Source organism: Balaenoptera ricei, chromosome 13 (assembly GCF_028023285.1).
Source record: "Balaenoptera ricei isolate mBalRic1 chromosome 13, mBalRic1.hap2, whole genome shotgun sequence".
In the NCBI taxonomy this organism is placed as follows: domain Eukaryota; kingdom Metazoa; phylum Chordata; class Mammalia; order Artiodactyla; family Balaenopteridae; genus Balaenoptera; species Balaenoptera ricei.
Genome location: NC_082651.1, coordinates 5,959,853 through 6,031,101, shown reverse-complemented (window position 1 = coordinate 6,031,101; position 71,249 = coordinate 5,959,853). Strand labels below are relative to the sequence as shown.

The 71,249-nt window shown below is 48.0% G+C and overlaps 1 protein-coding gene across 1 annotated transcript; it reads left to right on the top strand.

Moving 5' to 3' along the window:
• The first annotated feature begins 30,624 nt into the window (after positions 1–30,624).
• On the top strand, positions 30,625–66,049 carry IL1R2 (interleukin 1 receptor type 2). Its single transcript, XM_059942771.1, has 9 exons — positions 30,625–30,663; positions 47,099–47,226; positions 47,750–48,008; positions 53,999–54,179; positions 57,274–57,445; positions 59,582–59,644; positions 61,594–61,729; positions 63,156–63,298; positions 65,887–66,049. Exons 1-9 carry the CDS (start codon positions 30,650–30,652, stop codon positions 66,042–66,044), a joined length of 1,254 nt encoding a protein of 417 aa, XP_059798754.1. The 5' UTR covers positions 30,625–30,649; the 3' UTR covers positions 66,045–66,049.
• The last annotated feature ends 5,200 nt before the right edge of the window (positions 66,050–71,249 follow it).

Genomic DNA, 71,249 nt, shown 5'->3' with positions numbered 1-71,249 from the left:
GGTCCGGATGAAATGAGCTCCGCCCCACAAACACTCCAGTGAGGGGAATGGGTTCTGTGAATCCAGGAAATAGAGTTTGGGGGTGAAATATTTCTCCCACTCTCTCCCCAGGAAGCAAAGTCAAATCTTGAAGTATCTCCACTTCTCAGAACTATTAGATCATGCTCACTGACAAATGCATTTTTACAATGTGAATTTTTTATTTTCCTTACTGTTTCCCAGAATTCTCCCACCAGCGGGTGGCTCCCAGTTGGAAGGGGATTCCCTGTGTGTGAGACCAGCCTTCGGTGTCTGGGAAGTGATGTCCCAGAAGGTAGGAACAGCTAGTCCAGCGGTCCCCAACCTTTCTGGCAGCAGGGACCGGTTTCTTGGAAGACAGTTTTTCCACGGTGGGAGGTAGGGGACGGTCCAGGTGGTAAAGCAAGTGATGGGGAGCAACGGGAGCTCGCCTGCCACTCACCTCCTGCTGTGAGGCCCGGTTCCTAACAGGCCATGGACAGGTACCGGTCCCCGGGGGTTGGGGAGCCCTGAACGAGACCACCTTGGGCAGAACTCTCAGGGCTTCTGAAAAGCAGGTTTCCAAGGGCAATGCCAGGGAGCCTGGGATGTACTCAGCAGACACAGTGACCTGACCTTTGAGCTGCTTCTCCTGGATGAGCCCTTGGAGTGAGCAAAGCCCCCAACTTCCCACCAGCAGAGTTTCAGGAGAGGCTGGTTGCTGAGCTGAGGCGGGCAGTGTCATGGGTGGAGCCCTCTCCCTTTTTGACTCTTGTCACCAGTGGGCACCGTTTGCCCGGGCGGTTAGGAAGGCACAGTTGCGTGCACGTCCGCGGGCTGCAGGAGACGGCGCTGGGGTCCTTTCTCTGTGGATCCTCTCCAGGATCTCAGCCTGCACCCCAAACTCAGTGACCAGGAGGCAAATGCAGAGAGGATCAACGGGCCACGTGCTCCCACAATGCCAGGAAGCCAGATGGCAGTGTGCCCAGGCCGTACGTACAGATGAGGACCTCCTCCAGGGCTTCAGGAGGCAGGTAGGAAGAAGTCCTCTCTTTCTTTGGACATTGGCCAGAAGAGAGCAATGCCTTTCTGGGCGGTTCGAGCCCCAGGCACTTGGGAAGCCTGTGGAACCCAGGCTTTCTCAACCCTTGGGTGGCTTAGAACGGTGTGCTTGCCTGAGCGCATGCAGCTGTTGGGTAATTGCGGTGTGCAATCAGAGGTGAGAACGGTGAGGCTCCCTCTGAGCTTTTGGGTACCACCGGGATGGAGGGGGCACCTTTCCAGCCTGTGAATGGGAAGACAGGACGGAGGCAGGAGATGGGTGTGCGGGGCCCCCTTCCTTTCTGTAGCTTGCTTTATCCCCCCAACCCTGCAGGGACAACGTGGCTTTTAGAACAGTAACACCTTTCCCTTTCCCTCACCTTTCTGCTCTAGATATCTGAGCGTTTGCATCTGCAGAGTGGACCCCATTGCCCAGGATAACTTACTGGCACTGAGCTAGGGTGAGAAGGTAGGGACATAGGTTTCCGGTGCTCAAACCCATTTCTCAGATTCTCTCTCCCCAGGGAGGGCTGTAAGCCCATGGGAGCCTCGCTCCCCGTCACCTCCTCCTCTGTGTGGGTGGAGGGTGGGTGGTAGGGATGTTTCTGGAGCAGGAGTCCTTGACCTGGAAACTTGAGGTCGGGGAAGGAGATTGCTATGTTCCCCACCCCAGCATTACGATTTTACTTTAATGAATATACGAATATTTATAAGGACTATATTTGGTTCCTTCCAACGTAAATCCCATAAACTGATCTTTTCATGAGCCACGACAGTCTCCAAGAACTGCTCAAAGGTTTACTGTACACAAGAGAGCATGTGTGTAGATGCACACTCGCCTCATACACACTCACACAGCCTCATAAGGTAACACAAAGCAGACAGCTGCCAAAAGGTAAGGCCTCCCATGATTTACTCACCCTGCCCGTTGCCAGGCCTGGTGGCCTTTTTAACCAGGAAAGAGCTGAGGTTTGCAAGGAAAGGGGAATTTGGAAGATGATCCCAACGCCCTTCCCACAGACTCCACCAGCCACTTACTTCCTCTTGTAAGTGGAGCTGCTGCGGGGCTGGCGGCGGGTGGAGATGGGAGGCGGGCCAGGTCTTGGTTCTGCAGGATTTTGCCCCATTGGGCAGGGTAACCCTAACCCTAACCCAAACCCTGCCCCCGCTGTCCCACCTGCAACGGATTAGACATTTGAGACCCCTCTGCCCCCGGGCTTGTAGAGTAAGAGGATTTGCAGCTGAAAACTCCTCGTTCTACATGTTACTCTAACTGTGGTCTGGGGACTGTCATAAGCACTTTTATCAGTTGTCACCACAACCCTATGAAGTTGGGTCTATTATGATTCCATTTTACAAAGGAGGGAAGTAAGGGACAGAGAGGTTCAGTGATTTGCCCAAGGTCACACAGCTAGCACGTGGCAGAGGGGGACCCCCAAATCAGGGAGTTTGGCTTCTAACCACCGTGCCATGTTGTCCTTCTGGGTTTCTTTGTGATTTACAATTTATTACCACCAGCCACTGATCGAAAGAAAAGAAGGTTAAACTTCTTCCTTACTCCACGTGCAAAAAGGAAACTCCAGATAAGTTAAATGCTAAATGTAAAAATAAGTAAATTAAAAGTCATGAAAGAGAATTTAAGCAATTATGTTTTACCCTTAGGATGGAGGAGAACTTTTAAGTCAATACAATAAACCTGGAAGGTGTATTAGAAAAGACAGATGTGTTTGATTATATAAAATTTTCCTAGTGACAAATTATAAGTTAATTCAACAGGGTAATGATAAAATCGTGTGTGGGGGGGTGGGGGGATGTGTGTGGAAATTTTCAATATACACTGAAAGATCGCTTTTAAAAAAAGCTTTTAAATTTATGAAAAAATTAGCAAACAAGTAGAAAGATGGGCAAGATATGTGAATAGGCAATTCAAAGGAAAGCAAGTCAAATGACTCATAAATATATAGAAAGATGTAGGACTTCATTAGTAATTAGTTAAATGCAAATTAGAATAATGTGATTATCAAAAATTAAGAAGAGCAACACCCATTATTGACAAGAATTAAGGGAAAGATCTCAGATACTAGTGGTGGAAAAGTGAATTGTGTAGGCTTTTGGGAAAGCAATCTAGCAATAACTACGAAAATAAAAAACACGACATACACTTCTCAGTGATCTTACCCTTGGGACTCTACCTTATGGAAATAAATGCACCAACATGTAAGGATTTATGTAAATAAATTGTGTGCCAAACATTGGACAAAAGATCATGCCCATGGGTTGGAGAATGCTTGAATAAACTTTGTGTATTCAGATAAAGAAGTATTGTGCAGCCATTGAAAACATGAGTTAGATCTGTACTAGTCACTAGGAAAGATTGTCATGGTGTATTCTTTTTTATTTTTCCATTTCTCTTTGGAAATAATTGCAGACCTTTTGGAAAGTTGCAAAAGTAATACAAAGAATTCCTCTATTCCCCTTCACTGAGATTCCCCAGTTGTTAACTTTTTACCACATTTACTCTCTCTCTCTTTCTATGGGTAGATATGGATAATTTTTCATGATTTTTTCTTTTTGCCTAAATATTTCAGTATGTGTTTCTTAAAAATGAGGACATTCTCTTATGTAATCACAGTGCAAGTAGCAAAGTCAGCAAGGGAACATTGGTATAATACTATTACTTATTCTGCAGCTCTTTGTACCACTGCTGTTCTTTATCATAACAACAATAAAAAATTCAGTGTCTAGAATACAATCCAGGATCAACATGAATCAGGATCCACATTGCATGTACTTGTCATGTCTCTTTAATCTTCAACCTGGGACACTTCCTCAGCCTTTCACTGTCTCTCTTGACTTTGACATTTTTGAAGAGTACAGGCCAGTAGAATGCCCTCAATTTGACTCGTCTGATGTTTTCTCATGATTAGATGTGGGTCATGCATCTTTGGCAGGAGTATCATAAACAAGATGTTAACCTTTCTGAATGCCATGATATATTAATTTCATATTTTTAAGTACATTCACAAAGCTGTACAACCACTGTCACTATCTAATTTGAAAACATTTTCATCAAATGTTTCCTAGTAAGAAACTCATACTCTTTAGCTTTCACCCCCAAATCAACCAAGCCTCCAGCTCCGGGCAACTGCTAATTTACTTTCTGTCACTATATATTTGCTTATTCTGGACATTTCATATAAACAAAATCATGCATGTGGTCCTTTGTGTGTCTGGCTTCTTTCACTTAGCATAATATTTTCAAGAATCATCCATGTTGTCACATGTGTCAATACTTTCTTCCTTTTTTTTTGAATAATATTTCGTTATATGGCTATGTCACATCTTATTTATCCATTCATCTACTGATGGACATTTATTTCCACCTTTTGGCTAATATCAATAATACTGCTATGAAAGTTTGTACAAGTTTTTGTGTAGGCATATGTTTTCATTTATCTTGGGTGTATACCTAAAAGTGGAATTGCTTTATCATATGGAAAGTCTATGTTTAAAAAGATTGTATTAGTCAGGATTATCCAGAGAAGCAGAACCAATAGGATGTGCATATACAGAGAAAAAGATTTATTATAAGGAGTTGGCCCATGTGATTATGGAGACCAGCATATCTAAATCTGCAATGTGGGCCAGTGATAGAAGGCTGGACACCCAGGAGAGCCAGTGATGCAGATGAAGTCTGAAGGCATCACCTGGAGGATTCTCTCCTGCTTGGGTAGGCTGGTCTTTTTGTTCTGTGAAGTTGTTTGTCTCTTTTTGTTCCTCTCTTTCATGATGGGCACTTTCCTGAAATGTCTGATGATTCATCACTATCCATTCATGTTTAAGAAGGAGGTGTGAGATGGCAATTAGAAGTCTCATGTCTTGTGCAGGCCTCATGGGCTGGGGTTTCGTTAGGGTGACTAGATTGTTGGCTGGACTTTCCACAGGAGGATCCTCAAATCTGCAGGTGCTTTATCTGGCGATTCGAGATGTGCTGAATTTCTCACAAACCCTCTGACTTCTGGTGGTGGAGGTGGTATAGACTTGGCTAAGGGAATTCTGGAGGTAGAATTTTGTCTGGCTCAGATTAAGATTTATTTCTCTTGCCTTTGGTTGTCACATAGTTGGATCTGGGAATTGGGAAGCTGCCTCTGCCCCCACTGCAACTTTTTACTGCTCTTAGTTTCCCAGAGTCTGGCACCTCCATGGTTCAATTTGCTCAGTGAATATACCTGTTTCTATGGTGGGCTGGGTTGAGGGTGGGGCTAGGAGTGTGGAGGTAGAGGAGTGACTTTGCTGCTTGGGGTGGAGGAGGGACCTGCCATTCTTGGTTGGTGGCACTCAATTCAGCCCTTTCATGTCCTGCCATGGGATCCTCTCCAGTACTTTTAGTCTGTCTTCTCTCCTCAATGAGTATAATTCAGTCAAAGGGTTTATTGGGAATATTCCAGGTATCCAACATTAGGTCAAGTGCTGGGAGAGACCAAAAAGAAAAGACAAAGTCTCTGTTTTCAAGGAGCTTAGCATCTTAAGAGAAGAACTGCATGCAAATAGCTACAAGGGCAGGGGTATATCCTACCTGCTATGAGAGAGAAAGCAATGTGAAGCTGTAGGAATCACAGAGGAGAGAGTGCCTCCAGCATGTCACCAGGCAAGGTTTCCTGGAGGAGGTAAGACCCGGCTGAGTTTTGAAGGGTGAGTAGGATTTCAATAGGCAGGGATGGGCATGGGGCAGGGAGCGAGGAGTGAAGGGAGAGGAGGCCGACCCGTCTCTTTCCATGTATTTCTCCACCGGGGTCAGCAGCTCCTTTCTTTGTTGCCATGGCGTCAGCTCAGTCATTGGCACAGGCTGGGCGCCCACAGTAGAAGGACTGGAGCAAGCTCCAGGGGAGGCCTCCAGCTCTGAATGCCAGAACAACTCTGCAGAACTGGCCTGCCAGGGGAGCTGCCGCCTCTGCCATGGTCAGGCAGGTGGGAAATCAGGAGACCAGCCCTGGAACCCTTGAGTTGATGGCTTGTCACATCGTTTGATCTGGGAATTAGGCAGCTGCCCCTGCCCCCACTGCAACTAGCTCTCAATGTCCATAAAGCTGGTGAGTGGCCCCTGGAATGCTTTTCAGAAAAACCCAACGTCTCTATGGTCATGCTTGCCAGAAGCAGTAGCAGAGCTACAGGACAATGGCTACACCACTCTTAGGCCTCCAGAACCACGAGGAAATGCATCTAATTGACGGCACCTAGTTTGCCTCTAGAACCCTAGCAGCAAAGGCTTTTAGATTTGCAGTACAGGAAGGCAAGAGTGGACACCAAATGCTGTCCAGCCATATCTTTCACATATCTCGAAAATAATGTGATTGGTCCTGGGCCTCTGCGAGTCCGTTAACAGTGTTTCTTGCAATACCCACTTCAGCTTCTAAAGCATATTTATGATGATAAACCAGATGATGATGGTTATTCATCTGGGTTGATCCCTAAGTAGGATGCCAAGGCTTTCCTCTTACCTCTTTGGTACTGAAGGGGACTTGAACAACGGATTATTTTGTTCTTCGTAGAGAGTAAAAATCTTGTCTGAAAGTTTTGCTCAAGGACAGGGAGGTGGTGCCTCTAGAATTTGTGGCAACTGTATTGGGTGCCAACTCTGGGGTGGGAGGGCCACACGTGCTGGTGTTTAGTCAGCGTATAGCTTTGGGGGCACTTGTTGAGGACAGTGAACCAACTATATGCCAGAGTTTCCTCCAACATGTCACGCTACTCCTTCTGCCTAGACCAGCAGCCCTCTCCTCTTTGTACCTAACACCTCTTTAAAACTCAACTTCCCTGGAAAGACCAAGCGTCCCCTCAGAGAGGCAAACCAAACAGGAGTTGGGGTTTGCTTGGTGCAGCGACCCCTTGCTATTTTCCTCCTTTGCCCACCTTGAAGGGCTAGAGATCAGTATTACCAGGGGCAATGGTGGATGCCCATCGAGGGGGTTGTTCTTCCGGACATGGTGACCAGTTGGCTCAGCCACTGGGGAAAGGACGGGGGGCTGGGGGGGAAATTGGGGTGATGAGGCTGGCCCTTCTGCCATCAGTCCAGCCCAGGCCGGAGGTTGCTTGAGAGTTGGCTTCCCTGAGGCAGGCAGGCCAGCAGGGTGGCGGGGCCTCCTGGCATCTTGGAGAAATGGAGAGCCATCTTCAAGGTCATCTCAGAGGTGATCTCTCCCATGCCCTTCACTTGACAGAGGGAGAATCTGAGGCACAGAGAGGCTGGGACTTATGTCCAAAGGCGATTACTGAGTTCCGCAGAGCAAGAGCTAGGATCCAAGGCTTCTGATTCTCCGTACTTCCCCTACAAAGCCAGAACTAGCAGCATCTTGCTTGTAGCTGATGAGGTTGTAAGGGAGATGCCTTTCTTTTTTAAGCCAGTTTGTAAAAGTGGATGCTGTGGTCTTGGGCTTTGTATGCCTCGGGGTAGAACAGATTCACCCAGACACTCCCGAGGATACTGGCACCTTGACAGCTATAGGGAGGCAGGAGTTGCTGGCTGTGCCTTTTGGAGGTGAGAAGGCGAGAACCCAGGGAGCCTAAGTGATTCGCCCAAGGACAGACAGTAAATCAGGACACCTCCTCACCACGGTCAGGGTCACGGTGTCTGCCCATTCATCCTCGGAACACACAGCTTCCCGAAAGACAGCTAATGCTTTCTTTGGAAACCCCCCACCCCCCGGCCGTGGCCCTATGTCTCAGTGTCCTGGGAGGCCTGTGAGCTGACCTTAGAGGCTACGGAATTTAGGGGCCTCTGGGCCAACGCTCATGCAACGGCTTGTCCTAAAGCAACATTTCCCAGGACCCGTCCTGTAGCCTCTTCCCTGGAGCTGGGAACTAATGGTGGCCACCTGGGCTCTGGCTGTTGAATTTCATAATGTGCTTCTGTTTTGCACAGAGTAAACCGCATGCTGTTTCTCAACCGGGCAGAGAAGTTCTGGGTTCGCTTCTTTGTAAGTGATGCTGTTAGGCAAGCCCTGTGTTGAAACACAGCACAGCTTCTAAAGCTGTTTTGGCTTTTGGCTTTTGTCCGGAAGCCTCAACCCTTCGCCTGCAGTCAGCACAGACCAGCTCCATCCCGAAGGCCCAGAGATGTCGAGGAGAGAGAACTGATAGGCCAGGCTGCTTCCTGGTGGTGGCTCTGTCAAGTCACCACACACCCTCTGAGTCTCAGTCTCCACATCTTTAAAATGGGACTCAAAGCACGCTCCCCTGTGGATGCTAGAAAATGAACTGAATAATGTCTTTGGTGCACCTCACTCTGCCAGCTGCAACTTCCCTCCCCCAAGCAACTGAGTCCCCAGGTCCCTGCCCAGGGACCCCCTGAGAGGTTGAGGAGAGTCACTCCAAGGTGTCTGGGGCTGGGTGGCGGGTAGGGAGGATGCATCACACAGAGCAAAGGAGGAGAAGCGTTCATGCTGCTGCTTCCCTTCCTGCTGTGAACAGCTCCAGAACGAAGGCATCCATCTGGGCAGTGAGATGCCAACGCCTGGGTCTGGGAAGCAGAGGCGGGGCTTATTTCCGGTCAGGGAGCATGGCCAGGCCCCTGGTGTCAGCCAGCATCCCAGGGGAAGCAGATCTGCCCCTGGTGTTTCTACAGGAGAGTTGTTGTTCCGCGTGTGGCCAGGGCTGGGGAGCCACGGGGGTGCTCGGGCAGCCAGAGCTGCTACCCCACCCTGCGGGGGGCAAGGAGAGGGAAGCAGGGCCGGGAGCAGGGATTTGCCCAGTCTCCTCTCACCTCCCCGTCTCCGGCTGGGCCCCCCGAGGGATGGAGAGAAAGCCTGCACACGTGGAGGGCGGGCTCAGCCCCCGAGCCAGAGCCATGCGCGCGCGTGTGTGTGTGTGTGTGTGTGTGTGTGTGTGTGTGTGCGCATATGCGCGTGCGGGACGGAAACACCCAGTTCATCCTTGAACCGCTCTGAGCCCCACGCGTAAAACTGGGCCCACAATCCCTGCCCCGCCTGCCTCTAGGGGTGGTCCTGTCAGCAAACTTCTCAAACCTGTGGGCGAAGGCACCTCTGCCAGGGGCGGGGTGCGGAGGGGGAGGGCAGAGGGGCGCCCTGAGGACGAAGCCGAGCTGTAACTTTTTCTCCCCTGTTCGCTTAGAAATCAGCCTGACATTTTTGAGTCCAACTGCATCATATTATCCCCACTTGTTTTCATTACAGAGAAGATTTTAAATTACTTACCAGTGGAGTCCTTTTGACTCTGGGAAAACAAAGCAGGTTTAGCTTGTGGCTTTGTGTCCCCCTCGACGTCCCCCCAACCTAGGGCTTCTCTGGGAGTAGCAGCCCCGCCCAGCAGGAGCCACGGTCCAAAAGTTCTCATGCCAGTTCTCTCCCAGGAAGCAACTACTTGCCCTGCTGGGTCACACAGGCCAGCACGAGCAAGGCTGTCTCCTCTTCCGTGGTCAAGGTGAGAAGGCGGGCAGCAGCTCTCAGGGGCCCTGCAGGCGTCGACTTCAAGTGCTTCCTTCCCAGAGGCGTGAAACAGGGAAGGGGCAATGGCTGGACTAATCCCTGGCGGGCGGGTGGTGGTCCAGGTTTTGGGGGAAGATGGAGGTGAGGCTAGTTGGACCTACTGGGGAAATCGAATTAAAAACAAAAGCTCCCAACCCAGAAAACCTCTCCACAAAGGAAGGAGAGAAAGAAAAGAAGTTTGTCATCAAATAAGCATTAACCAGAATGTGATGCGCGTCACCGGCCGTCTGCTGAGAGATGGCAGAGGCAGGAAGGAACCTCACCGCTCCTGCAGCTGAACGGCTACAGCCATCGCATCCTTGTTCTCAAGGTAAACGACACCTAGTCCTCATGTCAAGGGGACTCATTGGCACCTCCTTCCACAGAGCTCACCTTAAATTCACCTGGTGATTAGAGTCACCATCTGGGTTAGTTCACTGATTTTATGCCCAGGAAAGGTAAACGTCTGTCTTTCTGCTAGGAAGGAGTTTTGCAGCTTGGAGCCTGGCACCTGCTGAAGGGCACCTCCTGCCCACCCACAGAAACTGGGAGGCAGGCCTGTTTCCCTCTATGTTTCCATCTCAAAGACCTGGCTCCCAGGTCCTCGAGAAAGACACTCCTAGAGCTGGCAAGAGGCTTACTTAGGTTCTAAGAAAGACGGACATACATTTCAGAGAGACAGAGAAAGAACGTACACGTTTTCTAAAGTAAATCATGCTCTAAGAAAAGGGAGACAGAAAAGTCTGTTCCCTTGTTTTCAACAAGGAAGTCAGCCTCTTGCTTTTAATTTGTAATTACCCTTCCAGCCCCTGCGCGGGCAACGAACAGCAAGTTCCAAGGTGAGGGTCACCCCATCCAGCTAGCTGGGTCTCCACTCACAGGCTGGGGGGATGTGGGGTGTGATTCAGGCGGGGCGTGGGCACCCTGCGGGAGGGCTGTGCAGAGGGGGCCGGCGGGGTGGGCGCAGGTCTCCCTGGGGTCTCTGCGCAGGTGAAGTCGAGGCTCAGGAGGTGCGGGGCTAGGACGAAACCAGACAGCCAACGGGGTTTCTGAAAACTCGGTGTTAACGTTCCTCTCAGCAGAGAGCTCACGTCGCGGAGCTCAGACAAACCTTGCTCCCCACCGTGTCCACATGTCAGGAAACCCCTCAGCAGGAGGGGTCTGGGCAAAGCTGAAGACTGACCTGGTGCCCAGTGGGTAATATTCTCGGATCCGCTGGGCAGCCGGGGAATCTGGCTCCCACCAGCCCGAGCCTTTCACGGAAGGAGAGACGCCAGCGCGCCCTGGCCTGGCCCTGGCCCAGCTTAGCAGGCTCAGGCCGAGCGTGGCAGGTGCCGAGGGCCCGGCTGGAAGCTGGGAGGGGCAGGAGGAAGGTTCTCTAACCCCCTCTTCCCTGTTGTGTTCTCTTCCTCTGCCCTCAGGTGACACCTCTGCTTCCTCCTAGAAAAGACACGCTTACCATTTAGATTGCTTTCGCAGCTCCTTTCACATGGGTTTCTGTGTTCCTTCTCCTCCGAGATGAGAGAGACAGGGACACACACACACGCACACACACGCACGCACAGAATGGGAGGGTGACAGAGCGAGATAGACTCATCTGATGGTTTGCCTGGGGATCCAGAACAGTCTTATACTTTTTTCTCACATATGGTCCCAGATCTACTTAAGACTCAAGCGGGCAGGTTACAAATGCAGATTCTTGGGCCGTGTGCACGTCCAGCACTGGACACTGGGAGCGGTCCTGGAATCTGCATTTCTATCCAGCCTCCCCTGTGCTCCTCACCCTGGCAGGCGCTTGGCAAAGGGGCTCCTCCAGAGACGGCCTGCCTGGGGAAGGGGTGCTGTCCTCTGAATCTGCCACTTTGTGCGCGGGTGCCCTTGGGCAAACCACCTAACCTCCCTCTGTCAAAGGGACAGAACCCTGCACAGCAGTTTGGGGACGGGTTACATGAGAAAACGTATTCACAAAGGTCAGAAAACTGCAGAGGGCCAAGGAGAGAAGTATAGTACTGTTGCTACCTGGGAATCTTCCGGGCCTTTAAGCATCCTGATGTTTGGAAGATACTGAGTCCCCTAAAGTATCAAGCTCTCTTGTCCCGCTGGCTGGGTCCACTCCTTTGAAAGATGTTCAGAGGAGACTCCAAAGGGAACTCCACAACCAACCTGCTCCGTTTGGGGAAGTGCACGAGGCCCCTCTTCCCAAGTCTGCGCATGCTCGCACCAGGCACCAGTGACGTCATCTACATCTTGTCCAGGTAGGAGGGAGCCGCATCCGCTTGCTCCACTAGGGGCGCCATCGAGGTCGCAGTGCCCGGGCTCCTCCTGCAGGACCCATATTCCTCCGGGTCTCATTTGAGGCCCAAATGAGCACCTTGCACGACGTGAGGAAGTAAAATACACGACCGGTACCCATGGGTCCTGCCTTCAAGGGTGTGCTGATCCCCGCAGTGGGATTACAGTCTTGTTGAGGCCAGTGGGCTGCGCTGAATATTTGCATTTCTTTTTTTTTTTTGACATTCTTTTTTTTTTTTATTAATTAATTAATTTTTTATTTATTTTTTTTATTTTTGGCTGTGTTGGGTCTTCGTTTCTGTGCGAGGGCTTTCTCCAGTTGTGGCAAGCGTGGGCCACTCCTCATCGCGGTGCGCGGGCCTCTCACTATCGCGGCCTCTCTTGTTGCGGAGCACGGGCTCCAGACGCGCAGGCGCAGTAATTGTGGCTCATGGGCCCGGTTGCTCCGCGGCATGTGGGATCTTCCCGGACCAGGGCTCGAACCCGTGTCCCCTGCATTGGCAGGCAGATTCTCAACCACTGCGCCACCAGGGAAGCCCTGCATTTCTATATAATCTTGACGCAATGCTAATTTGACAGTCAATAGATTCTTGTGGAATTGAAGACTTTTTAGCGCCCTGGTTTTCTCAGATCTGGCCCTATGGGAATCTAATAAAATAAAAAAATAAAATAATAAAGAACTTCCTATAACTCAGACACCAGAGCTAACTGGGTTATCTATGAATTATCTCCTTTAACCCTCCCAACAATGTATAAGCAGGTACTGTCACCTCTTAACCTACTGATGAGGAAATGGACGCTCATAGCAGTTAAATCAAGGGCCCAAAGTCATACAACTGCAGGTAATGGGGCTGGAACCAAACCCGTTGTTAGTTCCTTCCTGGATTCTTTTTCCCCTGAATTAATAAATAGCCCTTTATAAAAATGCAGACGCTGTAGTAATGGCTGCTGCCCTCACGCCCAAGCTCAGCCAGAAGAATTATGGTAAAAAGGAAAATGATATTTCATAGGTAATAGTGTCTTCTAGTGTATGACTTAGGTTTCATTTATTTACTTATTCATGTGTTTTGGGGGTTATTTTTTTAAACCATTTCCAAGGACATTCACAAACTCCATGCTGTTTGACCCTCACATCAGCCTGGTGAGCCAGCTGGTCAGGGAAGGTATTGCTGTGTTTTCTTTGAGGAAGGAGACTCAGAGAGGCTGTGATTTGCTCAGGGACCACGCACGGGGAAGTGACAGGGTTTTGCCTGAAACAGCAGACTGGTCACTCCCATCCCAGAAAAGCCCAGGGGACCCAGAGCCCAGGGGGCACTTGCAGGGCTGGGGGGGTCTCCAGATCTTGGGTTCGGGGCTCAAAGGCTGAGAGTAGCTTTAAGTCAGTCAAAAAAGCTTCAGTCTCCTACTTGATAAGAGTCATGGTGTTTGGACCTTTTGTTAATTGAGAAAATATAAGCATATCGATACAAAAAGCCCCGATGGATTCACCAATGCTCTCAATGAATTTTTTAATTTTATGGGTCAATAACAGAATCTCTGTATCCTTGGTAAGTGGTAAATTATGCACGTGAGAATATAATGAATTTACTCTCCTGATAAGTCCCCGGGGGTGGAGGCATGGGGGAGGGAAAGGATTTCAGGACCTCTTGCAATTCCTGTTTTCTCCATTCTCCATCCTTGCCCACCTCTGCCCCTGCCCCTCACCACCACCCCAGGTTTGTAAGAAAAGCTGCAGAGGATGATTCGTTTCAGGACCATCTGCCAAAGTGTTGGAAATGAGGGTCTTCTGGGGTCTAAGGAGAGAGGTGGACCACCCTGAAGAAAGGCCTCTTGGAATAGAGTCTCCTTTGCTGGCTATCTGACCCAAGGGGCAAGGTCAGCAATGGGACTGGCATTAGACAGCTGCAGCGGTGACCCAGAGCGGGATTGGGATGGGGTTTGGATAGGTGGTCTTGTGATGAGTTGCCAGGAGCAAAGGCTCAGACAGTCGGATTCTGCATAGGGTGCAGGTAGGTTTTCGAGGCACTGAGGTATTCAGATGCTTTTTATTTTTATGGGTATGCTATTTTATTGACATTTAGATTTCACCAACAATGAGCTCAAATGTGTGCTGGCCATACGTTCAGAGTTTTGAAATCAAGATAAATGCACAGACAGCTCTAAGGGTGCGGTGTATTTAACACTGCATGATATATGCAACAATTAGACAATCTAAGGGGTGGTAGAACTATACACTTAGGAACACTTAGGAGCACAGGTATAGGGACAAGCCCTGGAATTGGAGGAAAAAACCCGCCATTCAGGACGGAACAGAGCTCCTTGGTTGCTGACAGAATCTCCCCTTAACTTCAGACTCGAGACAAAGCGAGGGAGTCTGTCAGTATACAAAAACCACTGAATTCAGGACAAACAGCCACAGGACAGATTGGCCAGAGCCAGTTCGGTTTGTGGGGACCAGTCTGAAGCGAGCAGGGTTGGCTGGAGGCTGGAAATGTTGCAGCTGAAGTCCAGGATCTGTAGATTCGAGCAACCGTCTGCTAAAAACTGCTTGTTTCCAGACAGGTTCCCAAGATGCTTTTCCCAAACAGGGCAGGTGCTTCTTACAGGAGTGTCGTGTCAGCTCTGCTGCAGCCCTCAGAGGCTAGGAAGGGGTGGGGACTCAATGCTGACCGCCTGTGTCCTTGCACTCTTCCTGGGGAACAGGAAGATGGGTGAAGTATAACTCTCTTATTCTTGCCTCTGTAGAGAATGAACAAGGTAAGTTTTCTCTTCTCTCTAGTACGTGTAGGCAGGCTGAGCCTTTGCATTTTGAATTCTGGCCTCTCTTGTTATAGGGGGTAAACAAGTACTTTATATGCTGTTGGACAGAGTATGCCCTTGTGAAAATAAATGAAAACTACCCACGTGAGAAAAGCAAAGACTATTTATGCAGAGCTGGTGAGAGCGAGGGAGTCAACCACCGTCGTTTGTGTTTTGACAGAGACTCAAAGGCAGGCGGAGGAGTGGGAAAGCTTGATAGTGGAAGAGGGAAGGTTTCAGGGGTGCCCTGATTGGAGGTGGTTGACACGAGGAAGCTGGGGGGCAGCTCACTAGAAGCCGGGTGTCATATGAGATAGGCTAGGGGTGTGTATTTGGCTTTCTCTGGCTGGTCCTAAGTTAGAAGTGCTCAGGAGATGGGGACAAATATTAAGGCAGCTGTCGATTACTAACCAAGTCCTGGCTATTTGGGGCCAATTGTTACAGGGATTATCGTTTGGCTTTCCTGGTTGCCGGGCAGGCTAGAGCAATACTCTTAATTTCCTGGGCTGGTTACTATAGAAAATGAGTGGGCTTCCTGGCCTGGTTGCTGCAGATTGTGGGTCAGAATTCTGTTTGTGTATATGGTCTGGCCATCGTCTGTCTGTCTATTCAGCCTCTCAGCCCTTCCCCCTCCAGCAGATCTGAGCCCATTAAGCGGATTCGCCTGGGTTGACCCAGGTGAGGGAGGAATGGGAAAGCAAGGGTGGAGTTTGGTGAGATTTGGTTGAATAAAAACAAGTTGTGATTCAATGGAAAACTATGCATCATCTATAGTACACCCTTTGGGGTTGGGTTATCAGAGTCTAGCTCTGTTCATTACCTGGAGCTATTCTGCAACTCATGGTAAGTTGTAAGAAACTGAGAGGCATGGAAATTGGGTCCTGTCCTGTAGATATTTGACTGGCTTCCCCCTACCCTCTTGGAAAAAAACAGTTTTGTCTCCATTTGTAATTCATCCCAACATTGCTTTTTCCACACAAATTGTGCTGTTTTGGCTTTTCCTTTGATCCCGTTATAATATCTGCATGTATCCCTCATGCCTTTTAAATACATTTATTTGTATATTTGTATGAGAGTCATGGTTTTACCTTTTTCTCCAAAGTATCTTTTAATGCTGTGTGTGTGTGTGTGTGTGTGTGTGTGTGTGTGTGTCGATGGATGGCCGCAGGTGTCCCTGGGTACCAGGTATGAAGCAGCGTGACCTTGAGAGTGATGAAGGGCTTTGGGGCTGGGCTCGTCTGTCCAGAGAGGGTTTTTCATGTGGCCCCTGGGCAGAGGGAAGATATTGGTGGTGAGGTCCTTCCTGTGGATTCTTGTATGACCCGGGACTTGACTGAGATTGAATTTCTCACCAGCTCTGACTAAGGTATGTGTGTCTGTGCTTGGAAAGGGGCAGGCTCAGGGCCGGATTTAATTTGGTTTGGAAAAATTAAGAAGTTTGATGTTTCCTGCATCTAAGATGGATGGGGCCAGTGTCTTGGCTGCTGGATCTTGGAGGTTGGTCTGGGCTTGCTAAGAACTTTTGTGTAGCCATGTGTCTGCATAACAGACTCACTACAACTCCGGTGGGTTTGGAGACAAGGCAGGGTTTGGAGACGTGGTGTGCAGATGACTGGTACGGAGGTTCCTTAGAAAGCAAAAATAGAGCTACCGTATGATCCTGCAATCCCACTCCTGGGCATATAGCCAGAGAAAAACATGGTCCAAAAGGATACATGCACCCCAATGTTCATTGCAGCACTGTTTACAATAGCCAAGACATGGGAGCAATCTAAGTGTCCATCAACAGAGGAATGGATAAGGAAGATGTGGTACACATATACAGTGGAATATTACTCAGCCATAAAAAAGAATGAAATAATGCCATTTGCAGCAACATGGATGGACCTAGAGATTATCATACTAAGTGAAGTAAGTCATACAAAGATAAATATCATATGATATTGCTTATATGCAGAATCTAAAAAAATGATACAAATGAACTTATTTACAAAACAGAAACAGACTCATAGACTTAGAGAATGAATTTATGGTTACCGGGATGGGGGAAGGGTTGGGGGGAGGGATAGATTAGGAGTTTGGGATTGACATGTACACATTGCTATATTTAAAATAGATAACCCACAAGGAGTTACTGTATAGCACAGGGAACTCTGCTCAATATTCTGTCACAACCTAAATGGGAAAAGAATTTGAAAAAAGAATGGATACATGTATATGTATAACTGAATTGCTTTGCTGTACACCTGAAACTAACACAACATTGTTAATCACTTATACTCCAATATAAAATAAAAAGTTAAATTCAAAAGTTATAAAAGATAAACAATGAAAAATTAAAAAAAAAAAACAGAAAGGGAGGGGCCCGGAAGGTGAGTGTGAAGATTGCGTTTCATACTCTGAATGACTAAAAGCAGCAGCCGTGACCATCACAACACAGAAACCTTCCCCAATAAGACAGAATCGAGCTGTGCCTACCCGAAACACTTCCTGGAGAAAGTGTGCAGGGCACTGTCATGAGCGAGCATGTGGTCATCCTTCCTGCCCAAGCCTGGGCCTGACTCCCGAGACCTGGGCCAACGTGGTGGGCAGGGAGTGGCCAGCTGGGCTGACACTGATGAGAAAGGTGAGCTACCAGGAAGTGAGGGCGTTCTGGGGGGGAGGACGTGCCACCTTGGGGAGGAGGCCTGGAACCTTGGCTCGATGGCTCCGCTGAGATGCTGGGGCAATGGCAGCTCTCGGAGGCCGAGAAGTCATGTTGCTGAGGAAACGCCTGGGGTTCCCCGGGCTCATGCTCCAGTGTCTTTGGCTGGAGGACCTATCTGTGGGCACCTTTCAGGGACCTGTTTGTTCTAGCTCCTTAAAAACCTTCCAGGTAGGAGTTGAAGTTTGGGATTTGAGATCACTGGGTACTGGCAGAGGTTTTTGGTCTTGGAAATGGAGAGACTGAATACACAAATGGACAACAGCCAGAATATATATAAAACCAGAACTCTGACCCACAATCTGCAGCAACTTGTCCAGGAAGCCAGCCTGTTGTCTGTAAGTTTCCCTTGTCAAAAGTCAGAGTACTGCTCTAGCAGCCAGCCCAGGAAGCCAAACTATAAACCCTGTAACGATTGGTCCCAAATGGCCAGTACTTGATTAATAACTGACAACTGTTCTAGTTTTGGTTTTTTTTTAAGTTTAAAAGAAAATTTTTTTAAATTAATTAATTAATTTATTTTTGGCTGCGTTGGGTCTTCGTTGCTGCGCACGGGCTCTCTAGTTGCGGCGAGCGGGGGCTACTCTTCGTTGTGGTGCGCGGGCTTCTCATTGCGGTGGCTTCTCTTGTTGAGGAGCATGGGCACTAGGTGTGTAGGCTTCAGTAGTTGTGGCACGCGGACTCAGTAGTTGTGGCTCGTGGTCTCTAGAGCACAGGCTCAGTAGTTGTGGCGCATGGGCTTAGTTGCTCTGTGGCATGTGGGGTCTTCCCGGACCAGGGCACGAACCTGTGTCCCCTGCATTGGCAGGCAGATTCTTAACCACTGCACCACCAGGGAAGTCCCAAGTGCCCTAGTTTTTGTCCCTACTTCCAATTTAGGACCAACCAGAGAAAGCCAAACACGCACCCCTGACCAATCACATAGGATGCCCGGCTTCTCGTGAGCTGGCAACGGCCTCCAATCAGAGCACCCCTGGAGCCTTCTGTTTTTTCCATCATAGAGCTTTCCCACCCCTCTGCCTGCCTTTGTGTCTCTGCCGAAACCAAGTGATGGTGGATGACTCCCTCGCTATTGCCAGTTCTGAGTAAAGAGCTGTGGCTGGTTCTCATCTGAGTGGTCTTTGTTTCTGGAAACAAAAGCTTGGATCTGACCCATGGTGAAACCTATAACAAAGTGGGCAGGGCCAGCTCAGAGGGCTCCTGACTCAGAGCTCCTCCCAGTTCCTGGAGTTGGAGCGAGATTGGGGTGGGGGGGCGACACAAGGCTCGGGGAACAGTTTCAGTGGGTCTTTACTGGGCCCCGAGGGCAGGGAGACAGGAGGAGTTTTCACAAGAGTGGAGGTCCTGACTGCTGCTTTGGGCTCCTGGGAACTTCAGAGATCTGGGAGCCCCTGAAGGCCGGCTGCTGAGTCAAGGGGTCCCCAGAACCCAGCACAGGCCTTCGTGGCTGCCTGCAGCGGGGTGGCCCCCCGGTATGTGCAGCAGGTCCGGGACTGCAGGAGGAGAGCCAGGCCCACGAGCAGGTGAGAACACCAGCCAGGTGTGGATGGGGTTACAGGTGTTAAGTTTTAACTTAAAAAATTATTTGACATAATTTTACATTTAGAGAAAAGTTGCAAGAATAGTAAAAAGAATTCCCACATCATTCACCTAGTTTGCCAAATGTTAACATTTTAGTGTTTATTTTGTTCTCCTCCACTGCCTCCCCTACCCTGTGTGTGTGTGTGTGTGTGTGTGTGTGTGTTTATTTTTTCCTGAACCATTTAAGAGTAAGTTGTAGGCGTATCTTTTTATTCCTAAATACTTTAGGGTGTATTTCCTGAAAGCAAGGAATTCTGTTATATAACTGCAGCACAGTAATCAAAATCAGGTCCTTTGCATGATATTCTTATCCATTTATAGACCTTATACCACTTCTCCCGTTTGTCCCAATGATGCCCAGTAGAGCCGAAGGTCATTCGTAGCATCTGGTTGTCCTCTCTCTTCAGCCGCCTTCCTTGGGACCAGGTCACTGTCTTTTCTGTGTTTCACAATGTTGACCCTTTAGAAGAGCGTGGGTGAGGCACTCTGTGGAAGGTCCCTGCTCTCTGTCCGGTGTTTGCTTGTGGTTAGATTCAGGTTTGCACCTTTGCTGGGAACCCTGGGGTCACGCCGACCTCCTCTCATGCCTCAGGTAACTGACTTTGAAACCACGTGGGCGTCTGGGACTCCCTGTGTGGTTCTGAGATGGAGCTGTGCCCCAGGGGCTGCAAGAATTCCGGTCAGGAGACCCCAGGCCAAAGGTCAGCTGGCCTTCTGGTAAAAAGCCCCTACTCCAGAGAAGGCTTCCTGCCATCTCTGTGGCAATCAACAACCGACAGAATGTCAGGATGGATTTTCCTGGCCGATAACAGTGACCTATTGATGTGTGTGATGTGATCGAGTCCCACGCCCTCCTTGCTGAGATGAAAGGCCCATGTTGTAGGGAACGTTCTCCACTCCTGCGTGAACAGGACGTCAGGACTCTCCACAGGGACGATGCCCCACTCATCCTGAATCCAGCCCAGCTCACAGGTGGGTTCCAGCCACCTGATGCCAGCTTGGCTTTGGCTTGAATGGATATTCCATGCCAGGTGTAGCCTGGAGCACACTGGCACTTTCTTGAGCCTACCTAATAGGATGTGCGAACATCTTTTGTCCTTGCTGGCTAATAAACAAGTTTAGTTCAACAACGCCTGTGTGTGTATGAGGCAAAAGTTGGTCTTAGACTTGCTTTCATTGTAACCTGGTGGCCGGCTGTGGTGGGAGCTGCCGGCGTCACCGGCGTCCTGGGAGTCATCCCTGGCTGACGTCACCTTCCAGGAAGTTCCGTCAGTCCTGCCACAGAACGGCCTTCGTATACATCAGCTCCTTTCCCATGTCTCCTTTCACGGGAACCGGGGTGTGCAGTGGAGCGGACGGCAGGTCATCAGGGTCCGGGATCTGTGGGGATGGGCTGCTTCCTCAGGGCCCCGTCCCCAAGGCCGGGCCAGGCACCAGGGTCACTCTGGCAGGTGCGGGAGGTTATCTGTGGCAGGGGCCATGGGGCTCGTTGCACCAGCTCTGACTTACCCCCATCCCTCACCCTGCGCCCCGTCTTCCGCCGAGGACACTGCCTTCCAAGCACCTGGACCCGTTTCCTGGCCTCTGGCCTCTTTCCCCCCGCAGATGCCTGTGCACGGCCAGGAAGCAGGGCCTGCAGGTCCCGGCCTGACCTGGGAGAGGGGTCTGGAAGGAACCAGGTCAGAGGACTGGCAAGGCTGACTTGACACTGAGCCAGGCGCCCAGGGCTCCCTAAATTCCCTCCGACTGCAGGAGGCAGGTCCCAGCCCCTGGGGTGGGGCTGTGCCAAGGCTGGGAGCGGGCAGGCCATTCCTCGACCCCCAGACACACACAGCGCTGTTTCCAGGGGGATTTCACCTCCCACCAGCTGTCTCTCTCGGTGCCTTGAGCCACTGCACTTCAGGCTGGTTCCTCGTGCCCAGGGCGTTAGTGAGTTGGGCTTAGTTTTGCTGTAGTTGCCAGCATTTACTGGAGCTTTACTTGTGCCCGGCGCTTTGCTGCATGCTGATTTAGTCCTACAACAACCCTGGATAGATATTGTTATTGTCCTGATGTGCAGAGGAGGAAATGGGCCCAGGCCACTAATGAGCAGAGAATCGTGGTCACCTTTGTCTCAGCTCCTTGAACTCTTAGTAAATGTGCATTAGACTCGGTGGGGTTAGTGACTGACACTGCTCCAGGCTTCCCCAACCTTGAGCATCCTCCCCTTTATCTCTAATGCTGTTGAGGGTCAGGGTGCAGACTCTACCCCCGGGGCAGGGCGGGGGCTGAGCTTCTGTCTGGCACCCACCACTGTGCTGTGCTGAGCCTGGGACCCGGCGTCGACCCTGGAGGGCGACCAGGCGTGAGGGAGCGGGTTTGGAGAGGGCCTCTCACCTACCCGTCCTCGGAAGGCATTTTGCCTTTGGCCTCATTCCCCTTTGGCAAGAGTAACAAAGCAGTTCGCTTCTTGATGGAATGTGATAGGCTCAACCATCCGTGTGAAATACGGGTTAGCAAAAGAAGACGGTAAACAAACCCGTCCCATTTCTGCAGGGACATGACATTCTGGAGCGAAGGGTTCTGTTGCTACATGCTGGGAAGTTAGAGGATGGTTTCAGTCTTGTTGGAGATGTTTGCCGTCTTTCTTGGTGTATTTTAATCTTCTGAGGATGTGGATGGCCGTCAGATCCACGTTGCTGATCCCCTCTCGGTGGAGTGCTCAGCTACCACCTCCACCCCCAGGCACGAGGGTCATGCCGTGTCCCTCTTGGTGCTGAAGTGGCAGCTGCCCTCCCAGCCTCCCTGGGCGGTGGGGACGGGATCATGGGCTCCGGAACCACAGGGCCCAAGGTGGAGGCTCTGCTCCAACATGAGCTACTGCTCTCGGCTGGTTTAGAGCGACAGCAATGAACAGTGTCACAGTTCTGGCGGCTGGAAGTCGCAGGTCAGGGTGTCCACAGGCTCAAGCTCCCTCTGGTGACTCCAGGGGAGCATGCTTCTTTGCCTCTTCCGGCTTCTGGTGTCACCAGCCATCCTTGGCGTCCCTCAGCTTGTAGGTGCGTCATTGCACTCACACAGCTGTCTCCTACTTGTGTGTCTTCACATTGCCGTCCCTCTTGTGTGTCCATCTCTGTGTCCAAATTTCTCCTTTTTATAAGGACGCCAATCATATTGGATTAGGGCCCACCCTAATGACCTCGTTTTAACTTGGTTGCCTCGGTAAAGATGCAGTTTTCAGCTAAGGTCACATTCTGAGGAGTTGGGGGAGGGAGTTGGGACTCCAACATGTCTTTTTGGAAAAAGAGAATTCAACCCCTAACCTGCGCTCTTTCGACAAGTTACTTGACATCTGCATACCTCAGTTTCTTTATCTGCAGAACAGGGCGGCTAATACATCGTAATACTTACCTCATAGGACTGTTGGGATGATTAAATAAGTGAATATGTAAATAAAGTGCTTGGAATAGAGTCAGGCGCTTAGTAGGTGCTCTGGGAGAGAGAGCGGCTCTTATCATGACCCACTCCTCACAGTTGCAGAAATGCAGGAGGTGTAGACGCTTACCGAGGGTGTGGTAAGTTGGATTAGGAACCAAACTCGGTCTGGACCCAGAGATGGCTCTGGGGGAGGCCGGCGGGGAGACCAGCATCACCCTGTGTGGCTGATTGCACCTGGAGACCACAGAGCCTGGTCTGGAAAATGACTTTCTCCTTCTGCTTTTTCAAAGAATTGTCTAAGCCGGCGAGGCTTGGATACTCATCGGGGAGCAGGGGAGGGCTTCAGCCCTTAGTCTTTAACCTGGTGAAATCCCACCACCAGGGCTTCCTCATCTACAAAGGGAGGGGGTGCCCTGGGGGGCCCCAAGCCTCTTTCCACTCCAACAACCTGTGGGTCCATGGATACCCAATAACAAGGACAAAACCCACGGTGTTCTGACCAAACAAGCCCCAATGCATACTTTGCTTAGTTCCACTAGAATTTGGCCCAAGATGGCCCCAAAACTTGGGCAGCTCCTCAGGTCTTGTTAGAATGGTCCAGCTGCCTCCTGTCTTTCAGGGTCTGGAGGAGCCAGAACTTGGGGCTGTGGAGCCCCTGGGGTTCTAAGAGTCCCAGAGGATGAATAGCGGATTGATTGAATCCTACAGAACCCGGTGGATTCCTCTCCCCCCTCACCCGGGGCTATCATAAAGTCTGGAGGTGGAATTCCTCTGCACCCCTTCCTGGGCTGACTCCTCTGGGTATAGGCCCAGGAGGGTAGGCCAGGGGGGCGTGTCTGCCCGTGTGTGATCCTAACATTGTCTTCTTAGTCACTGGGAGAGTGGTCAGGAGGACTGTGGGTCATCAGCCTCTTGAGCCGTTGGTGGGGTGAGGAGTGCTTCCTTGGAGCATTTGGGAAGGGGGTCTTGCTTCTCCATCCAGACGCTGGAAAGAAAGGCATGAACCCGTGATTCAGGTAGGAGACCATTTACTGCCCTACTTGATTCTCAGTCATTGTTTTGAGAAGGAGATGAGCTTGAAGTTGTGGGAGAAGGCATGTATTTAAAGCCGTTGGAAGTCTGTCAAGTACACTCTGGAAATGAATCCAGGCTAACAGAGTGTTCTGAATAGAGAAATAATTATCAATGTTATCAATGCATCATCGCTTTATGGTACGTGACTATTTTTCCTAAGTTAATAACATGTATTTGCTGTAATTGTGTTTGTTTTTTACTTAGCAAGCCTTTTGGATACAGATGGAATCAGAACAAACTTCACCCTAGTCCGTTTCAATTGCCAGCACTATTGACGCCCCTACTTTTACTGCGTTAATGTAGCCAGATCAAGCCTGAGACATCCCAAGGCGAGGTGCCGCAGACTCTGCGGGTGGGAACAGATAAATGCCGACTGCCAGACTGAATCCAGTAAGAATTGACCTTTGACTCTACCTCGCGGAGGGAATTCTCCTGTGCAGAAGACCTTAGCATCGGTTATTGGTTACCCAGCATCTCGCTTGTTGTAAATTGACACTCCTTTGTTTACTTCTTTATTTTTGTCATTTTCCTCCACTAGAATGTGAGTTCTTGGGGCAGGTTTTCAAAAATATATTAGAGAAATGAATATGAATGAAAGGGGTGCCGACCCAGACCTTGGTCTTTTCTGAGCTTGGTTGCTGTGAGCTGAAGTCACTTCCCCTGGTTGACCTGAGTAGTTGCTGGCCATTAGATCTGGAAGCTCAGTTGTCTGCGAGGCCCCTTTGATGAAGCCTGGCAACCCCAGGCCTCACCTGTGTCTTCCTTAGGACCTGTCCTCTGTGAGTGAGCCTTGGAATTTTCTTACTTGTTTGTGTTTTCTCCCTGCGGCAGCCAAAGACATGGCCCTGGAGGAGGTGAGCGGCCCAAGGCCTCAGGCAGCGGCTCTCAATGCTGGCAGGCAGCCCAGAGACCACAGGGGAACTTGAGAGTATTGCCTGAGCCAGCCCCATTGCTCCCACCTGTACTCCCCAGGTCTCACTGGTGAGAGAGTGGCCTGGCGTGGGTATTTGTCAGACGCCTCTCATGGGCCCTCAGAGGTGAGAACCACTGGGATAGCTCTTCTCACGTTTTGTCCACATCAGAGTCATCTGGGGCTGGGGGGCTTCTCAGACCCCAGTTGTTTGGCTCCTCCTCTAGTTTCTGACTCAGTGCTCTGAGGTGGGAGCTTAGAATCTGCATTTCTTCTTTTGGTGGGGGGGGAGATGTGCCGTGCGGCATGCAGGATCTTAGTTCCCCGACCAGGGATCTAACCCGTGCCCCCTGCACTGGAAGCTCGGAGTCCTAACCACTGGACCGCCAGGGAAGTCCCGGAATCTGCATTTCTAACGAGCTGCCAGGAAGCGCTGCTGTCGTCCGGGCCACACTTTGAGAACTGCTGCCCCAGGGCGCTGTCACAGCCACCCTGATTCTCGCTGACCCAGGGCTTTCTGCTTCCTGCGCCTGCTGCTCCGCCTCCCCCGTTTCTCCAGCTGGGGGGCTCTTGCTTTGCCCTCTTGACTGGTCTGCCCTTTGCTGAGCTCTGGGTTCGCCCCGACAGGATGTAGAAAAAATTGTTTTTATCCGCTTTTCTCAACCCAAAGGAGATGGGAATGCTTCTAAGGGCGTTCTAACTGGGGGGGAAATGGACCCCCCAAAAGGGGAACTGTACGCATGGAAGTGGACACAGTTGAGGGCGGCTGGGGTGTGGGCTCCGGGCTGGTTGGTTTGTATTTGAGAGGCACACTTAGGGGTGAGTCGTTTGGTATCTCTAGGAACTGGCTAGTCCTTGGAGGGGTCAGCGAGGCCCCAGATGTCAAAGCTAGAACCCAGACGTGCTTAATAAAAGACTTGGTTAATCCAGGGCGGTTTGCAGAGTAAAGGGGAGGTCTTGGCTCTGAACTTCAGATCCATCTTAAAGTGTCTTTCCTAAAAGCACTGTCCATTCCATAAACTATGCATTGGTGTGTCACTGCCCCTTGTCCTCCAGGTTCAGCCGGTCTCTCCCATGCCACCTTAGGGGTGACTGTCCCCTTCCTTTTCCTCTCGGTGGGGGGGTCCCTTGCTCACGGTTCATGAACTGAGGCCAGCTACAGCGGTGTGAGGTCACTGATCCCACACAGGCCCCCTGGGGCAAGTGTAATAGCTCCGGGAGTGCTGGGTGAGGTGGGCTGACCGGGAACGGCACGGAATGGCATCTCCTGTGAAAGTTGGAGCACCAGACCCTGAAGGGACATTGAGGAACCTGGATCTTCTTTGTGATTCACTTCACCCGAGGCCCTCAGTCCAGCTGCCAAATCCTGTGGAGCCCGCCCGTGACCGCCTGCCCTGGGGGCCTGGAGTGTTTTGAAGATGACAAATCAGAGGCGGCTCAGCCTGAAGTCTGCATGCCTGTCGGGAGAGCTGGCAGGTGCCCGAGCCCAGGTGGGGTTTTTTACATTACATGACACACGGATGAGAAGGCCATGGGTGCATCTGGGGCCTGGCGGGGTGATTCAGGCACCATCACTGCTTCCCAGAAGCATGGCGCTTGGGGGTCAGCTGAGCAAATGTTCTGTGTGTCACTGAGATTATTAGAAAGCAGAGAACCATCCCGTGACTCAGTGGAAGCTGGGGGCAGGGGCTCTGTAGAAGCTGGAGGGGTATCAGGGCCGGAGGAGGTGGGAGGTGTGGGGACGGCGGCCAGATCTGGAAACTTCTCTCTCCGTCTGGATAGACGGGAAGCCGTGGGGACTGTTGGCGGGCATGTCTTCCTGCCCACCCTCGGTGAGTGGACACGAGGCTGGTTCTCAGCAGCAGAGTAATATCGGGGTGAATAATCCTTGCGTTGCTTCTTATAGAAATCAAATCTCTAGGACAAGGAATTGTTGTTCTTTCTGGTTCTAAAGGAATGGAATGTCTCTACACCCCTCCCACCCATGGAGAGCGTGGCCCCACCTCCACGAGCAGCCTGGCAGTGCCCTGGGAGGTCGGCTTCTAGGTTTGTTCTTCTGGACGGGCCACGTCCCCAGCGCTGGCCCCATGTCCCCAGCCCAGAGGTGGAGGGTAAGGTAGAGGGAAGCAGGGGCACAGAGAGGGACAGTGGACCTCGAATCAGAGCAGCCTGCTGAAGTCTCCGGAGCCCACGGCAGAGGGAGGGCTTGGTTTGTGGATGCAGGATGCAACGGTGTGTGTGTGTGGGGGGGGGGAATGGGGAGCTCTGCGGCCTTCGGTGGGGAGGCAGTCGGGCCTGGGTGCCCTGGGGAGGGGCTGTAGGCATGACACGGGCCCAGCGTCCAGCTGGCCTCTGTCCACGCTCCGGGCCCCGTGGGCAGGATGGGGGGAGAGTGGGCAGTGGCCGTTGGCGTTCTCATCCCTTCAGGTGTCTCTCACTGGAACCAAGGTTAGGAGGAGGAAGCCAGGGAGGCGCTGGAAAGAACTGAATACAAAGCAAAATGTCTCCTGCACCCTCGAACGCTCTGTGCATGCTCTCTACACCACGCCATCTAGACAGCCTTGGCCTTTAGGTGTGATGGGCACTGCTCTCTTCCAGGCCACACTTACGCAGACCCATTCCCTACACTCTGTAACATCGTCAGGCACAGACTCTGAGAACGGGAAAGGAATCTTCGAGCTTGTCCAGGCTGAATCACCGTCCCCTAAGCACACCAAACTCCTCCTTGGAACCTATGGTTTTGGTACCTTATATGGCAAAAGGGATTTTACAGGCGTGATTAAGTTGTGGATTTTCAGGTGGGAAGATTATCCTGGATTATTCAGGTGGGCCCCACATAGAGTCACAAGAGTCCTCCTAGGAGGGAGGCAAGAAGGTCAAAGAAAAAAGGCCACGTGCTGATGGAAGCGGGTGGGAGGTGGGGAAGGGCAGTGTGCTGGGGGCCGCAGTCAAGGAATTGAGGACAACCTCTAGGACGTGGAAAAGGTAAGAGAAGGATTGTCCCCTGGAGCCTTCAGCAGGACCTCAGCACTGCCAACACCTTGACTGTAGCCCCTTGAGACCATGTCAGACTTCTGACCTCCAGAACTGTAAGAGGATCAAGTGGTATTGTTTTAAGCCGTTGTTGGTGGTAATTTGTTACAGCAGCAAAAGGAAACTGATACAGAACTCATTGACCTCAGCCCTCTCTTTTTACAGCTGAGGAGACTGAAGCCCATTTGTGGTAGATATTTTCCTTTTTAGTTTGCTAATTTGTAAGTTATTTATGAGAAGGGAATGATTTTTGTCCTGCCTCCGTGAATAAGACCAAGTTTTTTTCTGTAATTGTCCTGTTGATGAGAGCAGGCCTTAGAATTTTCAGTTTTATGGGGTCTGATTGCTAAATTGATCCTATAGGTTCAATGACCATATTTTCTTGAATCAAAATGAAAGAACTCTGATCTGATAAGTTATGAGTGGGCTTATGGGGATAATAAGACAGAGGCTATTCCATAAAACGAGGGACAAATAGCCCGCACTGTAATACATGGCGTAGTGGCCAACCCACGCCGTCCTGGCCGCCAACTCCCGTCTCACCTCCCACACCCTCTGCCTCCACAGCACAAGGAAGGAAAGGGGGTGGAAATCTTGCCACAGGGTTTTCAGAGGATGCTGCTGATTTCTGAACCAGAACAGACTTTGAAAAGTCCTCCTGAGTCTAAAAAACAAAGACTTATTGCTTCAACCCTTGCAATAGACATCCTGAGTGACCTTCACCTCAAACCTCAGAGGATTTCGAGATACCACGGAACATTCTGTGCCTTGTTTATTTCCCATCAGTTGGTGGAGAAATTGAACCAATTGGTGGCACTGGTGACAGTGGGAACAGGTCAGTGTAGGCCCTGGAGGGGAAGGAGGATGCAGAAAATGTAGCCCTGGAGATATTGCAGGATCGGTTCCAGACCACCACAATAATGCGAATATCGCAATAAAATGAGTCACGTGGATTTTTTGGTTTCCCCATGTATATAAAAGTTATGTTTGGGGCTTCCCTGGTGGCGCAGTGGTTGAGAATCTGCCTGCCAATGCAGGGGGCACGGGTTCGAGCCCTGGTCTGGGAAGATCCCACATGCCGCGGAGCAACTGGGCCTGTGAGCCACGATTACTGAGCCTGTGCGTCTGGAGCCTGTGCTCCGCAACAAGAGAGGCTGCGGTAGTGAGAGGCCCGCGCACCGTGATGAAGAGTGGCCCCCGCTTGCCACAACTAGAGAAAGCCCTAGCACAGAAACGAAGACCCAACACAGCCATAAATAAATTAATTAATTAATTAAAAAGAAAAGTTATGTTTACCCTCTACTGTAACCTATTAAGCATGCAATAGCATTATGTGTAAAAAAGTACATACCTTAATTAAAAAATACTTTATTGCTAAAAAATGCTAACCATCATCTGAGCCTTCAGTGTGTCATAACCTTTCTGCAATCATGTCAAAGATCACAGATCATCATCACAAATATAGTAATAATGAAAATGTTTGAAGTATTTGGAGAATTACCAAAATGTGAAACAGACACGAAGTGAGCAAACGCTATTGGAAAAGTGACGCCAATAGGCTTGCAAAGAGCAAGGTTGCCACAAACCTTCAGTGTGTAATAAATGCAGTATCTGCAAAGCGCAATAAAGCAAAGCCCAGTAAACCGAGGTCAGCCTGCACTGCTGCAGGCCGGGGGACTTGTTCTCCGGTGGCTGTGAGTCTGAGGCATTAGTTTTTGAAAGGACGATTCAAACCTTGTGGCTTGAGGATCAAGGTTTCCCACAGAAAAAGCTGAGGTTCTGTAAATTACTCTTTACGGATCACAAGATCAGCAGTTACCCTTCAGCATGGCCAAAGGCACATTGCACGATTTCACTTCCTTTCTTTGGCTCTATTAACGTGGGCTGTCCTATGCTATTTAGCGATTAGGATCTCAACCAAGGCGGGTCAGCTGGATTAATGTGTTTGGCGGACTACAGAGACGGTGTGGAGAGGACTCAGTTATTGACATGCCCTTCATCCTGGGATGACGATGGTATCTGGTGAGATTTACCTGCTCGGGTGAATTCACACCCTTGAAACTTCCTTGGCTTGACCCCAAATGTATAGCTCACTTCAATTTTACCATGTCAAAATTATGGAACAGAAACAAATATTCCCCCTTCAACTGGTCCTTGGAAAAAGAATAAACACAGATACAAGGTAACATTTACTCTTTGCCCAATAAACTCCTTTTGGGGGTATTTCCAGCTTCCATAAGAACCCCATCATGAAGTTATACACACACTCAATGAATCCAGTGAACTCACCTGTGGTCCCCCTATGTGCCTGGACCTCAATTTTATCTCCTTTAAACTGGAGAATGGATTTGACCATCTCTAACTTTCCATCTTGCTCCAACATTGTTTTTCACAGATATTATTTATCCACCTGAGTTGTGACCCCTGCGAGTTACCTTCCTTGTTAGCAAAAGGATAAAACTAATGCCGGTGGGCCCTTTTGACTGTGAGCCATTTGCTCTGGGTAGGAAATTCCTAAGATTTCTCTAAAAAGGTTTCTGTATCTGCCTTTTCACCTGTAAGAGCCTCAGTACCTGAATAAATCAGACAGAAGATGTCATTAAGGTTAGTAACAGAGATTTTTAAGGACATTTGGAAAAGTCCTTCCTTTCCATCCAACAGCAGGGGTCCAGGCTCACCCCCGGGGCTCCGTCCTCTCTAGCTCCACGGGGAGCTCCCTGAGGGGAGAGGCACATTCATTATCACCTTTGGGGCTGCTGGGCGGTTGGGAGACACTGGTTTTGTACAGACATGAACTTCCATCTCTATTCAGTTAGCCAAATCCCACACACTATAATAAATACTTAGAGAGTCACCCCCTTCCTTTGCTAACAACTAAACATCACGTAAGACTGGCAATGGGGCTCTTCTAACCCTAGAAGGACTTCATGGGGGAAACAGCACATACCTCGCTGGTTAAAGCCCCAGAGTCCTCCTTTTGTCTTTAATGGGGCCGTGGTTGGGCAAAATACACATCACTTTAAAACCACCTCGCAGCTGGAAGTACGTAACTTTTAGCGAGTCACAAAAAATAGGGAAACTTACACAGAGTTTCCTTGGCCACTTCCGCATCTGAGTGATCATGCACCCGCGCTACAGCCGGGACGGCGCTCCCAGTGAGGAGGGAAAAGGTGTGTTCACAGCCACCCAGTTGGAGGAGTGACACAAGCCCGATTAGGAAATCCCTGGACAATGAGAATATAAATTCCTGCCAGACCGCTGAGCTCCCACTGAAGGTGAAAAGCCTGGCAGCCATCCCAGGAGACAAGCACCAGGCAAACGATGCAGAGCTGCAGGTAAGAGGGGAGAAGGGAAGGGAGGGCGACTGACCTGGGAGTCAGGACCCCTGGGCTCCATCACTTCTGGAGGGCACCTCAGGAGGCTTTCCTGATGTCTCCAGACCCCAGGTGCCTCCTCCATGTGACTTTCCTCATCTCTGTGACCTTCTTCACCTGTGTGAAAGTGACCTTGACCTTTTGGGGCTTCAGTTTCTTTATCTGTCAAAAAAGGGGCTGGATTGGAGGATTTCTAAGGACCTTCTATGATTGGAAGTGACCGGCAAAACTGCTGTGGAATCAGTAAGAGGAAAGGAATTGCTGAGAGGGTTTGTGTCCAGCTCAGGGGAGGCTGTGCCTCTGAGACTTACACTGAGTTTAGAGGCTTTCCTCTTTGGAAGGATCATGGGATGCTTTCTAAAGTATGAGTAACGTTTCTAATGCCTGAGGTCTCCGTGTTGGCTGATCACCAACCCTCACGGCCACCTTGGAGGAGTAGCAGGCAGAGTGTCGCGAAGTGTGAGTCCCAGAGGCTAAAGCGTCCGGGTTCAAGTCCAGCTGTGCCTGTTACTGGCTGTGTGATGTCACGCACCTGTTCCTATAGTAACTGTCTTTTAAAAATCCTGTTCTCCATTGAATAAGTATCACTGAATAGAGATGGTCCACCCAGTGGCCAGCAGCTCACCAGTAATCAATAGCCAGGAAGTGTTAAGCTTATCTTTATCCCTTGCTTCATTCCTGTGAAGTAATAATAAAACTGGGTGCGATTCTTTAAAAAACTCATTTTTACCCTCGATTATAACTAAGTAACCCATGCAGTTTATTTTCACCCTCCCAGCGCCTCGGTCTCCCCAGCTGTAAATCGTGATGCTGATGGTGAGGATCACAGGTGGAGGGAAGGGTACATGAATCTGAATCACGTGGAGCTTTAGCACGGTGCTGGGCACAAGGGGTGTGCTACCTAAACGGTCCAGTGGTTAAGACTCTGCGCTTCCAACGCAGGGGGTGTGGGTTCGATCCCTGGTCGGGGAACTAAGATCCCACATGCCGCGCGGTACGACCGAAAAAAAAAAGCTTGCTCTCTGTATTAGACGTCCTCCCTCTCGAATTCCACTCCCCTTTGGAGGCCTTTCCTCTTCCCGGCGCCCAGCTCCCTCAGGAGCCCCTGGTCCCACTCTGCCTCTAATGCCGTGTGATGCTAGTTGGGGCTTGTCATCCTTCTGAATTTCCTCCTGTAAACTGAGGCAGTTGAGCGACTTGACCTTCTGCGTCCCTCCGGCAGCTCGATGTCAGCGGTGGGATGCTGGGGCATCCCTCCCGGCAGCCCATTCCGTACCCCCCAGCTCACCCTTCCCTGAGCTCCACCTCCCCAAGAGAGTGGGGGTCCCTCTTCACCAGCTCGAAAAGGGGGTCTCCTCCTGCGTGCACGGTAGAAGGGGCACTTCCCCTCAAACCTCATTACAGTCTTGCCCATATTTTAATTGTATGTTCCACTTTTTAGCCTGTCTGGTTATCGTAACAGGCAAGAAAGGGAGCTTGGTCGGGCTCAGGGGGCTGTGAGGATGGTCCCCGCACCATTTGTTCCCAGCCAGCCCGGGACGCCCCCCCACCCCCACCTTTCCACACTTGCCACAGCCCTTACCCTGAATATCCCCACTCCTACCGCACCTTCAAAGCCCAATTGTTTGACAATCGACACCTGAGTGATGACGCACAGCCCCTAGGATAGCAGAGTCTAGTGACAACACGGCTGAAGTAGCGCAAGTATATAGTGTAGTTTCGGGTGGTCTTTTTATGTCACTGTCACTGTCACCTGCTCTCTATATGGGGACACTTGATCATGACAGTGTCTTCAACCATTGGTTCTCAAACTTCAGCCTGCTTCATCGTCACCTGAAGGATTTATTAAAACGCGTTGCTGAGCCCACTCGGAATTTTGGATTCAGTAGATGTAGGGCAGGAAGGGGCTGAGGACTTGCACTTTGAATGAGTTCCCAGGTGATTATGAGGCTACTGGTCTGGGAGAAACACTTCCTTCGGAGCTGAGAGGAGGTTTCATGTCCAGAAGCAAATCAGCAGGAACAAGTGAGTACCTCAGAGTCTGAAACTAGATCTCAGTTTCCTACCAATTTTGTTCTCCACCCACGAAGGACTGCTGCTTAAGGAAGGGAGGAAGAAGGCAGCAAAAAGATGAAAGGGACATGGAAGCTTCTGTGATCAGCTGATGAGCCAAACCCAGTGGGGTCACAGGAAAAATAGTGATGGGGATGGTGTTGGTCTTCCAGCATCTTAGAATCCCTGCTCCAGTGTTCTTAACCTGGTTGAGCATTAAAATCACCTGGAGAGCTTTAAAAAAAATCTCTGTACCTGGGACCAATTACATCAGGAACTTGGGGGGGTTGGGGCCCAGGCAGCAGTAGTTTTTAAAGCTTCCCAGGCAGTTCTGATGTGCAGCTAAGGCTGGGATCCACTGCTCTATTCTACCTCTTATGCTCCTCACCGTTCCACTTATATAAACTATTTAGGGACTTCTTTTTTTTTTTTTTTTTTTTTTTTTTATAAATTTATTTATTTATTTATTTATTTATTTATTTTGGGCTGTGTTGGGTCTTCGTTTCTGTGCGAGGGCTTTCTCCAAGTGTGGCGAGCGGGGGCCACTCTTCATCGCGGTGCGCGGGCCTCTCACTATCGCGGCCTCTCTTGTTGTGGAGCACAGGCTCCAGACGCGCAGGCTCAGCAGTTGTGGCTCACGGGCCTAGTTGCTCCGTGGCATGTGGGATCTTCCCAGACCAGGGCTCGAACCCATGTCCCCTGCATTGGCAGGCAGATTCTCAACCACTGCGCCACCAGGGAAGCCCGGGACTTCTTATTTCTCCCTTCAGAGTGTGTGTTCTAAACCTGTCATGTGTCTGATGATTCTCATTAGATAAATGGGCATTTGACTTATCAGTAGCGTGAGAATCTGTATGAAACTCCATCTAAACGTTTCTGGAGCATACGTTAGTTAAGAACCTCTGTTTCATTTTAGGCATAAATAATTCCCTAAACACACGAGGTAAATTATTGTGGCACTTGATTGTGGGCCAAAAGAGGCCAGTTTAAAACCAGGATATTATCTTGCTATGTGACTTGGATATATAAGTTTGTTTCTGGACGTTAGTTTCATTCATCTGATGAAATGGATGGATTAGAGAGCAGGGGTTCTTTGCTATTTTAAATAATTTCTGGAAAAGAATTTCTGAAATGTCAAGAGGAAATTTACAAATGCTTGGGCTTAATTGGGGATTGCTAACCTGACTGTATTCAGGGGCCAGGCAGTAAGTCAAATCCGTGAGGCTGTGAGTGACAGGGCCTATGACCCACTGGAATCAGTTTGTCCCTCGGAAAAGACAATCAATGAAAAATAACACCACCACTCAAGCTGAAAAAATGCATATCCACAAGTTGAACAGGCCTGTGATCCCCAGTTTGTGATTCCCAGATTAGCTTTGACTATTTGTGACAATCTGATCACATCACCCCTAGGTTAAAGGGATGAGGGCCAAGTCCTGGCCCCATTACTTCTTTTTGTATTTCCTTGGAGGAGTTATTTAACTTCTGTGAGCCTCAGTGTCTTTATCTCTAAAACGAAAATAATAATATCTAGTTTGTAAAGTATTGGGAAAATTAAAAGAAATCCTACATGTCAAGACTTTGCCCAGCGCCTGACACATGGTGGATGTTCAATCAGTGTTAGTTATCACCACCATCCTCAATATCCTCACCATCATCACCATCCTCAGTATCATCACCTTCCTCACCATCATCACCATCCTCAGTATCATCACCTTCCTCACCATCATCACCTTCCTCACCATCCTCAATATCCTCACCATCATCACCAACCTCAGTATCATCACCTTCCTCACCATCATCACCATCCTCACCATCCTCAATATCCTCACCATCATCACCAACCTCAGTATCATCACCATCCTCACCATCATCACCATCCTCAGTATCATCACCATCCTCACCATCCTCACCATCCTCAGTATCATCACCTTCCTCACCATCATCACCATCCTCAGTATCATCACCATCCTCACCATCATCACCATCCTCAGTATCATCACCATCCTCACCATCATCACCAACCTCAGTATCATCACCTTCCTCACCATCATCACCGTCCTCAGTATCATCACCATCCTCACCATCATCACCTTCCTCACCATCATCACCTTCCTCACCATCATCACCAACCTCAGTATCATCACCTTCCTCACCATCATCACCATCCTCACCATCATCACCAACCTCAGTATCATCACCTTCCTCACCATCATCACCATCCTCAGTATCATCACCATCCTCACCATCATCACCTTCCTCACCATCATCACCTTCCTCACCATCATCACCATCCTCAGTATCATCACCTTCCTCACCATCATCACCAACCTCAGTATCATCACCATCCTCACCATCATCATCATCATCATCATCATCATCATCATCAGATTATGAGGTTCTGACCTCACAATTTCAGAAACCACTCTGAAAGGGCTGGGGTGACCCGGGTACAGGGATTTAATATTGTCTCTGCTCTTAATCCATGTGGGTGTCTGCCTACTTCATTTAAGGATGAGCCAGTCCTTACGATCAATGCCTTTCAAATCACCAGGGAGTCTTGTTAAAAGGCAGATGATTCTGATTCCCTAGTTCTGGGGTGGGGCCTGAGATTTTGCATTTCTCACAAGTGATGTCCATGATGCTGGTCCAGGGACCACACTTTGAGTAGGAAGTCTTTAGAATATTCGAGACGAGGTTTTCTTATTTGGGAGCAAGGAAGTCAATGTATGGCTTTGGATGTGTCCTAAATTTTCTAGAGCTAGTATTCATCAGCATGTTTTCTTAACTGTCTGCGGTTGGCAGAATTCTAAGGTGCCCCCCACTGAGCATGCCTTGTGCAGCCGTCTCCCCTTGAATGAGGGTGGGTAATATAAACATGATGGGATGTCATTCCCATGATTATGTTACCTTATACAGCAAAGGCGAGGGAATTTTGCAGATGTATTTTAGGTCCCCGGTCAGTTGATGTGAAGGTAATCAAAAGGAAGACCATCCTGGGCGTTCCTGGCACAACCAGCCGGGCTCTTTAAAAGAGGGTTCGGGGGTCAGAGCCAAGAGGTCAGAGAGATGTGAAGTAGGTGGTCCATTGGCCCTGAGGAAACAAACTGTCCCGTTTTATGGAGGGGACCCCGGGGCAGGAAACGGTGGTGGCCTCTAGTTGCTGAGAGTGGCCTTGGCTGACAGCCAGCAAGAAAGTGGGCACCTCAGTTGTATAATCCCAAAGAGCTGAATTCTACCATAGCCCCAGGGACGTGGGACAGGACCCCAAGCTTTGACGTCCACCCGTGGGACCCTGAGCAGAGTCCATCCAAGCAGAGGCCGACCTTGGACCCACAGTGATGTGAGCTAATGACGGGGCTTGGTTTCAAGTCACTGAGTTTGCGGTCCTTTGCTCCAGGGCAATAGAGAACGAACACAGTGTCCTTATCCTACTCTTTGAGTGCTGTGCGTACCCTCCGGGTTACACTGCAGCGATAACCTACAACATCTCAGTAGCTTAATCCGTCACCTTGCTCACGTCACGTCACTGTCTCGGGGCAGCTGTGTCAGGCCGTGACGGCCCCTCACAGCTACCTGAGGCCATTTTCAAAAGAGAATTTTGCAGACTACCTGTCTGCCTCAGATTGTTGTGACACAAGTGCTGGTGTGGAAAATCTGTGTTTCTCCTATTTAACAGAAGGAAAAACAGACGTTCAGGAACGAGGGAGTGGCTTCATGGATGGAAGTAAACCTCAGTCTCCTATCAGGGTGGCCACCAACCATCAACAGAAGCACCATCCTTGAACAAGGGTGGCAGAAGAGAGGGCTGGAGGGTGGGGTACCGGAAATGAAACACCTGGAGGTGACCTATGTCCTTCCCGTGTCCTTCCCACGATAACTAGTCTTGTGGCCGTGCCTAATTCAAGGATGCAGAGAAGTGAAATCCTTTGTGCACCCCAAAGTATCACAGGTCCAGATGTTGGGAACCTGAGCCTCTCATATCATGTTGCTGGGGAGGAAGCAGGATTTCAGATCGGCCAGCTTCAGGATGCTCTCCTTGCACCAGGGATGAAGCTGGCTGCCCCGGCATCCTCCTGGGAGAAGCCGGAGGGAACACGTGTGAGAGGGAAATGCTCCCCCCCCCCCAGCTCCAGAGAAGAGCAAAGTGTTTCTTAATGGGACTTTCTGGGTCTGTGGAAAACCCAGTCCATCTGGGATGTCTTCAGGCTGATGACTGGGGTTGCTTGTGCCCAGGGATTTCCCCACACCCTATGGCTCAAAATCGCTTGGGTTTCCTATCGTGGTTGGCTTTCTTGGCTTGTTTTTTTATCTGCTCTTGTGGCCATGCTGGGCCCAGGGCTGGGGAAAATTGTGCCTTCTGTGACCCTCAGAGGACAAGCCATTCTAGCTGGACATATTTTCCAGGGAGTGAAAGATGATCTTTCAAAGCATAAAAAGAAAATCTCATCTGTTCTGACAACTTAAGTTTGGGAGGAAATATTTCTAAAATATATGTATTGTGGTGCACATTTGTAGTCACTGCAAGTCGATGTCACAAAAATGTGCCTTTAATAACTTTTCTAGTAAGAATCTCGTTTGGCTCCTGAGGCCTCTTTCTCAGAGGAAAGGGGAATTTAAGCTGCCAGCCTAGGCTGGTCCAACTCTGCCTCTCTTGGATTTATTTGGTCTCTTTTGGGTAGATGCTCAGTCGCTTAGAGTTTCTGACTTTGCCACCTACTTCTAGCCAGGAGTCTGAGAACTGGGGAAGCCATGTCCCCAGGGCATGGTGGGGAGGGCGGCTGGTCCACACTTGCTGGCCTGGGGGGGGGTGGTCTTCACTGGTTTCCATGGAGATGTTCCTGGACCTGGCTGGTCACGCAGTGTCCTGCTACATCTGCTGCTGAGGTTCATGGCTGGGAAAGCTGGGATCTGGTCTTTCAGGGGAGGCAGAGCCAGTGCAATGGCTGATGTGGCCCCACTGTGCCCCTTGCTGGCTCCATGGTCCTCTGCGTCCCTTGGCCGTGGCCTCACTTCTCCCCTGGCTTAGACTGGCCACCTGCGCAGGTGGTAGCCCAAATATTTACCAACCCGCAGGGCAGGAGTACCAACCAGTCAGAACAGGTGCTGCCCTATGTTGCGTTACCATGAGGATCTCAGGGGATCCCCTGGAAAGGTAGAGGGTGGAGAGTTCAGGGCTTAAGTGGGTGGTTATTTACCAACTGGTAAAGACATGTTTCCACAGTTGGCCACACTGCTCCTTAGGGACTGAATGTCCTGCAGCCTCTAGGTCACCTGTCCATCACGGCAGCCCCATGTCAGCTCAGATCTCAGTTTAGCCCCCCATTGTCCACTGGAAGCACAGGGGAGATCTGAATCTCCTCCCCATCGGCAAAGAACTGAGGCCAGCAGGGAGCTAACCCTAGCATCCCTCAACCTAAGTAGGCCATGCCATTATCGCCATCCTTCCCTGGAGCCCCCATCTTGGTAATGGCTCCTTACTTTACCCTGGTGGGATTCCTCTAGGGACCCAATTTGAAAGCAGAGGAAAAGCCCCTCAGCTTTCAGCTTCCCCCTCTCTTCTGCCCTCTGTCTCTTTGCACTCAGGTTTTGAGCCCGGAAGTGGGGGCAGAACCCGCTTTCCCTACTTAGACATCCCCTATATCCACTTCCTTCTTTCCTTTCCAAGGAGGCCTTTGCTCTTCCCCTTTCTTGGGGCCATAGTGGCTGAAGACTCAGAGGTAACAAGCAGGGTAATACCCTGGAAGGTAATTAGCATGTTATCCTCATCACATACGTTATTCACTGTCACATCCTCGAGAAAGAAGGTCCTGTGCAAAATTTAAACTGTTCTTCATGATTCAGGGAAATCATTATGGACATCAACTGTTTTGTGCTGGAACACCTGGATACCCTCAGTAGGACACAGAGAGGTGGAGGGGACCGTTTGTGTCTGCTCGTAAAGGCCTCTGATTGCTGTGCTCTTTGGTTCTTGCATCTGTCTCAGTAGTTTTCCTTCTCTCCTCTGTTATTGGGTAACTGGCTGCCACGTCTTTGTGGGTGCGTATTCCCACATCAGCTCTCTCCCTCTTTCTGATTTGCTACCTCTTCTCTGCTTCTGATAGAACATTCTGGTCACCTATCATTGCATAACAAACTGCCCCGGAATTGAGTGGCTTACGACAAACATTTTATTGTAACTCACATACTCCATAGGTCATGAATTTGAGAGGGGCTTAGCTAGGCGGTTCTTTTGCTCCATGTGTTTCACTTGAGATCAATCAGTGGTACTCAGCTGGTGAGTGGACTCGGTCTGGGGAGCCTAAGATGCTTCACTCGCATGGCTGGGGCTGGGCTGGGACGGTCGGCCTGACCCCCTACATGTAGCTTCCCTCCAAGCAGGTCTCAGGGCAGTTGGACAATTTACACGGTGACTGGCATCCCCCAGAGCCAGCATCCCAAGGAAGCCAGGTGGAAGCTGCATGGCCTTTTCTGACTTAGCTTCAGTGTTCACTCAACACCATTCTGTTGGTTAGACTTAAGTCACAGTTGGCCCACATTCAAGGGACCCCTTGAAAAGTTGGACTCCACCTTTTTAAAAAATACTTATTTATTTATTTTGGCTGCGTCAGGTCTTAGTTGTGGCACGTGGGATCTTTCATGGCGGTGCACAGGCTCTTCCTTGCAGCGCACGGGCTTCTCTCTAGTTGTGGCACGCAGGCTCAGTAGTTGCAGTGCGTGGGCTCTCTAGCTGTGGCACGTGGGCGCCAGAGTGCAGGCTTAGTTGCCCCACGGTATGTGGGATCCAGTTCCCCGACCAGGGATTGAACCCATGTCCCCTGCATTGGTAGGCGGATTCTTAACTACTGCACCACCAGGGAAGTCCCTGGACTCCACTTTTGATGGCAGAGTAGCCTGGTCACATAACAGAAGACAATAGGGAGATATCGTTGTGGCCATCTTTACAAAATACGATCTGCCCCTCTGAGAAGCAATAGCCACATTCATACGAATAAAGAGACAGGTTCTGAAAGAGACTTTCACATTTCTTCTGTGAGTCAAATAGACATGACTTGGTGCCAGGATCCTATTGACTGTCTTTCAGCCGTTCAAGTTTTTTTGTCCTGGTTTCTTTTATCTGTGTTATATTTTAGATGGTCATGTTTTCTGGATAACTGATAATTCAAATATCTGCGACATCTATTACTCTCAGATTACAAGGGTTGAAAGCAACATTCATTTCAAAGGGTGTGCATCTGCCCATAACCAGTCTCCTGTCCCATGCCAGCACAGGGCGTCCAGATACTAGTTCACGTTACCCAATGAGTAGCCCCACAGAGCTGAAACTCCAGTACCCAGGACAACTCAGGAGTCTTGAGTCATGGTTTCGCCAGTTGCTAGCTATGGGACCTTAAGCTAGTGAGTTGATCCAATTCAGTGGTTATCTGACTGAGCCCCTGACTTGGTGCCGGGGGCTCTGAATGACTTGGGCTCACTGGGAATGCAAGGTGTGAATGGAGGACCTGATGGAGAGGGAGGAAGAGCTGGGCTGATTTGCTGAATCTCTTGGTTAATGGTTCCTGGGGCAGAAGTTGGTCAAGTTCAAAAGGTTTGACAGCGAAAGGGTGATTTTATTTATTTTTTATTTAAAAAAATTAAAAAAAATATTGTTGACGTATAGTTGATTTACAATGTTGTGTTAGTTTCAGGTGTACAGCAAAGTGAATCAGTTATACGTATACATATATCCACTCTTTTTTAGATTTTGTTCCCTGAGAGGTCATTACAGAGTATTGAGCAGAGGTCCCTGTGCTATACAGTAGGTCCTTATTAGTTATCTATTTATAGATAGTAGTGTGTATATGTCAATCCCAATCTCCCCAATTTATCCCTCTCGTCTCCTTACCCCCTGGTAACCATAAGTTTGTTTTCTACATCTGTGACTCTATTTCTGTTTTGTAGATAAGTTCATTGGGAAAGGGTGATTTTTTTTTTTTTAACATCTTCAATGGAGTATAATTGCTTTACAGTGGTGTTTTAGTTTCTGCTTTATAACAAAGTGAATCAGCTATACATATACATATATCCCCATATCCCCTCCCTCTTGCGTCTCCCTCTCCTCCTGCCTATCCCACCCCTCTAGGTGGTCACAAAGCACGGAGCTGATCTCCCTGTGCTATGCGGCTGCTTCCCACTAGCTATCTATTTTATGTTTGGTAGTGTATATATGTCCATGCCACTCTCTCACCTCGTCCCAGCTTACCCTTCCCCCTCCCCGTGTCCTCAAGTCCATTCTCTATGTCTGTGTCTTTATTCCTGTCCTGCCCCTAGGTTTTTCAGAACCTTTTTTTTTTTTTTTTTTTTTTTAGATTCCATATATATGTGTTAGCATACGGTATTTGTTTTTCTCTTTCTGACTTACTTCACTCTGTATGACAGTCTCTAGGTCCATCCACCTCACTACAAATAACTCAGTTTTGTTTCTTTTTATGGCTGAGTAATATTCCATTGTATATATGTGCCACATCTTCTTTATCCATTCATCTGTTGATGGACACTTAGGTTGCTCCCATGTCCTGGCTATTGTAAATAGTGCTGCAATGAACATGGTGGTACATGACTCTTTTTGAATTATGGTTTTCTCAGGGTATATGCCCAGTAGTGGGATTGCTGGGTCGTATGGTAATTCTATTTTTAGTTTTTTAGGGAACCTCCATACTGTTCTCCATAGTGGCTGTATCAATTTACATTCCCACCAGCAGTGCAAGAGGGTTCCCTTTTCTCCACACCCTCTCCAGCATTTATTGTTTGTAGATTTGGAAAGGATGATTTTAAAGAGAAAGACACTTGTTGGCAGAAAGTAAAATAGAAAGAGAGTGCGTTGCCCTTGGTGGAGCCAAGTCTGAACCTTACCAGGTTCTCCCTGGTAAGACATTCAGCCCAAGTGGCCCAGTGCCTGGTTCTGCTAAAGATGGGTCTTCCTGTGCCATGGGTTCCAGTAAGCGACTCTGTCCCCACCCCCCCAACCCCCCCCCCCGCCCCATCAGGGTCAAGGACATGCAGGTGCTGTCGTTATGACACAGCCGTGCAGACCAGAAACAGTCCCACTGTGCTGCTCCTAATTCCCTTAATTCTGGGGGGAAAGTGCTAGCTTCTCTATTTTCTACAGAACAAAAATAGTTTGTGGACTTCTCTCAAGGGTTCTGCTTTGGCTTTGAGCCAGTACATTTTTCAACAAAATCTGCCTCAAACCTGGTCATGTATTTCCCTGTATCTGAAGCTAGAGGATCTTCCCTACCCCTCAAATGCCTAACATCCTGTGCTTCCCAGAGACTTAGTTCCAAATACTTTTTATTTTGCTTCAGCTTTGAATTAAAAAAAAAAAATCCAAGCTTAATTTTGATGTAAATATTTATTTCCCCATAGGTTTCAGAACGTTTTATACCACATGCCTGAAACAACATGTTCAGTTTTTTAGGAATCTATTTTGCAAACTGAATGTGACTCAGCAGTAGGTATAAGCCTGGAGAGTTATTTGTCTTCCTTAAGAGTCAAGATCTGTCACCTTGTTTTTGTGTTTTGGATGACTGTACTGCCTGACTCAGAGATGGACAGTTGCCTGGAACCTTCTGGGAACAAGGTGAAGATAGAAATAAAGAAAAGTTTCATCTTCTGGGTGAATGAAGAGAGAGACTCAAATATACTAGAGAATCAAATTTTTACTCCTTTTAAATGCCTGAAGATTTATCTCTGGAGCTATCGTTTACTTACTTATTTACTCTCAATAAACTTTCAGGTGTTCAGGGGAAAATGTGTTTGTGTGTGTGTGTGTGTGTGTGTGTTTGGGGCCCAGGTGGGGCTAGGGGGCCCAGGTGGGGCTGGGATCCAGGCAGGGGGTTGGGAGGACCAAGCCCCACTTCTTGAACCTATGGGGAAATTAATATTTACATCAAACTTAAGCTTGGAAATTTTTTAAAATTCAAAGCTGAAGCAAAATAAAAAGCATTTGGAACTAAGTTTCTGGGAAGCACAGGGATGGGGGATAACGAGGGGGTCGGGGGCCCAGAGAGAGAGAGAGAAACAGACAGACAGAAAGAAAGAAACAGAGAGAGAAAATGAGAATAAAGCAAAATGTTAAAAATTGGTGAACCGAGGTAAGACACATACTCGTGTTATTATACTATTCCTGCAACCTTTTCGTCTGTTGGAATTGTTCAGAATGAAACTAAAAGGTGAAGTAAACACCTACACACCCTTAGGCTCCATGTGCCACCCTTGAGCAGGAGGCAGACCCAGGGCCACAGGCAGGTACTGTCACCTGGGCCTTAGCGAGGGCCGAGGGGGATGCTGCTCAGGTGCCCTCCCCTCCCCCTCCCCTCCCCCTCCCCTCCCCCTCCCCCTCCCCTCCCCCTCCCCTCCCCTCCCCCTCCTCCCCCTCCCCTCCCCCTCCCCCTCCCTCTCCCCTCCTCCCTCCCCCCTCCCCCCTGCCACTGGCAACCCTGGCTCAGGCTGGGCCATCAGCATTTTCCACCTTACTGCATTATTTTTCTTTTCTTCAACTCTTCAACCATTTTTTTGGTCATTTTCTTATGCCTGGCCCTGCTTTGCCTCCTATTCTTCTGTGCCCTTACACTGAGTACTGGGAAACGGGGTTATTTGGCAAAGGAAAAAATAAAGCCAGAATTGTAACTCAAATACTTGGAACGAGCTGCCTTTAAAACTTCTTTCTTCCAGTAAGAAGGTCACCTCAGATTCAAGCAGAAATGTCAAATTGCCTGTCATTTAAAGACACATTTAAAGAAAATAGGGCAGGAAAATAGCATTTTGCTTGCAAACTTCTGCAAAACAAACTTTTCCCTCTGAGCCTGCAAAGACCGACTACGGCAGTTCTGGGTCCAGCCCGCTGCTGAGGTTTCAGTTACTGAAAACGATCACTGACATGTGCTTGTGGTTTAATCCTCTGAAGCCACTTCCTGAAGAGGTCACAGTAAAGCAGCTATTGTGCCAAAGTCCACAGAGAAGAACGGAGAAAACTGCCTTGGCCGGGGGTCCGGCGGGGGGGTTGGGAAGCCCAGGCGGGACTTGGGGGTCCAGGCGGGGGGGGTTGGGAAGCCCAGGTGGGACTTGGGGGTCCAGGCGGGGGGATTGGGAAGCCCAGGCGGGGCTGGGGCCCAGGTGGGGCTCGGGGGTGGATGGGGAGGGGCTGGTCCTGGAGGAGAACAACAGTGTAGGATTTTGTTCCACTGGAACAGGGTCCTTGTTGAATCATCAGGGTCCTTACCCCAACCAGATGTGTGATTTTGAGGAGAGGATTAATTAAAGTCCATCTCCCGTTCATCGCCTGAAAGGAAAGGGATGGGATGAGATTCCTCGGAGCCCCTCCCAGCTCCCTGGCTTTGTGACAGTTCAGCGAGCAGCCGCCCCGGAGTGGACACAGCCTGACTCTCTGGTGTCGGAGTGATTTTAAACGTGGTTTCAAACCTTCACACAATCAGAGGCTAAGCCTGAGCCTTGGGGGCTGCTTTCACCCGAGGAGAGTTGAGATGCCTTCTCAGGGTCAATGGGCAGAAACGGTTTATTTGAAAGAGTTGAGCGTCAGAAAGAGGAGCAGTGGGAACACCACACGTGGCAGAACCCGGCCGGGCTCCTTCCCTGGGGTCCCTGAGATTAGGGATTCGGGGTGAGGATGACAGGAAGCCTGAACATATAAAAGGAGGCAGTTGGGGTGGGGGAGGGTAGCTCCACAAAGCCACTGAGGACCAGGCTCCTCTGGTCACCCCACCACTTAAGCACGTGGTCTGCACGTGGCTCAATCCACCCACCATATCCACACTGAGCCGGCAGCAAGGCCGACTTTGAAGTGGAGACTTTTAAGTTTTTTGAGGAGACTTTTAGGTTGACACCTTGGGAGGGTCATACATTTCCACTGACATTTCATTGGCCCAAATCTTGTCATGTGGCCACTCCTAGTTGCAAGGGAGGATGGGAAATGTAGTCTTTGTGTGGATGGGGCGGTGCCCAGGTAAGAGTCGGGGGTTCTGTTACCGGGGAAGCCGACTTTGGAGGAGGAAATTAGCACCATCTGTCACAGAAACTATATTTTTGAAGAGTAAGGGCTTTGCAATCACCAATCCTGGGTTTAAACGTCAACCCCCACGTACTAGCTGTGAGATATTGGCCAAGCTACTTCACCTCTTTATTCAATTGCATCATCCGTAGATTTGGAGAGATATTCACATCATGGGGGCAAAATGAAGGAACAAACGCTCAGTATTTAGCACAGCAGTGGTAACCGTTCCACTGGTCCCTGGGTCAACGTCTTTGACTTCATTCATTTACTTGGATGCGTGGTATTGATTGCACGTGGTGTGTTTAACTCCTGTTTCTTTCATGTCCTTACTAGAGAACTTGTGAGTCTGGCTGGGACCAGTATGGTTGGGACGTGATAAGCTAGTCCCTGCCCAAAGAGGACAAAGCAACGTGGTCAATGTTGGTGTGACCTTTAGGCTAAGCAAGTGGCCTGGTGAACCTTGGGTGGGGTTAAAGTTACAGGAAATGTCTGCGTTTCAGGAACACGTGAAGGATAGGACCCTGTAGAAGCAGGAAGAGCTTAGGGGAGACAGCCCGGGGCAGACACCCAACTAAGGGGAAAGTCTCAGGTCCTCCACATCACCCCCTGCGCCTCATCACCAGTGGGGGAGCTCAGGACGCAGCTCTGAGCCCCTGCCTCCTGATGGTTCCCCACTGATGGGGAGGGGGGTTACTAGAGTGCAAGGGTTACTTCCTCCTTCTGCCAACCCTGCCCTGGCCAGTTAAGAGCCATCTGGTTTTACTGGAGACATTCAGGACTGTATCTGTGCCAGGAACAGGGAAAAAGTCAGACTCCTTCAAGGATATGGGGAGGAGGTACCAGTAAGGATGTTTTTCTGGATTCACTCATCACTCCCAACTCCCTGGTAGACTTTCAGTCGTACACATTCCCTGGTAACTTCTGGAACTGGGCACTGTGTAGTCCACGAAGGCTGTGAATAAGACCCAGCCTCTGTCCTCAAGGCCGTCCCCACCCGTGGGAACCAGACAAGTCACAGTGTGGTGGATGGCCTGATTGCTCCCACTTCATTCCCCTCCTGGTGTAACTTTGCAGCTCCTCCCACTACAGGTGGGGGTATTTCCTGGTCCCACAGATGGCAGTTTGGCCACATGTCTTGCTTTGGCCAACGGAATGTGGGCCAAAAAGAGTGAGCTAGTTCTGAGCAAGCAAGGCCTCGAGTGCTTTTGCCCACATTGTTTGAGTTTTGCCATCCCATGAGAAGATCACCTCCCAGGAAGTCACTGGTCCAAGGAGGGTGAGACACCCATGGAGCTGACTTGGGTCCCACCTGAAGCTTGGAGCCGAGACTAACCCAGCCTAATCTAGGTCAGCCAAGCTCCATCTGACACACAGACCTGGGAGCAAGAACAAACGACTGGTGTCGTATGGCATTCAGTTTGGGGCTGACTTGTTAGCAGTGTTGTGGCAGCAGCTAGCGATACAAAAGGCAGCTGCGATAAAGCGTGGGAGGGACCACAGGGAGATGCAGAGGGACCACGGGGAGATGCAGAGGCATCTGATACTCCAGCCTTGGGGGGGTTGGTAGGGAGGAATGCTTCGTGAGCTTGTATAAATTATTCACTTTTTGGCCCTCATTTTGCTTTTTCCTCGGGGACGCTCTACATCAGAGGGTATGCTGAATCCCTCAGCATATGTCAGAATTGTATGTAAAATAAGAGTTAATCCATAAAGATTATAGGAAGAGTTCTCTGACCAGTAAAATATAAGGAACTTTCGACTTCTGGTGATTCATTCACTCATCCCTTCATTCAACAAATAGGAGTTAGGGAAACAGCTGTGAATAAAATAAAGTAGGGTCCTGAGCACATGCAGCTTACATGCTGGAGAGAAGAGACATGGTTAATGATAAATGCCATAGAGAGCAACAGAGCAGGAAAGGAAACATGGAGCACTGGGGCCGAAGGTGGTGCAACTTTACGGGAAGGTCAGGGAAGACCTCGCCAAGAGTGATGCCTGAGCCCAGACCCTAGCAGTGGCCTTAGGTGAGGAAAGAGCCTATCAGGCCGAGGGGTGGGGAGTGCTAAGGCACGCTTCAGGAGAGAGAAACACTTAAGAGACAGAACTCCTATTCCAGTGAAAATTGCTGTAGAGGAATAAATTCAAAAATTTGAGTTTTCTTGTTAAAAAATCCAGGCAAAAGGGTTTTGGTCATCAGGGGAAACCTCCAGAACCCACCCCTGGGACCATCCTCAAGGGGTTCTCTCTTTGGGCGTCAGTGATTCTTGGTGACCCCTCCTCCATGTCCTCCCCTAGGCTGTGGGGTGCTGGACCTGCGGTCTCCACTTCCTGTGTCCTCCAGAAGTTGCCGGGAGTGATGTTCATCTGGTCCATGTTGATGATGTGTGTCTCTGTCTTCACCATCCAGCCTGAGGAACACATGGGTAAGAAGTGACTCTTTCAGCTGGAGGGGACGTGCCTGCAGCTTCTCTGGGGAAAGGAGTTGCTTCTCTAGGGAGGTTCTGTTGTCCTCAAAAAGCAAGGTGTTGGTAGGTGACGGAGTCTTCCTCTTGCCCGTCTCCTCTGGTGCATGAGCTTGCTCTGGGCATCGGTCATTCCTGCCAAAGGAGCAAACCAAAGAGACCCTGCTTTTGCCCTTGACAAAAGGTGCTTTTGGATTTTAACTGTACGACCTGCTGCAACTGAGCTGAACTCAATCAAGATCAACTCTGAATGATAAGGCATCAACAAGTCAAAAATAAGGCCAAACTTTTTTTTGTCATCATGTGAACCTGATTTAACTTTTCCCACAAAATGTTGATGGGACTTGATAGTAGCCCTAACCTTGTTATTTGGGAGTTTTGAGATCTTTGTGAGAGGAGGGGTTCATGGGGCCCCCACGTTGTCAGGGGCATGTGGCTTCCTTGGATGGACCCAAAGCCTGACTGTGGGTTCTTTGTCCTTCAGTGGCTGCAGGAAGCTGCCAATTTCATGGCAGGCATCCCAAAACCAGGTTCAAGGTAGAAGGGGAGCCTGTGGCCATGAGGTGCCCCCAGGTGCCATACTGGGACTCTGCTAGCACCCACGTCAATGTGACATGGCGTAGAAACGACTCCACCATGATGGTCCCAGGGGAGGAAGAGATGCGAGTGTGGGTCCAGGACGGTGGCCTCTGGATTGTGCCAGCCTCGCGGGGGGACTCTGGCACCTACATCTGCACTGTCAGGTCAGCCCCTCTGGGATGAGGGTGGGAAGGGGGGCCCTTGCGGAATGGATGCTTGCATGGCATTTCCATGACAACCTGGATTTCAAAACCCAGCGCACAGGTGGGAACCCACCTTACGTCCGCGTCACTGTCACTGAAATACCTCCTACCTGAGAGCGTGTCCACAGATGTCCTCATGGCGCCCTCTCTCCCTTCACTGAAGTCTCTGCTCAAGTGTCACCTCTATGGAGAGGACGTCCCTGGCCACTTTATCTAAAGCAGGACTCCTGTCACTCTCCCCTTACCCTGTGCTTATTTTTCCTCATCTGTCACACACATATGTGTTTTATGTATTTAAGGTTTGTCTACCCTGTTAGAACATAAACTCCAGAGGACAGGGACTTGGCTTGTTTTGTTCACTGCTGAATCCACAAGGACCCGAGAAATAGGTGTAGAACACTGAGTAGAACTGGAGACCCAGGTGAGACTTTAGGAAGAGGTTAATCCAACTGCTTATTGCACACCTGGGGGAACCAAGCTCACTTATAAAGTTCTCCCAGGTGGTGGGTGTGGAGGTGAGGCTGGAACCCACAACTCCTGACATGGGGTGTAGTCTCCTTCCTCTTTGTCCTGTTGCTTTTTTCCCCTTTAATTGTGGTAACATAAGCATAACATAAAATTTACCATTTTAACCCTTTTTAAGTGTACCATTCAGTTGGGTTAAGTACATTCACATGGTTTGTGTGACCATCACCACCATCCAGCTCCAGAACTCTTTTCATCTTCCCAAGCTGAAACTCTGTCCCCACTGAACAACAGCTCTTCAATTTCCCCTCCCCACCAGCTCCTGGCAACCCCCATTCTACCTTTATTCTGTCTCGATGAATTTGACTATTCCAAGTACCTCATATTCCAAGTACCACAGTATTTGTCCTTCCGTGACTGGCTTATTTCACTCAGCACAATGTCTTCAAGGTTCATCCATGTTGTAGCAGGTGTCCAAATTTCCTTCCTTTTTAAGGCTGAATAATATTCCATTATATTTACAGTTGTCCCTTGAACAACACGGGGGTGAGGGGCACCAACCCCTAAAGTCAACAATCTGCGTATAACTTATAGTCAGCCTTCAGTATCCACAGTTCCTCAGTATCCTCAGTTTTGCCTCCGTGGATCCAATCAACATGGATTGTGTAATACTATAGTATTTACTATTGAAAAAAATTTGTGTACAAATAGACCCACACAGTTCAAACCTGTGTTGTTCAAGGGTCAACTGTACATACCATATTTTATTTATCCATTTATCCATCAAGGGACACTTAGGCTGTTTCTGCCTTTTGGTTGTCATGAATAATGCTGTTTGTACATGGCTGTACAAAAATTTGAGTCCCCGATTTCAATTCTTTTGAGTATATAGCCAGAAATGGAATTGGTGCATCGTATGGTAATTCTATATTTAATTTTGAGGAACTTATATTGTTTTCCACAGTGGCCAGACCATTTTACATTCCCTCCAGCAATGTACAAGGGTTCCAATTTCTCAACATCCTTACCAACACTTATTATTTTCTGTTTTTTAATAGCCATTCTAATGGGGGTGAAGTGGTATATCACTGTGATTTTTTTAAACATCTTTATTGGAGTATAATTGCTTTACAATGTTGTGTTAGTTTCTGCTGTCTAACAAAGTGAATCAGCTATATGTATACATGTATCCCCATATCCCCTTCCTCTAGGTGGTCACAAAGCACCGAGCTGATCTCCCTGTGCTATGCAGCTGCTTCCCACTAGCTATCTGTTTTACATTTGGTAGTATCACTGCGATTTTGATTTGCATTTCGCTAATGATTAGTGATCTTGAGCATCTTTCCATGTGCTCTACTGGCCATCTGTGTATCTTCTTTGGAGAAATGTCTATTCAAGTCGTTTGCCCACTTTAAAATCAAGTTGCTTGTTTATTTGTTTTTGAGTTGTAGGAATTCCTTATGTATTCTGGATATCAATGCCTTACCAGATATATGACGTGCAAATATTTTCTTCCATTGCATGGGTTGCCTTTTCACTCTGCTGATAATGTCCTTTGATGGACAAAAGTTTTAAATTTTGATGAAGTTCAATTTATCTAATTTTTCTTTGGTTGCCTGTGCTTTTCATGTCATAGCCAAGAAATCATGTCTAATGCCATGAAGCTTTCCTTCTGTGTTTTCTTCTAAACATTTTTATAGTTTTGGCTCTTATGTTTTGGTCTTTGATCCATTTTGGGTTAAATTTTGCATATGGGTAAGTTCATGGGCCAACTTCATTCTTTTGCATGTGGCTGACCAGTTTTCCTAAGATCTTTTATTGAAAAGACTGTCCTTTCCCCATTGAATGGTCTAGGCATAACTTGCTGCTTCTTGAAGGAGAAAGTTGTAGGCCTAGTGTTGGCAACCTTAAACATTTCCTGAGTTAGTTCTTCTGAAAGGATTAGGACAGACCATTGGCGTGACTGGGAAATACTCTTCTTGGCCTTGTTTCTTCAGCTGCTGCCTCTCTTCCACCCCAAGGCTCTAATCATCCTCACCAGCCAGCTTCAGAGTCTCCCCAGATTTCATAAACTCATTTGACTTAAGGAGAAACTGTGCCCACGAGTATTTACATTTAGAAAGACAACCAAAGAAAGTGACATTCTCAGCACAAAGAAATTACTGGTGAATGGGAGAATTTCAGACAATATCAACCCCAGTCCTAGATGGGGTGTGTGTGTGTGTGTGTGTGTGTGTGTGTGTATGTGTGTGATTTCAGTCCTGTCAATGGAAGCAGGCAGACAATCTCATATTTTCATATCAGAGAAATGTGGATATCTGATTTTTTTAAAAATATATTTTATTAAATTTGATTTCATCTGTATTTTTCACTTTTTATTTTTTATTATTAAAAAAATTAATCAATATATTTATTTTTAGTTTTGGCTCTGTTGGGTCTTCATTGCTGCGCACGGGCTTTCCCTAGTTGCGGTGAGCAGGGGCTACTCTTCGTTGTGGCGTGCGGGCTTCTCATTGTGGTGGCTTCTCTTGTTGCAGAGCACGGGCTTCAGTAGTTGTGGCAGGTGGGCTCAGTAGCTGCGGCATGTGGGCTCAGTAGCTGCGGCTCGTGGGCTCTAGAGTGCAGGCTCAGTAGTTGTGGTGCACGGGCTTAGTTGCTCCACGGCATGTGGGATCTTCCCGGACCAGGGCTTGAACCTGTGTCCCCCGCATTGGCAGGCGGACTTTTTACCACTGCACCACCAGGGAAGTCCCTGGATATCTGATTTTACAATAGCTATAAATGCATAGTTTTTCTTTCCCTTTTAGTGTCAAAAATTCTAACGTTTTTCTAAGGAACACTACAAGGAAAACTTAATAGCGTGGTAGAAATAGAATGGAATTTGGAGTCAAAATGATATGGATGTGAATCTTAGTCCTCATTTGCTACCTGGTAGGACCTTGGTCTTATTATTTGATATTTATGGGCCTCAGTTTTCTCCTTTGTAAAGAGGTTTGTTGGGAGGGTTCTGTGAAATCACAGCATATGAAGCATAGAATATGGGGAGCACCATTGTAGGTGTCAATATGCACATGGAAATGGCCTTTCTTTCCCCAATAGCAAGACTTATTTACTACTGAAGTGATAATATGCAAAAATTAGGGAGATGTGAGCTGAGTCATATATGCCTTAAAGTTTGTTTTTATACTTGATTAAAAAATTTGTGCTTAATACCTTATTTTGTTTTCTATTCTTATAGAAAAAAGAGATCTGAGATTGAGAGGCCGGGGAAACCCGATGTAGGTTAATCTTTCTTAGCTCGTGGGCGAGTTCCCCTGGCTGACCTCTAAAACTCTCTTCCAGCTTCAGGATTGGGGTCTAATAGAGAGAGAATCACCAGCAGCTGCCATAATGCCCTTTGGCATTTACAGTCACAGGGCATAAAACGGCCCTGCTCCTGTGCTGTTTATAATTTTGTGACCAAGAACCCACAGAGCTGTTCTGTCCATCAGGATGGGCAAAGTGATACTGCTGGGCCACGCGGCCCCCAAGTCTCAGTGCCAGGACGTGTAACCCCACCGTCTGCTCTGGATGGGGGACAGGACATATCTGGTGGATGGCACAAATGACAACCACCTCTTCGCTGTGGGGCTGCCACACTACGTGGGGAATATGAGCGGTGATCAAATGATTTCCCCACCCATCTTTCTTTTGCGTTATTTCCACGGGGGGGGGGTCTGTTGCCCAAGGGGGATGTGGGATCAGTAATGTGAACAGGTTTGTAACTCTCAATATGTCTCGTAAGCTTGGTGTCTGGATGTAATGCCCTGATTTACAGGTTCTCCCACAGCCCTACTGGTTTCTAACCTTGGTTTGACCTCTTAGAGGCTCTATAGCCTTAGGAATTTACTTACTTTCTGCATACCTAATTTTCCTCATCTAAAAGTGATACAGTAGTATCACAGGGTTGGAGAATAAATGAAATGATGTATTGCAGAGCACAGAGCCTGGCGTGCTCTCCTCCCCAGGAGCTGCTGGGAGGGCTATTTTCAGGTGTGCTCTGTTCTTCAGACTTGCCCTCATTTGCCTTTCTTTGATTTGCAGTGAGATTATGCATTCTTCAAGGTGATAGCTGTCTGCATTTCTTCGTGCATAAAATGTTTTTCATCTTTTTCCTTTCTTCAACCAGATATGAAGTAGAATATAGATATTGGTGTTATATATTTGAATTAATTTCTTTTTGCTTTCAGGTAGTAAGCATTTATCACTTATTACTTTCACATATACTTTTCACATTTTGTTCCTTCTTTGGGTATAGATTTTTTTTTTTTAATTTATTTATTTATTTATCTATTTATGGCTGTGTTGGGTCTTCGTTTCTGCGCGAGGGCCCTCTCCAGCTGCGGCAAGCGGGGGCCACTCTTCATCGCGGTGCGCGGGCCTCTCACTATCGCGGCCTCTCCCGTTGCGGAGCACAGGCTCCAGATGCGCAGGCTCAGCGATTGTAGCTCACGGGCTTAGTTGGCCTAGTTGCTCCGCGGCATGTGGGATCCTCCCAGACCAGGGCTCGAACCCGTGTCCCCTGCACTGGCAGGCAGACTCTCAACCACTGCGCCACCAGGGAAGCCCAGGGTATAGATTTTTTTACATTTTGCTGTACGCCTCCCTCCTAACCCCATAAAACACACATGCTCATTTTCTGTGTTGATGTCCAGTGTTTCTTAGGTAGGTCTCCAGCAGCTTAGCTGAGCTAATTATATCTTTATGTTTTTCTACTTAAAAAAATAGTTTGAATTAATATCCTCTATCCTTCCCTCCACATCGTCTGTGTTTCTGTCAATGTTTTGCCTCTGCCCCTTCCCCAGTTCTAGGGTCTTGATAGAATGATGATATTGAGATTATAGTTAGACCCACCAAAAAAATAAATAAAAACCAAACAAACAAATTTACCAAGTTAATTTCCCCAGTGCAGTATTGCAAAAATCATTTCTAGATCTTATACAAAGTGCTCCGCAGTTTTCTGAAATTTGACTTCAGTTGATAAATGATTTCCAAAAGAAGTAAAGAGGATTTTCTTTATAAGGAAACAGCGGCTCTTAGGAAACAATCTCTCCATCTAGATAAGGTTGCCTGGACCAGGAATTTGGAGCATACTGGGGCTGTGATCAAGAACCTCCCCCGGAACCTGGAAGGGTTTAGGCCCCTTTGAAGAGGACCTGAGGGTTTTTTACTGGCCCTCAATGGTCTTGAAATCAGGCTTGTGGAGGGTCCTTTTTGGAAACATGCAGAATATATCACCATTTCTATATGACAATTATGATGTGTTTTTTTGTGTGTGTATGTGCTGCAAAGATTCAAAAGGACCAGGGACAGAAGTATTGCAATACAAATGAGGAAAATACAGAATGCAGAATTTAATGAGATTGGGGAATTATTCTTAATTTCATTTAGTTTTATTTTCATTTTGCCTTGCCATTTATTATTCCTTTTTTTCCCTTTTAAATCAGAAATGCCTCTTACTGTGATGAGATGTCCGTTGAGCTCAGGGTTTTTGAGAAGACAGAAGCTTCCCTGCCTCTCATCTCCTACCCGCAAATTATAACCTTGTCAGCCTCTGGGTTATTAGTTTGTCCTGATCTGAGTGAATTCATCGGGAACAAAACTGACGTGAAGATTCGATGGTACAAGGTACGTCTTTAAGAATTGCCATTTAATGAAAAGGTGTTTGATGAGCCACAGGAAAGATATAAAATACTCATTTGAAGACAATATGTTCACTTTTATATTTCTATTTTTTTAAACCAGTGATTTTAAAAAGGGCCATGATTAATATACTCTATTAGTCTTTATAGGGCTTGGGTAAGGGTCCTCAGATGGTGATTTGAAAAGACAGAGTGTGAAATGAATGCAGAATAAATAACAGCTGAAGAAAATAGCTTTTTACTCTGTTGTTTGTCTATAGAAATTTTTAGAAAGAACTATTTAACAACTTGATACACATGTTAATAGAGTTTTTTGAAAGCACATAAAAATCAACCTTTGAGTTAAAGGAGTAAATATAAACACAATTTTGTGTCTTGACTGGCTGAATAAATATCTACTATCATTGGCTCCCTTGTTTAGACCAGGTGTGGGCAAATGACAGCCAGGGCCAAAAACTGAGCTGCCACCCGTTTTTGTATGTTCACCAGCTAAGGTTAGTTTTCACTTGTTTAAATGGTTAAAAAAAAAGACTAATATTTCATGACCCATGAAAATAATATAAAACTCAAATCTCAGTGTCTATAAGTAATGTTTTACTGGGACACGCTCATGTATTTCTGTGTTTTCGTGGGGCAGCAGCAGAGTTGAGTAGTTGAACAGAGGCCACGTGGACCGTAGGCCTAAAATATTTACTCTCTGGCCCTTTACATAAAAAGTTGCTGACTCCTGATATACACCATAGATTGATACTGAAAAGTACAGTTATTGGTTTAAAAATGGATAGAAACTAACCCTTTAATAAAAAAAAATAGGTTGACCAGTTGACTAGTATTCTAACTACAAGATATCTATAGGATGTCAATTTAATATTGGAAACTTTTAAATGATTTTCGGAGAAAGTAAGAAGCCAGCTCCTATGAGTTAGCCTGCCCAATTATGGAGCTCTTGGTTTTGTAAGAGCATAAAAAGGTCAAGTGAGGGGTTTTACCGTAGAGGAAAGAGCACAGGTTCTGGGGTTGACCAGTCTGGATTGGAAACCCTGCTTCTTCACTGACGTTTTGTATAGCCTTGGTCAGTTATTTTACCTCTTAAACCTGTTCCCTCTGCAAGACGGCAGTTCGTCACTCCCACTGCCTGAGATTGTTTTGAGATTAAATGGAGCACAGTGTGTGAAGCACCTCGTGCAGTGCTTGACTTGTAAATGGTCCTCAATAAATTTGGGTGGACAAGGGTATCATGGTGGTGCTTAATAATAATATTTGTTCCCGTCCTAAGAATGCTAATCATTACTGAGCACGTTCTGTGTACAAGTCTGTTCTAAACTCCCTGACATGAACCCAGTGTAGTAGGGGTTGTTAATATCTCCATTTTACAGATTAGGAAACGGAGACCAGAAATGTAAGGAACGTGCTGAAGGTCATGCAGCTGGTAGGGGGTGAAGCCAAACCTCTGACCCCAGAGGCCAGAACCCACACATCCCTGCCACACGGGGGAGAGCTGGGGGCTCGTAGGCCCAGGAATAATGGTGCTGCTGGGCCCTGTTTGGCTTTTTTTATATTTGCTCACTCATGTTGGGAACAATGAAATATCTTTCTTTAATTAAGTACATTGTACAATTAGACTTCATGAGCTATGTGGTTGACAAACTATTCCAGTTATGCCTGTGTTCTCATTCAGAAGAAGTCTCTGAAATGACTCAAGGTTATATATGACTATTGCAATCATCATTTTTTTTAAAGGCATTTCTTTTTTTAAAAATTAATTTATTTATTCATTTTTGACTGTGTTGGGTCCTCATTGCTGCACACGGGCTTTCTCTAGTTGTGGCGAGCAGGGGCTACTCTTCATTGCAGTGCGTGGGCTTCTCATTGCGGTGGCTTCTCTTGTTGTGGAGCATGGGCTCTAGGTGCACAGGCCTCAGTAGTTGTGGCACAGGGGCTCAGTAGTTGTGGCACACAGGCCCAGCTGCTCCGCGGCATGTGGGATCTTCCTGGACCAGGGATCGAACCCGTGTCCCCTGCATTAGCAGGTGGACTCTCAATCACTGTGCCATTAGGGAAGCCCCACAATCATCATGGTTTTGAAAGAGATGTTCCTGAGAACATTTTGTGCTCATGAGGGTGTGTTCTCTGTTATTGGAGATCTCCCTCTTGAGGGTCTGCTCTGTAGAACGCATAGTACCTTTTGTCTATACGGGAAGTGTGGTCTCACGTCTCACATTTATTTTTTTTTATTATTATTTTTTAAAATAAATTTATTTATATGTTTTTGGCTACGTTGGTTCTTTGTTGCTGTGCTCAGGCTTTCTCTAGTTGAGGCGAGCAGGGGCTACTCTTCGTTGTGGTGCGTGGGCTTCTCATTGTGGTGGCTTCTCTTGTTGTGGAGCATGGGCTCTAGGCGCGTGGGCTTCAGTAGTTGTGGCACGTGGGCTCAGTAGTTGTGGCTCGTGGTCTCTAGAGCGCAGGCTCAGTAGTTGTGGCTCACGGGTTTAGTTGCTCCGCGGCATGGGGGATCTTCCTGGACCAGGGCTTGAACCCGTGTCCCATGCATTGGCAGGCGTATTCCTAACCACTGTGCCACCAGGGAAGCCCCACATTTATTTTTGTCTTACAAATTTTTCTGTCTCTACTGACTCCTAAAATTGAGATGATTTTTAAAGTGATTACTGCAACATCAACTCTTCTGAGCATTGTTCTGCAAATTGCCATGACTACGTCACAGCACTCCTTTCTGGATGTTTCCCAAGATCTATAGGCAGCTGTTAGGCCATAAATATATTTATAGTTTAATCACCTACTTTGTCAAAGAAGATAGTTTCTTTTTTTCCCATTGTGCCAAAGCAAATGTGCTTTAAACATTCTGGTTAAACAAACCCAGCCATTCTGTGTTATATGCTAACAAACTCCCCCTCCTAAAAATACAGTTAAAAGCATGTCCCAAAGGACAATATTTGCAAAGTAAATATCAGAGCGATTCTTGGATTGCAAATTCAACAGTGATGGATAATAGCAATGCTGTTCATAGTTTTTGAGATGTCAATTAAGATATAGCGTAACTCTGAAAAACATTTTCTCTTAAGGATTCTCTCCCTTTGGATCAAGACAATGAGAAATTTCTAAGTGTGAGGGGAACTCGCTTAGTGGTGAACAATGTGTCTCTGGAGGATGCGGGCTATTATCGGTGTGCCATGACGTTTGCCCACAGAGGCAGGCAATACAACATCACCAGGAATATCAAACTCCGTGTCAAGAGTGAGTACTTGCCATCAAGGTACCTCTGCACCCTGGTTCAGTAACAAGCATGCAAGGAAAAAGTTAGGGTTCCCGTAGAATTCTTTGAATGTCTTTGGTATGAAAGGAAAACAGATATGGCAACTCTCTAAGCATCAGGCTTCTAAGATGTGTAGGACACTTGGAAAGATAGGAAGCAGGGTGTTTTTATGAGGAATGGTGAATCCCTGGGTAGTTGACAGGGTTCCGAGTCTGAGGCTAAAACATGTACCACTAGAGGGGGCCAAACAGTGGTTCTCTTGGAAGGTCTCTTTGGAAGGTCTCTTTGGAAGGCTTGCACCTCCAGGGCCAGCTATCAGGACACGGTTGCCATAACTTTGTGTATAATTCTAGGATACTAGGATTTTATTGGATTTTTCAGTGAGAAGGCTATGCATTGGAATATGTGGTGAAAATTGCCCTTTTCTGGTCTTTCCCAAGCAGGTCTAGTTACCCTTGAAACCAGGATTTTAAATAGTGAGGGGTCTCATTGGTTTCAATGAGTTCTACCTGAAAATAATGTTGTGAACAGTACTGATTAGTATGTCAAGTTTATCCACTGTTTCCTCCATGCCTCCTACGTGTGGGACATCAAGCTTGGTGCAAAGGGCACACAAGTGATGCAGTTCTGGCCCCTGCCCTGGAAAGTATGGCGCTTTTCTTTGTTTTATACACTGAGTAACTACACAACTGGAGTCTTTTAAGGGCATTTCAGAGAGCTTTGGAACTATATTAAGGTTACGTAATTGGTCTGTGAGGGGAAAGATTTTTTTCTCCCAGAGAATCCAGAGATTCAGTTTTACTGCAGGGAAAGTCGTGTCTCCCATGAATGGAAATCTCTAGATTATTTTCTTTTAACGTCTTGTGAAGATTCATTCACGTCAACCCCTTGCCCCCGCACAGCGGGGATCCGTGAGAATCCCGTGACTTTGAAGGGGCCCCGAATTATCCTGTTCATGTGATACTGCACAGGAACACTAGGGGGCGCCAACCTACATATAATCCTGTGTCCGGACCACACTGTGTCTCAGCCGTTCTCAAAGGGTGGTCCTCGGCCAGCGGCAGCGGTGGCGGCATCACCTGGTTACTCATCAGACCTGCAAAATCTCAGGCCCCATCCCAGAGCTACAGAATTAGAAACGATTAGCAGTCTGTGTTTAACTCTCCCACCCCCCCCCCCCGTGCCGGTAATGCTGATGCACCCTGGAATTGGGCCCCATGGACGTGTTAATGTCTCGTCCTTGGGGCGTTCTTCTCCCCTCTCTGCTCCCCAGCCCCTGTGCAGCAGCCTGTGACCGTGAGGGGAGGGAAAAGCTCCCGGTCCTGGTGGAGAAGCCGGCTGTGCCCTGGGCTCTCCTGGGGTGCTGCGTAACGCTTCCTCCTGGTAGGGTTTCAAATGCTCTTTAGCGGAAGAGGTGAGGATGGAGCAGTGGTGGCCGCGGGCAGCTCTTCGTCCACCCCCATAAACTGCCCTTTCTGCTCCAGTTCAGATGCCCAGTTTCTTCCAGCTGCTGGGAGACCTGCCTCTCAGGGAGCTGGGTTCCAATTCCCCCCCAAAGAGTCAATCACCTCAACTAAAAAGCCCTGGTGGCCAAGCTGGGTTACTCTGTTTATCACTCAGTATGGGGTTAGCACCATGAACAGGTGGTTCTGGAGCCCCTGTGCCTTTTTTATTTTTTATTTCTTTGGTAAGCGACTCCAGGATTCTGTGGCAGGCGCATGGGGTGGTAGGGAGAGAGTGGGGAGAGCTACTTTAGGGTGAGGAGCCTTTGGGGTAAGACCTATCCTGTGGACATCGTGAACGTTCCTGTTAAGGGTTCATTCAGGAAGCCGGGGAGCGGAATGGTTAATTGTTACCACAGAGCAGAGAACATCTGTTGGTGGAATGTGTGTTTAACTGTGGCTTCTTCCAGTAATCTCTCTTCTGGGAAAGGCATTGGCCAAAGAGGCTCAATTTCGTGGAGAGCCGGTTTCCTTTGCCAGACAAAAGCCAAGTCTCACAATGGCTGGCCCTACTGTAAAGGATAATTTAGTTAATTAGCTAAACAATAGACCCTGACCCTCAGCTTGCAATGAGGGCTTTCCTAACCGAATCTCTTTTCCTCATATCTTTCTCAGAAAGAGAAGAGGAGACGATTCCGGTGATCATCTCCCCCCACCAGACCATCTCAGCTTCGCTGGGTAAGGACCGTGTAACCCACCTGGATGCCTGCAGTCCCAAAGCTGGGGCCCCAGGCCCCCTGTGTCACCGACTGCACCTGCCGTGGGGTTTGCAGGTCCCCCTACCCCAGCGGGAAATAGCAAATGAGAGGGAACATTTCCCTTTACCAAATACTGTCAGTAATGGCATTATCTGAAAACATGTACACTTTGCTTCTTGAAAACACTGCCTACAAAAATCTCAGTGCAAAAATCAGAACATTCTAGTAGCTGTTGTTAACTGCATGAAAGGATTAAGGCGTGATGCCCCAGAAAGTCAGCACCTGTAGTGTATTTAAAATAATTCACTTTACTGATACTTGGCTGACGCTCAGCATTTCCCCAAGACTCTGACTCTGCCCTTGCTGGTCCCCACAGAGACAGTTTCTTATCACCAAAATAGCTGGTCAGCGGGTCAAGGGAGTTAATGAAAATGTATGACAGAGGTTTTCACCATTTTTCACCATCCTGGCCAGCACACACTTTCTTATTGAGCACTGCTAAGTCTGATAAGATGCCATTCAATGCCAACATCAACCCCGTGGGGAGGTCTTATTTCTCCCAATTTCCAGAAGGAAAAGCTGCCCAGGGGGTCACTGGCTCAGTATCTGTAAAAAAGCCATAGTCGGGTCTGGCTGGGGTTCAGACTCAGGCCTGTGTGTCTGTGAGGCCTGTACCTTTTCTGTGTGACTGTTTTTATATAGTGGTTTTGTAGGTCTTATGCTCATTTATTAAACCCTGGCTGCAGAGTCCTGTCTATCTACATATCATCTATCTATTTATCTATTATCTATTTATCTATCTATCATCTATTATCTATCTAACCATCCATCTATCATCTATTATCTATCTGTCATCTATCTATCTATTATCTATCTGTTATCTATCTACCTCCCTCCCTCCCTCCCTCCCTCTTTTGTCTGGTGTTTGGGCTTACATTTTAAACTTTAATTGGTGGTCATGGAGAAGGAGGGCTCTTGCACAGACACCAGGATTGCTGCCTGACACCTGAGTTGCAGCTCCCGACAGCTGCCTTGGCTCTCAGAAGAGCCTCCTGGAAGCTTGGGGAAGTGGGGACCTGGGTTAGTGCTGACTAGAGCCCCAGCACCCCTGCTCCTCTGTGTTCCCCAGTCCAGTGGAGCTGAGTCTCCCACCCTGTTGCTTTGCATGCACTGATGTGCCTGGCAGAGTCACATGAGGCCAGAACGAATGGGCTGCTTTTGGCTGAGAAATCTTTAAGGTCATAAGCGATGTGAAGGAGGAAGAAAAGTGGGCTTTCTGAGCCTGAAGTGGCCAGGTGCATTAAAGCACACACCCCAGGGAGGCACATTACCCACGAGGAAGAAACACATGGGAAGGATTTTTTCATTTATTCCCCCTCCTCCCCTTTGGTGACTAAAAAAACAACAACATAGTGATTGAGGCAGGGGACCTAGGACCATCATATTGCACAACTGTAGAAGGCACCATTCATATAAAACACAGTGGCTTTTGAAGGGATTAATCCTAAATGAACATGACCAGGGATGGAGAGCTCCTAGGGGAAACAGGAGAGCAGAGACCAGCAATGGGCAAAGAGACAGAATCCTCTGGATTCTGGATCTGGATTTCTGGAGGCAAGAAGGATAAACTGTGGAAGAAGGCAGCTCCGGAATTCAGAATGCTCTGTAGGAGCCGAGTGGCGTTGGGGAAGCCATTTGCCTCTGGGTTTCCATCTGCCCTGAGGACCAGTGGAAGGAGCTGGAGACCCTTGGTAAGTACTGATGCTCTAGCTGAATGGAATCGCTTGGGGGAACTAAGTTTCCTTCTAAGAAAAGAATTGGTGAGGGTGTCTGAAAAGAGGGGGAAAGATCCACCGCTCAGATCTGCTGATGTGACCCCGTCCCCTGGCTGGGTTCTGACTTTTGATGTGCTGCGTCTTGCTGTCACAGGGTCGAGACTGACAATCCCGTGTAAGGTGTTTCTGGGAGCTGGCATACACGCGACCACCTTGCTGTGGTGGACTGCCAACAACACACACGTAGAGGATGCCTACCGGGGGGGCCGCGTGACCGAGGGGCGGCGCCAGTAAGTGGGAGAAGATCTTCCTCATGCCCTGGGCAGAGCTGTCGTGAACCCCCTGTAGACTCCACTTCCTTGTAGAGACAATGTCCTAGCCAACCCATCAATGTGACACACACACCACATTACAAATATATATATATATATATTTTTATTCTACTCCGTTGGATTTTTAGAATCTTAAACATTGGGTTTTGCTAAGAATCACCAACTGTTCTTGAGAATCGAGCCTCCTCTCTAAATCTATGAGCTGCAGCCTACTACTTGACATCGGTGGTGCCTCTTCTAGCTGTTTAATTAGATATTTCTTCCTTGAGCATTGCAGAGTCAAACATTCACAGCCCTTAAAACGACTCTGAAACTTAGCCACGGGATCCGAGAGCCGCCTCTGCTTCTTTCCAGCCTCTAAGGAAGGTTACTCTGAAAGGAAGCGAGGAATCTGTCCTCATAAGCCTTCATCTCCGGGAAATATTTTCTCACTCTGAAAGTAGAACAATCAGGCCTTGTAAATGGAAAGCATTTGCGTGTGAGGAAGGCGGACCCTTCAATGTTCCAAATTATAAAGTGTTTTTAAAATTATAGTCTCAATACTCTGAATTTGCCTGAACTTTTGCTGGCCCAATTTTTGTCTTTTTGGAAAGGCCTATCAAAAAAGGTCTTTCTGGATGCAATTTAGTGGATAGAAATTATGTGTGCTTAGTGCAACTGTTTGCTTGCAAATCCTCGTTGTGAAAAGCTTGGGCAGACCTCACATGCCGCATGTCAGCTTACTCATACTATCTGTTTGCTTAAAGGAGCCTATTTTCCCCCCATAGATTAAAAAAAAAAAAATAGTCCTAGTGGATCCACATCCATGATATTTTTATTCACACTAACAGATCGTAGTGAAGCATCTTCGGATTCCTGCAACATTGCAAATGGCAGTGCTGTTGATTAGAGACCCCTCCACTGCGGCCCATCTGCAGCCCTCGGCTCTGAACTTGAGTTTCCAGAGTGAGGGTTGGCAGTGAGTGGGGATGAGAGTAGACACCGTGGAGGACGGGATTCCTGGAAACTCCCTGCCCTCCCATATGCAAATGATTTCTTGGTCATACAGTCCAATTTCCCAAAACTAGACATTTCTATTCCTACTACTGGTTCTTTGTTCATCAAGGGCCTTAAAAAGTGATTTCTCCCCCATTATCCAAACTAAACTGGCCCCTGCAAGTGCTCCTTGTCACAAGTATCCTATCACAGTGACCAGCATCTTCAGGGTCACCCTTACCTTCAGGAACAGGCTTAGAAATTCTCCCAAATAAGTAACAAATACAATGGCAAGTGCCTCTAACTTGGTAATTCGTGACATCAATTTAAGCACGGTGGGGCCTTGAGAATGTGTAGGTGTCTATGTTGAAAAGACACTTTATGTTTAACCAAGTGTTTTCTCACTTAGGGAATACTCAGAAAATAATGAGAATTACATTGAAGTGCCACTGATTTTTGATCCAGTCGTAAGAGAGGATTTGCACACGGATTTTAAATGTGTTGTCCGTAATACAATGAGTTTCCAGATGCTTCGTACCACAGTCAAAGAAGGTATGGATTTTGGGGACATTAAAGGGAAAAACTATGTGTTGGATGCTCTACGGGTGCTAAATAAAGCTCCTGATGCGCCGGGTGATTACCTAGGGGGGGCCCGTGAGTTTCCCGTTAGTGGAGCAGAGAAAGCAAATCTCTCATTTTTTATGACTTTTTTGGTGGAGTGGAGGCTGGCTTTCGGAGATGATACTCAAAGAAAAATGTAAAGAGGAAGCTGATTTTTTTGGAAAAAAGATAAAATGGTTCTGTGATAGATTTTTAAAAACGCCGTGTCCTCTAGTGGTTCCACCTGGGTCAGCAGGACCGGCTCTGCTTTCATGACCCCTCAAGGAGGGTGGGATGCTTTTCATCCCGAGGTTGGGAGATTTCATCCTCCAAGAGCTGGGAACCGGAAGGTACGCAGGGCTCAGGCAGCTTTAGGGTTAAAGCCATCAGTCACCAGGACATAAGGTATAAGGCTGTAGCCAAACCAGTCCAGGGCTCACGGAAGGACATTTACAAAAGAAAAGAAAAACCTGACTTACCATTTTGACAAATCGATTTCTTCTCGGTGTTCGGGCGCTGAGCAGGAAAGGGAGACGTGGGTGATGTGGTCTGTCGACAGCCCGAAGGATAAGAAGGGAAGAGACAAAGCGATCCCTACCGGGAAACTTACCCTGCCTGCTGAGAAGTGTGCACAATCAATAAACACAAGCTGCCCCACGTTTTCCGTATTTGCAGGGGAGGCAGCTGCAGACAAGCTTTTAATTGGAAAGCTGAGAATTTGTGTAAGCCTCAGGGCAGGAATGACAGCACAATATAACTTCTCTCCAACTGTGGTCCGTGCATACCAGCATCCCCGGCTTGAGCCACTCGTTGAAAATGCAGATTCCTAGGCTCACCCCCAGATCTACCCGGTCAGATTCTCTGGGGTGAGGCCAAAGACTGCAATTTAGCAAGCTCCTTTCATGTTAAAGTTTGAGAACCGTTGCCCTAGGACACACGCATAGGCTGACGTCCCAGATCATTTCCATGAGCGGGTTGGTGGTGGTACAAACTTGGAAATGGAGGGTTCCACAGAAAGTGGGATCCACCGCTGGGCTTCAGAATAGTGATCCAAAGGAAGCCGTGGTTTGTCTTGTCCTGATGCTGGGAACCTGCAAACATTTCAAAGACGTGAGCCCTGACCCTGCATGTCCTTCGCTGGGTTGGCCGTGACCGATCACTGAGGGCACAGCTGAAAGCCTTTCACCAGGGCTGAGAGGTGCCTCTAAATGGCTGCTCCGAAAATTAAAGCTTCACTCGTTTCTAAGCCTTGAGGGATTTTAAAGTGTAAGAATCATCTGGAGAAATTGAGATTGTGTCGATTCCTGAACGCCTGCACAGACTAAGATAGATAGTAGCTTAAAAATGTAGAATTCTAGCCTCACCATCCATGCGCTTGTTAACTTTTTTTTTAATTTAATTTTTATTATATATTAGAGTGTAGTTGATTTACAATGTTCTGTTAGTTTCAGGTGTACAGCAAAGTGAATCAGTTATACATATACATATATCTGCTCTTTTTCAGATTCTTTTCCCATATAGGTCATTACAGAGTACTGGGTAGAGTTCCCTGTGCTCTACAGTAGGTCCTTGTTGGTTACCTGTTTTATATATAGTAGTGTGTATATGTCAGTCCCAAACTCCTAACTTATCCCTCCTCCTCACCACTTATTAACTTTTTATCCATACTTCCTATATTTTCTAAAATAAATTAATTTTTAAATTTATCTTATTTTTGGCTGGGTTAGGTCTCTTTGTTGCTGCGTGCAGGCTTTCTCTAGTTGCGGCGAGCAGGGGCTACTCTTTGTTGCGGTGCGTGGGCTTCTCGTTGCGGTGGCTTCTCTTGTGGCGGAGCATGGGCTCTAGGCGCGTGGGCTTCAGTTGTTGTGGCACGCGGGCTCAGTAGTTGTGGCTCGCAGGCTCTAGAGTGTAGGCTCAGTAGTTGTGGTGCACGGGCTTAGTTGCTCCGTGGCATGTGGGATCTTCCCGGACCAGGGCTTGAACCTGTGTCCCCTGCATTGGCAGGCGGATCCTTAACCACTGCGCCACCAGGGATTGCTTCCTATATTTTCATAACACAGAGATGCCAAGGAGTAGAATATAAAATAGCTGGATCCAAGCGATAATCTTGACACCTAAAGCTCCTTTATTCAAAGTTTTTCTTTTCCTTTGTTACTTTACTGACTCCTCATGACACCCATGCTCATGGAAAAGGGCAAATTATGTGCTGGCCACATCACAGTCAGCTAGCAGAGACCTAGACAGGCATCTTACTGCACACAGCCCAACGGGTAGAACAAAATTAGACCATCGACACCTGCCCACCTCCCCAACTCTGCATTGCTTCTCTCCAATGGATATTTGTTCTACCTTGCTTGTTTGCCTAATGCCACAGATATCATTCTCAAGTATCCTTGATCTTGGTGTAAGACGTACTTTCTGAAAATCAGTGCATACTTATTAGAAGGGACAAACACCACTTCCTTCTCTGTAAAGTGCACGGCAATGTCCTATTTGGTGGTAGGAGCGTGTTCACCCTCACATGTCTGTTCTTCCTACAGCTGCCACGTTCTCCTGGAAGATTACACTGGCCCCCCTTTCCCTCATCTTCTTGGTTTTGGGGGGAATATGGATACACAGACGGTGTAAACGCAGAACCGGAAAAGCCTATGGTTTGATGGAGTTAAAGACCAGCCATCAGATTCTCAATCCTATCTGAGTAAAATAAAGGAAATAAAATAGTTCAAATCAAACGATGTCCTTTCTTCCGGAAGCGGCCCTGGGTTTCGAGGGACGCTGTTCTTTTCCTCAGTTGTTTAACAGAGCTGCTGTGTTTATAGTGGGTTTATAGTAAAAGACTGAAGTGGACCTGTAAAGTTTATTCTGAAACTGAATCACGGGAGCCAATGTGCACATGGGTGGGCGTGAGGTGCTCTTTGAATAAGAGGTGAAAACACCTAAATGAGTTTTGGAATTCATTCATTCATTTCACAAAAATGTGTTAAAAGTCTACTTTAGCTATGCTCTATGGCAGGTGTTATAGATACAAAGATAAAGACATGGTTTTCCTTTCGGGAAGGTGGAATTTCATTTTGAAACTGGAAAGGATGGTTTAAAAATACTAAGGAAGAGTCAGCAAGAATTGGTAAATGCTTTTTAAAAGGACGATCCAAAAAATAGTAATTCAAATAGATGGTCAGAAAAATACATTAGAACATACTAGCAGACTGAGAAATGCATTCGCCTTCATAATGAAACTTCTGATAATAAAGAGAATGGAAGAGTATTGAGATAATTGCATACACATTGAGAAAAAAGCAATCAGAGCCACTTTTATGTAATATGCCCAAACTAAATTCCAGCTAAATTAATGAGTTAAATTTAAAAAATCAAATTGCAGGTAAATTGGCATGACTCACTCCTTTAGCTATTCAAGTCTTTGTCCAAATGTGACCTTGCCAGAGGCCCTTATAAGAGTCCCTTTCCAACCCTCTCTGTTCCCCCCAACTTTGCTTTGTGTCATTATAGCTCTTATCACCACCAGAACTTCCATTATATATTTGCTTGTTTATTTTCTGTTTTCCCCACCAGAATGGGAGCTCCTTCAGGGCAGAGATGTTATTTTGGTCACGGCCATATCCCCAGTACCTCAAATCAAGCCTGTCATCCACTGGGCATTTAATAATTATTTGTGGAATAGACAAAAACAGGATGAATTCTCTTGTGTTCACTAGCAATAAAAGAATCACCAGAGTAAACATGGACAGCGTTCATTATGTTACAATTTCTGCATAAAAATATAAAATAATAGGGCTTCCCTGGTGGTGCAGTGGTTGAGAATCTGCCTGCCAATGCAGGGGACACGGGTTTGAGCCCTGGTCTGGGAAGATCCCACATGCCGCGGAGCAACTGGGCCCGTGAGCCACAATTACTGAGCCTGCGCGTCTGGAGCCTGTGCTCCGCAATAAGAGAGGCCGCGATGGTGAGAGGCCCGCGCACCGTGATGAAGAGTGGCCCCCGCTTGCTGCAACTAGAGAAAGCCCTCGCACAGAAACGAAGACCCAACACAGCCAAAAATAAATAAATAAAATTTAAAAAAAATAATAAATAAAATAATAAAAGCAAAACATCAAAGAAATTGTGTCAAGCAAGGTAAAGGCATTAATAACTATAACATAGGTATTCAAGGTTTTAAGAAAGGCATCAGAACCAAACACATGAAAGAACATGGGTAGGGAATTGGGAGAAGAAACACCAAGGAACCGTGGTTTCAGTAATAATCAGAGATATCAATTAAACAACATTGAGATACCTAAGCACTCACACACTATCCAGTGTTAAAAGGTGATACCAAGGTCATTACAAAACAGGCACCCTCACTCCCTATGATCCCATGTGTACACTGGCACTGGGAGGTGACAGGCATATATGTGAAGCCAGTGGGGTGCTGGGCCCAGCTGGCACCCTCTTAAAGAGCCGAGTGTGGCATCTCTTCCCAACTCTGTTGAGTGATGTCATGCTGTAGCTTCAAATCAGCTGTTGTGGGAGTATTTACACCACAGAAATCGGCAAATGCCACAAGTCTCCCCTTTGCGGTACCCCACTACAGGGGTCATAGCGATGCCCAGCACTGCTGCTGCTGGGGATTTAGGAGCTGATTCAATAAAAGATGATGATTAGACATGTGAAAGAGTTCAGTGAAACTTATCCCCCGGTGATGAAAAATTATGATCAGCTGTACATGATAATTACCAAGATTGTGAGACCAGAATATTTGTAATGTTAAGGAAAGTTTTTTATATACAAAACCACAATTGTTTTATACAATTGTTGGGCTGCACCCCACAGGCCTACAAGCCTTGTAATTGCCCAGCCTCGAGACCCAAGAAATCCCGGAGACAGTGACAGAGACATCGGTGGTTTGTTGAACGGGGGAATCTTACACATCAGAAGCAAAGGGTCCTGGAGTGACACCCACCATGGATGGCAGATGGCACACAGGACACGGCAACTATCGTCCTTGCTCCGGGGAGAAAGAAGGAGGCTACAAATTATAGAGAGAATTGATGTTAGGTGGGCTCGTCAGTTACCAGGGAAACCAGCGTCCGGGGCATGGCCCTCCCAGCCCCTCAGGTTAAAGTTGTTTCCCTTTAATAAACTAGCAGGTGGAGCCATTCTGGCCTAAGTATTAGAACCACAGCTAGCTGGAGCAGAGAGCAAGCGTGTTGATGTGAGTCGGGTGTAGGCGAGGCAGCGGCTAGATGAGCAGGGGTGGAGGCACTGCCGGCTGGTGCCTCCGTGATCCTGGGCATGTCCTTTCATCCTGTCGTAGGTCACTCTTCTCATCTGAAAAATGGGGATAATAACGGGACTGATCCTGGAGTGCCAGCTCTTTAATAATCAAAAACCATAGGAGCGGGAATTCCCTGGCGGTCCAGTGGTTAGGACTCTACTCTCTCACTGCCGTGGGCCCGTGTTCGATCCCTGGTCGGGGAACTAAGATCTTACAAACCGCACGGCACCCCACCCAAGAAAAAAAATAGGAGGAATAGACAGAAATAAATATAGTTGTATTGTTTAGACCAAAGGTCAACAAACTAGTTTTCTGGCAAAATCCAGCCTGGCCTCTGTTTCTATAAATTAAGTTTTATCAGGACACAGCCAGGCCTGTCTGTTTACACACCGTCCATGGCCGCTCTGGCTCTCGGAGGGCAGAGCTGAGTAGTGGAGCTATGGCTGGAGTATTAACCTTCTGGCCCTTTACAGAAAAGGTTTGCTGACAGCTGGTCTAAACAAGGAAATTATGAGCAGTTTTGACCCTTAATGTTTGTATTCCCTATTATTATCTTCTCTCCTCTTTTTGCCTGTTTTCCAAGCAGATGAGGAGAGAGAGGGAAGTAAGAAGGGGCAGACAGAGGAGGCCTTTTAGCATCAATCAGGAACTTTAATGGGAAGGAATGGAAAGCAACGTTGGAGATGGAGGACAGCTGGGGGCTTTGTGAATAGCCGCTCCAGGTGCTTCTCCCTTGCTGGGTCTTCAGGCTCGGGTGTCACGTGGCGTTCATCGCGCTTCTTTCCCAGAACCCCTCCTCCAGGGCTCTTCGCCCCTCCTTCAGATTTGGGCGGCTTCATCCATGACCCAGAAAAGAAGCTGACTGCGGCCAGAGAAGCCGCCCCTGCCTCCAGACCCCCAACCTGGCTGCTGGCTTACGCATCTCCTCCCCGAGATTTGGAGCGTGGGTCACACCGTCAGAAAAGGTAGGAGACAGTCGGGGAATCTGGGGCACTGATTTGTGATACTATCACAGAATAAGTGTGATACTGGGATGGTTACATTTTGAAAGAAGAGTCTTTATCTTTCTAGGAGACATATAGAGATACTGATGGATAGAGTTGAGATTTGCTTCACAATAATCCGGTGCTGGGGGGAAAGTGGATGAAATAAGATCGGCCGTGTACTAATCATTGTTGCTAACATGGGTCATGGCGCGTGGGGCGTTCCTTACACCAATCTCTCCATTTTTGAGTACGTTTAAAAATTTCCATTATACAAGGTAAAAACCAACACACAGAAACAACCCAAATACCCACTAGACAAGACAATGGGTACATAAATGTCATAGCACAGTGGAAGCTTCTACAACAGTGAAAGTGAATAAACTACAGCTGCATGAAGTAATGTGGATGAATCTTAGCAATATATTATTGAGTAAATAGCAAGTCCCAGAAACATTGATTTATAGCATGATGCTCTTTTATATAAAGTGAAAAACAACTAAAACTAAACTCTCTAAACACACACATGTACACACATTAACATATACATATTTCAGAACACATACGTGATAAAACCATATTTTAACTGTATGTGGATGTATGTATCTATAATTAAAGAGCACATATGTGATTTTAAGGGTTTAAAAGCACCTATATTTTAAGAAAGCAGGAGAATGAGAAACCGAAGTTTCAGTACAGTGAATTCATCAGGTGATAGGTGGGACCAGGGTTGAGAAGATTGAGGAAGATGTAAGTTTCCTCAGGTTCTGGATCTCATGTTGGGTGGTGGATTATTATTTTTATCAAACATTAAGAAACAGGGCCACTTAACAGTATGTGTATTGAACCAAGGATTCTGATAAATCTAATTCCGTGCGCCCAAGTCCAAATTAAACAACAAAAAGAAACAAGATGTTTCCTTAATGTGGCTGATCTCATCCATTTTATGTTGATTCTATTGGTTTAACTTTCTGAAGGTGAATTTTTTCACCTCCTCCTACAAAATTGAGGGGTGGGTATGGGCAGTAAATAGCATCTTTGTTGCCCATAGGAAACACAATCCCGATGTCATCATATACCACCTGCCCAAGAACTGACTGAGGACGACAGTGGACACCAAGAGCAGGTACCAACAATAATTTATGCACGAAAAACTAAATTTGATGTCTCAAGTATTTCATACGCGATAGGAACAGATGGGTGCTTCTCGGAGAAGGTGGGCTTGTCTATCTACAGTGAGACCTTTCAGGGCAGGAGCATTCTTGCTCACTGATGTGTCTCCAGCACCTAGAGGTACCTAGGAAGTGCCTGCTGAGGTGGTGGATAAATTGTGTGTTACTTGGGTCTTTGGGGACTCGCCAGCCTGTGTGAACAAATGGGACACCATTTGTGGGACCTTTCAAGTTTCCCTTTCCTGCCCCTCCTCCCAGACTCTCACTGGTCATTTCCATGACTCCAGCCAGGAGCTCACTCGGACACAACACGGGCCTCGTGCTTTTGTGGTTGCTTTCCTGTTCTTGTCATCCCACCATCCCCAGTGGCATCTGCCACCCATGCCGTCTCTTCAGGGCTCCTCGTTACAACTGCTGTCACCCTACCCCGTGTCCCAGGGTGTCTGGGGGACAAGCAGCCCAGCTGCCACCCTGGG

Excerpts from the sequence above, each read along its gene's own strand:
- IL1R2 (XM_059942771.1), top strand. Across the intron at positions 54,180-57,273 it reads TGAAGATTCGATGGTACAAG|GATTCTCTCCCTTTGGATCA; the intron begins GTACGTCTTTAA and ends TTTTCTCTTAAG. Across the intron at positions 63,299-65,886 it reads TCGTACCACAGTCAAAGAAG|CTGCCACGTTCTCCTGGAAG; the intron begins GTATGGATTTTG and ends TTCTTCCTACAG.